General features: G+C 38.1%; 4 protein-coding genes across 9 annotated transcripts; 3 read left to right on the plus strand and 1 right to left on the minus strand.

Moving 5' to 3' along the window:
• Positions 1-6,018: 6,018 nt before the first annotated feature.
• Positions 6,019-22,545, minus strand: LOC110367804. Of its 3 annotated transcripts, none has more exons than XM_036135029.1 (9): positions 22,257-22,545; positions 21,950-21,966; positions 21,721-21,808; positions 13,480-13,644; positions 11,908-12,036; positions 9,740-9,767; positions 9,481-9,495; positions 8,574-8,798; positions 6,019-6,519 (listed from the first exon to the last, which is right to left on the minus strand). In XM_036135029.1, exons 3-9 carry the CDS (start codon positions 21,772-21,774, stop codon positions 6,293-6,295), a joined length of 843 nt encoding a protein of 280 aa, XP_035990922.1. In that variant the 5' UTR covers positions 21,775-21,808; positions 21,950-21,966; positions 22,257-22,545; the 3' UTR covers positions 6,019-6,292. The 3 variants fall into 3 exon arrangements, with proteins under 3 accessions (XP_035990922.1, XP_035990923.1, XP_035990924.1); XM_036135030.1 differs by lacking the exon at positions 21,950-21,966 and having other exon boundaries at positions 22,257-22,333; positions 22,478-22,543; XM_036135031.1 differs by lacking the exon at positions 8,574-8,798.
• A 3,914-nt stretch (positions 22,546-26,459) lies between these two features.
• On the plus strand, positions 26,460-47,035 carry LOC105923565. Of its 3 annotated transcripts, none has more exons than XM_036135011.1 (13): positions 26,460-26,655; positions 31,258-31,371; positions 33,561-33,655; positions 34,058-34,219; positions 37,172-37,282; positions 41,325-41,435; positions 41,576-41,603; positions 41,712-41,741; positions 41,823-41,915; positions 42,744-42,803; positions 43,113-43,160; positions 43,239-43,436; positions 46,077-47,035. In XM_036135011.1, the coding sequence occupies exons 1-13, from the start codon at positions 26,640-26,642 to the stop codon at positions 46,298-46,300; spliced, it is 1,290 nt and encodes a 429-aa protein (XP_035990904.1). In that variant the 5' UTR covers positions 26,460-26,639; the 3' UTR covers positions 46,301-47,035. The 3 variants fall into 3 exon arrangements, with proteins under 3 accessions (XP_035990904.1, XP_035990902.1, XP_035990903.1); XM_036135009.1 differs by having other exon boundaries at positions 26,461-26,679; XM_036135010.1 differs by having other exon boundaries at positions 26,461-26,679; positions 41,325-41,423.
• Positions 47,036-53,994: 6,959 nt separating this feature from the next.
• LOC118562580 (interferon-induced protein 44-like) lies at positions 53,995-62,310 on the plus strand. 2 transcript variants are annotated; one of them, XM_036135013.1, is made up of 9 exons: positions 53,995-54,037; positions 54,232-54,252; positions 54,475-54,495; positions 54,569-54,602; positions 60,557-60,758; positions 61,027-61,185; positions 61,315-61,483; positions 61,570-61,670; positions 61,741-62,310. In XM_036135013.1, the coding sequence occupies exons 1-9, from the start codon at positions 53,998-54,000 to the stop codon at positions 61,900-61,902; spliced, it is 909 nt and encodes a 302-aa protein (XP_035990906.1). In that variant the 5' UTR covers positions 53,995-53,997; the 3' UTR covers positions 61,903-62,310. The 2 variants fall into 2 exon arrangements, with proteins under 2 accessions (XP_035990906.1, XP_035990907.1); XM_036135014.1 differs by lacking the exons at positions 53,995-54,037; positions 54,232-54,252; positions 54,475-54,495 and adding an exon at positions 58,240-58,241 and having other exon boundaries at positions 54,581-54,602.
• Positions 62,311-64,946: 2,636 nt separating this feature from the next.
• LOC110367814 (interferon-induced protein 44-like) lies at positions 64,947-69,681 on the plus strand. Its single transcript, XM_036135024.1, has 6 exons — positions 64,947-64,966; positions 67,265-67,499; positions 68,544-68,702; positions 68,816-68,984; positions 69,095-69,195; positions 69,275-69,681. Exons 1-6 carry the CDS (start codon positions 64,947-64,949, stop codon positions 69,434-69,436), a joined length of 846 nt encoding a protein of 281 aa, XP_035990917.1. The 3' UTR covers positions 69,437-69,681.
• Positions 69,682-71,531: the final 1,850 nt, after the last annotated feature.

Here is a 71,531-nt window from a genome sequence, read left to right on the forward strand (position 1 = left end):
CCTAATCCTGGCTTTAACGTTGCACCTCCACAGATTAAAAAATGGTCAGATAGGACAGGGTTGTGAGGAAATACTGCTTATTCTTCACAATCAATGTAAGCACACTGTCCAACGTATGAAGGCAAGAGTGCGTTGGTTTCTGCACGTTTTGAGCAATACCAATTGAATCTAGGATAGTTTTGAATATCCGTTCGGAGTTACAGAGGCCGGAAAACTTCTCCAGGCCAACCAAAGCTGCTCCTATCCTCGGACTCACCAGCTCGTCGGTCAGAGATTCTGTTTGTTGATGCCAAATGTGGATGGAATTCTAAACAATAACTGAATTCCCAGAGTTGCTGAATAAGGAGATGGCGGTGATGAAGTTCCAGCACTTTTATTGAAAAACAGAGCAGAGATCACATAGATGGAAAGTAATCGCACCCCTCGGTCCCGCTGCAGTCTGCGTCTGCCCTGTCTTCAATATCTTCATTCTAGCTTCCCTTCTAAATACTCCTCGGCAGGCCCGCAGTTATACAAAACAGAGCCAATCTATCCTAGACAATCAGTATTCTGCATAGTAATACACAAGCATTGACCTTGCAATCAGCAAATGGTGGATTTCATGCACAGACATCATATCTTCTGAAACCCTGTGTCCGAGAGGCAGCCGGTCATAGTGACTTCAGAATAATTCTCCATTAACAGTTGACTGGTTATATCCCCTGGGCGATGAGAGATTTCTCCCAGGTGCTGGGTGGTGCGTTCTTCAGGCCCTGCCAGGGTCCATTGTTGTACAGGACTCTTCCTTTGTTTCAGCAGGAAGAAAAAGTAGCTTTGTCCTGTAGTGCTCCAGGAAGTAGCGGTCTGCGGGAAGTGTGGTCAGAAGTGAGGGTCTGGTCAGGAGTGCTCTGACCTTTTGTCTGCGGGGGTGTGGTTTACATCAGGCGCCCTGCTGAGAGAGAGGCCATCCCAGCTTAAACTCTCCTTTGTGGCTGTGGGTTCAGAATTCCATCTGACATCAATTATATCATCATGGTTTTAATATGGCACAACACAAGACAATTCCTCATTTTTAAGTTGTTACAGAGTAACGCAAACACTAGCGCAAGAAGGAAATCTTCAACAGTGTACATTTTTTATTTAGTGTCTTTGTTTTTAAATCCAAAGGGTTCTGCTGCACCTTATAGTTATTTTTTGGAGCTAAACAATGCTGCTGCTTATGGTGCAATCAATATATTTTCTGCTGCTCTGCAATTTTTCATATTTTTGCAGAGTTTCTGAATTTTTACATGTGAAATCCAAAATTATTTACAATCTGGCAGATTAATGTTTAAAATTACTTTCATATGTTAAAAGATAATAAAACAAAATGGCAAATATGTCTGATCGAAGGAACCAGAAAAAAACAAGGCACTGTCTTACGATGGCTTGAAGGTGCAAACCAACATCAAGAATCTTTCTATAAGCACTAAACAAATTTAGATTTCAGAAAACAATTGAACATCACACAAAACACCTTTACAAGTAAACAAACGCAAATGTCAGAAAACAAATTCTAATGTAAAAAAAATACAACAAGTCTAACACATTTATGTCTCACAAAACAAATTCACAAAAGACAAAAACAACTGGAAACGGATGGACTGGGCTAATTCTGAGGCTTACTCGATGCTATTGAATGCTATTAATTTTTTCAGACAATCCAGTGAAATTATAAATCTGTGTGTGTGTGTGTGTGTGTGTGTGTATTTTTAATTCATAATCTTTGTATAATTACCTTAAATGCATATTTTTGTGATTATGACTGAAAAGGGGTATGAAGCAGTGAAACATTTCAATTCAATTGTAAAATACTCCCAATTGGAGTAATTGGACTGCTTAAACTAAATTTTGAAAACAAGGCTCAGAATTTCAAAACACTACACACACAACTGGGACAACTACACACATAATATGCAGAACACCTCAGATCCTGTGCAAATTTAATCACTCATGAAAACTATAGACACATTCATATATAAAAAAAAGCAATCCTGTGTTTGTACACCTGATGTGTGTGTTTAATCAACTGGATCGTGAGCTCGGTGAATTGTCAGTCAGCGCTTTGGAATTATACGCAAGACACATTTTGACATACTTCAATATCTAATGTAGACAAGTGTGTTTTGTGTTTCACAAATTGCTATGTGTATTGTTCTGTAATACACATAGCACAGTGAGGCTGACGTTGTGTTTAGAGTGGTAAGAATCTGGTCCAACATTTTGCTCCTTGAATGTAAGGTGTTGCTGATTATGTAATTCTTTTGTCTTTTGCGTTCATGCAATTGAAAAAAAAAAGTACATAGCAAAGGCGTGAGCTCTGATCTCAGTCCCTATCGAGTGATTTGAACCATGTTACATAGATTAGTCCGTCCTAATGATCACAAGTAATGAAGTAATTTTTTGCAGTGATCTTGAGGCTTTATTTACAGAAATGTGCAATTTGATATTTTTAAAAACCACATGCTTGATGCAGTAGAGCTTGCTAGCTCTACTCCTGCATGTTGTCAGTAAACCATGTTTCTGTGTAGATTACTGCACAGAAACATGGATAGTCTCTCCCACTTCATACATGGAGCTGTTGCAGAGCTGTAGAGCTCTTTCACTGACAGACTGCTGCACCATAGCTGCTAAAAAGAGCACTTCCACAGGTCCTTCATTACAGCTACTGTTAGACTTATAATCTCTGCTGCTCCCAACAGACTCAGTGTTTACAAACATGCTGATTGTTCAATGGATTTTCTTGATCTGATCAAGAATCATTTACGCTGTATCTCAGATACTAATGTCCAATTACCCATGCTTTAGCTTCACTAAGATATTTGCTCGTACAATCATATTGCATAGTTTTCTCACATCATCCAATAAACTGACTGTTTTTTATCTATTTAACTTGAATATCGCATTTCTTTTTTTACATAATTTATGTTTTTCACTTAAATATGCCATATTATAATTTAACAACTGCACAAATTTCCCATTTCCAATAAGTTAATTCTCTTTTGCTTTAGAACATAACTTTAAATTTGCTTTTTCATTCAATTACTTAATCCAGTGTGTAATGCTGGTGTATCCTGTGTATGTATGCCCAAATTTCCCTATTGAGGGACAATATATTGTATTCCATTACATTCCATATTAACACAGCACCAAATTAAGACATGAAAACAAAAGCTAAATGCTCAATTTCTAATATTTAATGGACACTTTTTCCTAATTGTTTTGTTTGTATTTCAGTGATCTTCCTTGATGATGCCACTGTGTGCATTATTCAACTAGTCCAAAATGTTGCACATTAAACGAGATGTGACACTAAACCGGTCCCATTGTAACAGTCTCTCTGAGCAGAGGGAATTTTGCTAGAGCTGAACCTTTATGAAGCATTTAAGGACATCCCATATACTGGATGGTCTAAATATATCTATTTTAAAACAGTAAAGGGATTTAAACATTTCCTGTCCATAAATGTCTGCACAACCTTATTTTAAAAATTCCCGTTTACCATCTGTAAGAGGTTTTATTACTTTACAATCAGTCCATTCAATGAACCAGGCACTGGCTACACCTCCTTATCATTTAATTAAAACATTAAAAGATATCATGACTCCAGTCATTTCTATAAACCCAATTACAGTCTACATCATCAGGAAGTTGGGTGTACAGCGAGGCAACAAAAGTACTGCCGCTGATGGTAAATCTGAAATATTTTTCGCACATATTGAAAGGCAGGACCAATTCTAATATTATACAATAATCGCAACTGGCATCAAAATTTCTGTTTGTTACATTTCCAAATATTTGAATATTCTCAGGATGGACTTAAGTTATATAGCATCCAAAGGGGCTATAGACAGTTTCACAGTAACCAAACGGGTCTGTGGCTTCAGGCTGTCAAGCAGGTGCAAATGGGTACTGTCAGAAATGCTTCTTCATTGCTCCGTTTCTATCAGTTATGGTTATGTGACCACTGTTGCCGACTCCTCCACAAGGAAAGTCGCTGCTGGTCCTCCAAAAAGTCGCTGCAAGTTGCTAGACAACGTCATCCCATAATTTGCATATTTGTTCATTTACATGTGATTCAGGCTGTGGGAAAACAAAAACTGATTAAAAAACTGATTAAAAAACTCTAAATATGTTTGGAACTACAAATTAACTTTGTCAAACTTAGAAACCGCTTCTTCCCAAGAGCTGTGATGGCAATCACACCCTATTGGGAGACTGCAGTCCAACACTTTAAAATCACCCCACTGTTACTAGTCCACCATATATTACAACCACCTTAATGTAATTGCCTACTGCACACTGTCATCTCTGAATATCTAAATGCACATTTCTGTAAATGAAGCCTCAAAACATAATTGTTAATTGAGCACATTATTACCTCATTATCTATTATCTGCGACTCATGAAGGACAACTAGTTAATACAACTTTTGAATAATCCTTTTATTTTTTTATCTTTCTTGAACGCTATTATTATTAATAATAATAATAATACAAACAACACTGTAATCTTTGTTCATTGCCTGTTTATCTGTTTGTCTTCATTATGTGTACTCTGAACCAGAGTGGCCAAAGAGAAATTTTGCCGCACGGTGACAATAAAGACTCTTTAAATCTATCATGTCTCCACCTGGTAAGGTTGCACCAATCTGCATCTGTTTGATGTGAAAAAATAAATCATACTACAAGTGTCCTTAGAGAGTTAAACAACGAGTGTTGACATTAGTTGAAGCTCTTTTCCAAAGCTCGCCACAATAGGCTAGGGTTTCCAAGTGCTAGGCCACTTGGTAATGTAATAGTGCTGTTCAGTAAATATACATGGACCAAGTCATATATTAAGGTTAGTTTTCTAGAGAACATTTCACAATTTTTCATGGACAGATCACTAGCCCAGCTTGAAAAGCCTTTGCTAGCGTCCATACTGTCATGAACATGCTGTGTATTTCTTTACAAACACTAAACAGGTCTATAGTGGGTACTTTTTATTTGTTTTTCTTCACTGAAACACACAGAAATCACACCACACTAACTTTTAAGTGGAACTATATAGGGGAGACTGGGGATGATTGCAACACTTTTTTCTTTCATTGAGCCTAAACCAACATTTATTTATATAATAAACGTACATCCTTTTACTGTGGCCAATACCATTTGAATATGATTATATGGGACATATGTTTTACAATATTCATTATAAACAAAAAAGTCAACTGTTGCAATCAACTGTTATGAATAGAGCTGGAGAACCTGATATCCGCCAGACAGAGTTTAGTTCTAAAGATTTATTGAAATATTGACTAGTGGATAAAGCTGCAGGCAGACAATAATGGTCAGAAGACCAGAGGATGCAGGCGGGGTGACCGGCTGAACCAGACTTGAACAGGTGAAGCAGGCAGGGGCAGACCAGATGACAGAGCACACAAGAACCAGAAGAAACCCAGTGGAAGTGCACAGGAGGCAAGACAAGACATTCAGGCATAGAGTGGATGAAACAGGCCGGTATATGTAGGCAGGTGAACAGGTGAGCAGGGTTGACTGTAATTAGTAGCAGCAGGTGGAGCTGGTCAAGAGCAGAGTGGTGGCTGGAGGGAGACTGAGGTGATTGGATGATAACTCCATCCATCCATCCATTTTCCAACACGCTTATCACTGTTGGGGTCGCAAGGGTTGCTGGTGCCTATCTCCAGCTGTCAATGTCGATGATAACTGTTGGATGAAAAGTGGACAGAGCTGATAGGAAAGGTGGGAAGCATGGTTGTCAAATATAAGAACTTTGAAATTCAAGGAGTTCCTTGTATGAAGCTGGAAATGCTTAAAGAAAACCAGAAAATCAGCTTCTTGGATGAAATGGGATTAAAAGTTCACCCATGGGAAAACAAACAGTGGTGTGATGGTGTTCCCAAATATATCGATGGGACGGTTCTGTCATGGCTGTCAGCTAGGACAACACAGATTTTAGCACATGCTAACAATGTAACTTAGAAATAAACAAGAATTATTCAGTCTACCTAAGAATTTATTTATTTATTTTAATACATTAATGCTGTCAGGACAGTATGACAAAAATACCCCACATGAAAAAAAAGCGTTCATACCCCAAAAACTGATTTTTTTCCAATAAATTTAGAAAATTATTTTAAATTTATCTTCTGTCCTGTTGGTGGGGACATACAGTCTGAAAGTCATCAATCTAGCAAGTTACTGATTGGAGGAAAACAACTTGTTGCAACTGTCCCCAGTCTCCCACACTGAGCCATGGTTTCTGTGTAGGGTTAACCAAAAAGTTTGGAACACTTTTTTAACTCATTTGTAATAATGCTAAAAGCCTCGTCATTTTGTCTACATGCCAACAATCCTGGCTTAGTCTCATGGAAGAAAAGGTGAACATCAAGCATAACATTTTCATACACTTCAGACCAGCTGATTCCTGCAGTTGAATAGTCATCATCTCTGGTGTGGTGCATCAGAACCAAAATGACTGGTTTACCCGACATAGACACTGAAAAAGAAGAAAGGTGGGATTAGATCACATTTCAGGAATATAACTTTTTTACTTGCTTATTAAGATCCTCAATAACAGACAGAACTAATCTGTGAAATACTCTGATTGCAAAAATTGGGTCTGATTCCAGAAACAATGGATCTTTCTTTTTTTGTTGTTGTAACAAATAAAAGAAAAAGTCTGCCTTGCGGTGGACTGTAGCCTTGCAGCACACAACCTCATCCACTGAACAAAGCCCCAAGCCTCTTTAAAAATCCTACCCTGACACTCTGACCTTTTTCCCCATTAAAGTAAAGCCAGAGGAAAATGAATTTCCCCATATGGAAACACACAGTGGACATTTGAGCTCTAGTGGAAAAGGGCCTATTTTCAAGTACAAGAACTGAAGAACAATTGTTTTGTTTTTTAAAATTGTTTGGATTTCCCTTGGGAGAAGGCCCCAAAAGACCTTCAAAGGGAGGTGCCCAGGAGGCATCATCATCAGATTCCTGACCTACCACATCTTGGTTCTTTTTAATTTGGAGAAGCAACATTTAGACTGAGGAGGGTGACTGACCTCTTCACCCTGTGTCTAAGGCTAAGTCCAGCTGGAAGATGCTCATTTTGGCCGCTTGTATCTGGAACCTTATTCCAGTAATATCAGTAATATCCATCCATATCCTTCATTAGTGAGCAGTGGTGGGTAAGTTACTGATTCCCAAAAAGTAACCAAGTTACCAATTCAGCTACTTCAGAGTTATCAGAGTAACTAGTTAATAGGCAAATAAACTATGCAGTTACTTTTTACTATCTAAGATGTCAGTGAATTTGGATGACTTTGCTGGTATTGGAACTTTAAATACTATTATCAATTATGAAATGCATGATAATTAATTAAATCTACTTGAAGTAGATTATAGTACAATGAAGACGTTGTACACTAATCTATAAAAAATTTTTGTGTGGTGGAACAAGTGAACCAAGAGTCAAGACACCTATCAACTACAATATATTGAAATGATTGTTATTGTTATTATGGTCATTGTTTAGAATAAAAGAACAACAAAACAAATTAGATGTTTTAAAACTTCATAATTATTAACATTAACAGGGTACAACTGGTTGTAAAATTGGTACAGCGATAAAAAATAATGGTTTTCAAGCAATATAATAACAGACGATACACTTTGTATTAGAATTAAATGAGGGCCACACCATTCAGCTAGTTAGAATGTAATTCAAGTGTTTTTGTGATTATGACAATAAATAATTTCTACCACTGAAGAAATAAGGAGCAAAGCCAAGACATTTATGCACTCTAGTTGTAAATATAATTTAAAATAAACAACAAAAGAGTATAAGCATTAGCTTATTTTTGACCATACATCAAAAACCCAAACAACACTCCATGCTAACTATTAACTCTCCGTTTACTTATTTATCTATCCATGTGGCACATTTCAGCTTCCTGAATAACATATCTGCACAGAAAAGTTTGAGTGTAAAGATGAAACCGCCTGAAGCAGGAGGATACATAATAAACCTTGTAACATCTAAGCCTCGTCTGCAAGTGGCAGACATGTTACTGAAGTAAAGGAAAGTGGCCGCTGCCAAAGATTTAAACAACTGTGTAGAATATAGTTTTCAAATATCGCAATTTTTGCTGTTGTTTTTGGCTAGGTTAAGGAGGGTGCGTAAATGTTAAGGGAGAGGCGAGGTTTACGTTGGCTCTCAGGCACAGACATGACAGTGTTGGATAATCTGAAACCAAGTCACGCCACTTTGGATGAAACCAAAGTCACTAGTGTAGTTATTTTCTAATGACGTTACTCCCAACACTGTGGGTTTCGGAACATAGAAAATCAAGAGGTTTATGTTTCTAAGTGTCCCTAAGAAGGTCTCTTCTTTTAACAGTTAAGACAAAAACATGTTTTTATTTGTCAGGACTGCACTAAAGTGACAAACTGTGAGCCCATTATCTTATTCAAACAAATTTCCTTTCATACAACAGTTAAATTTCCAAATAGACTTTTAGTTGTGATTCTTGTACTGACAGAAATGATTTCCATTACCTGTTGTATTTGCCATGCATGATTCCACGTCTGATCCAACCCGGGATGTGATTGGACAGAAGAGAACGATGACATAACAGTCTTCCAGTGATGTTTCCTCCACACGAGTAAATGGCAAATTTCTCTCTACTAATTGCTCCTTTACTTCATTATCGGCACCAAACGTCTGACCAGTGCACATATAGAAAACCTTCACTCTCTTTGGTATTGGCATAAAGGTTATCCCTGAAAAAGACAAACAGTTGCCATTTATGACTGTGGGTAAAATAAATTAGCAGGGTTGCAAGTTTGAATCCAAGTTCCTCCACCACATTAAAAGCGAATTTAAGCAAGATACTGGGCTTCAAGTCATCCACTGTCTCACTATCTGTGTATAAATCTGAAAGGTTTAAAGAGGATGGGTGGATCAAATTTGTGAAAGTGAATTTATGTTGATGATATGACTGGAGAAACATATTTACCATTTAAATTTTACAGTTATGTCATTGAATCTAAGAAGAACTTCAGTTTGCAATTATGGTACAAAAACAAATGATTAATTTATGCAAAACATTGACAATCGTGTAGAATATTGGGTGAAAGTTGGACTGCTGGAACTACTTCTTGTACTGTTACATGACAAACGCAATTTATAAGTTTCCCCCCTCTGATTAAAATACATATACTAATTACCTCTTCCAAAAAGTTTGCAGTGTACCTTGACTATGATTTTAACTAGGCATATTTCTTAGCAAGGGGAGCTGTAAAAACCCATGGATGTCTACAGGCTCTGATGAATAATCCTGTATAATGTTTCAATGTTTTTCCAGGAGTTAAAAACCATCCCACAACAACGTGTGGGCACAATGTTAAATAGTAGAGTGGTGATAGAACTGTTTACTGATCAGTTCTGTTTTAAGATACATACCTGGCCATCCCTTCCCTACAGAGAGAACAGAGAAATAATTAAAAGTGTAATAAAAAAGGAGAATGTTTTGATTTTAAAACTAGGTGTGTAATTGTACATAGAATCATACCATAATCATTTCAACACAATAACAATAATAATAATAATAATAATAATAATAATAATAATAATAATAATAATAATAATAATAATAATAAAGACATGTAGATCAGACTGACTGGTGATCTCAAAATAATTAGCAGTAAACAACTTTACATACAGCTTGATTGGCTTCCCTGATTTTCATCCTGCACACAAAAATAAAACACACAATTACAAATAAAAAGTGAAATAATTTACACAAAGCTGACAGCTTTACTATAGCAAAGATAATTAAACTCTTCGAGCCGGTGACAGGCTCATTAAAATTGTTTAAACCTTCAGAGTCATTTTTAAATTCAATCGTACAAATTTAAGATCAAGAACAAAAATCTGAGCATTAACATTAAGTAGAAGTCAGATAAGTTATGAATTAACAGAAGTTCATTGTTTTGCCTCTGCCTGTTGTTTTCACAGCTGCAATGTTCACATGACTATTTTAAATCTTGTTGCTGGTTACTGTTTATAAACACTGTCTGGTCATTTAACATCACTACCATATTTTTTTGACAATATGGCCCATTTAAAATTCTTAAATGTTCTAACAAACTGATGGCGCACCTTAATGCCATTGTGCTTACTGACCAATCTTATTTGGTACAATGTGCTCAAAATTCTGTTAAAATGCGTAAGTAGGACTTTGGTAAGCAACAATTCCACTCTGCTCAATGGATATTCTGAGCATTACGGTACACTGTGCCACTACCCAATCAGATCCCTGAGCTGTCTACAAGCCTGCCTGACTGTAGTGTCTAAACTAGAAGTGCATTCATGTAAAGGCCCCCATATTCTCAGGGGTAGTTCACTCCGCGGAGGTCCATGCATACAGGTGCATGCAGAGATACATTTTTACAACTTCACAGAGGTGAGAAGTCTTTACATCGAATGGTTTCATAAGTGACAATGAGCATGATACACTGAGCTGCTCCATGCAGTCGGTCTCAAAGATATGCAGCATCACAGTCCCTCTCTGTTCTAACTGAGCCTGCTGGTAAAGAAACACCTAGCTAATCTTGCATTTTGCCATCCGTTTCACTCCCTTATCCAACTGACAGAAAGTTTGGGAATTGTAGGAAAATTTGCCACAAGAAATGCAGGCAACAGTACGCTGGACTATGAAGGTAAAACGTCAGTGGAGAGTCATTGTGGAGTCCACAAGCTCACAGTATGGGCACAGTACGCCTTTAGGCAGCCCGCACCCGGAGTACACGCTACCAACAATAAACCTAGTAAGTTAATTCAATATAAAGGTTATGTTTGTTTTGGCTTTATGTTAGAAATGGGGCGGTGTAGTCCAGCTACTCTGTCCTCCTGACAGAGACAGATAGCGAGCTGTGGACATGGAGAGGTGGAGTGATGTTTCACATTTGAGAAGAATATTTAGTGTTCCATATATGTGGACAAAGACACACACAGACACATTAATACATGGTGTGCCTTATAATCCGGTATGCCTTGTGGTCCGAAAAATAGGGTAGTTAGTGTTAATCCATCCTGTCAGAAATCAGCGTTTGGACTTCCTGTTTTCAAACCACCTAATAGAGGTAAAAACTAACTTGATGAATAACTACTGTGTACTGCAATCATTTTAAATATGTACAGAATAGATGCAAGTGTTACATAAGGCAGAAAATGTTGCCAATGCTTGCAAAAGGATTAATAATTATTTAATAATTAATTAATAATAAAAATAAATAATTATTTTTTATATTTGATGGCATTACAACCTCAAACATATGTGGCTTTGATAGGGATTTTATGTGACAGACCAACATCGCACCACATTAAACATTCAGCAATTATGAAGTGGAAGGAAAATATACATGGTGTTCATTCTTTCATTATAAACAAGGAGGTTTCTAATTTATTTGCATTTAGTGCCCTTGTTTATACTAAGCTTCAGTTTTTTTTAGGTTTTTGGTATGAATACATTTGAATACAGTCAATAGAATGTTGCTTTTGCACTATAATATATTCCAGAAAATAGGAATACACCAGAAGGAAGCTAAACATTTTGTATAATAGAACGTTCTAATTCAATTAAAAACCAGAATGGTTTTTGTTGCTGTATTTTTAATGAATCTATTTGGAACAGGATCAAACACCAGCTCAAGTCTAGACCTGGATATTCTCTGGTGGAAAATCTCTCACTGACATGTTGAAAAACACAGACAAGACCTCCTCATACTTCTTGTCTGGATATAAAACACCCTGTGTTCATTTAGACAACAACGTCATATACGGGCCTGTACATAACATTATGACTAAAGAAGGTTATCCTTCACTCACCTTCTGAGTTGTGATGGACAGGTTAACTTTATATTCTTGGGGTGAGTAAGTACTTTCAAAGTCAATACACAGCCAAAAAAACTTTTCACAATGTGGACACTCGACTGTGTCCTTGTGTTTCACAGCATCCTGTCAAAGCAAAAGAGATTTGTGTTAAAAAACAAAAGATGTTGAACAAATTTCCTTCTATAAAAACAACAACCACAATAATAGTAAAATAATAATAATAACACATTGACATTATTAATATTTAAAGACACCCTTAATGATATTAAAGGTTACCGTGTTAGAAAGTGTAAACTGCATGTTAGGGATCGTGATACATTACAGAGCACTTCGCTCTCAGGCTGCAGGTCAGCTGGTGGTTCCTAGAGTCTCTAAAAGTAGAATGGGAGGCAGATCCTTTAGCTATCAGGCTCCTCTCCTGTGGAACCAACTCCCAGTTTTGGTCCGTGAGGCAGACACCCTGTCTACTTTTAAGACTAATCTTAAAACTTTTCTTTTTGACAAAAATTATAACTAGTGGCTCATGTTACTCTGAGCTACCTTTATAGTTTTACTGCTACAGGCTTAGGCTACTGGAGTATATCAGGATCTAATTTTCTCACTCTATTGAGTTCTACTGTTCTTCAATTATGCATTATGTGTTGTCATTTCTGCTTTAACTTTCTGTTCTCTCTCTTTTTTCTTCATAGTAGGTACACCTGGTCTGGCGTTCTGTTAACTGTGACATCATCCAGAGAAGACGGCTCACCCGCTACTACCATCTAATGTAGAACAGATTACTGGATCAATGTGTGTTTCTGTGCTTTTTTTGTCTCTCTTGTTGTGTCTCTGTTCTGTCTTCTGTAACCCCAGTCGGTCGAGGCAGATGACCGTTCATACTGAGCCCGGTTCTGCCGGAGGTTTTTCCTTCCCGTTAATGGGTGGTTTTTCTTCCCACTGTCGCTTCATGCTTGCTCAGTATGAGGGATTGCAGCAAAGCCATGTACAATGCAGATGACTCTCCCTGTGGCTCTACGGTTCCCCAGGAGTGAATGCTGCTTGTCGGGACTTTGATGCAATCAACTGGTTTCCTTATATAGGACATTTTTGACCAATCTGTATAATCTGACCCAATCTGTATAATATGATTGAACTTGACTTTGTAAAGTGCCTTGAGATGACATGTTTCATGATTTGGCGCTATATAAACAAAATTGAATTGAATTGAATTGAATTATATATAGACAGACAGACAACCATTTTGTAGTTGCTTGACTGTTAGTATTTGGAATTTGTGTCATTTTGAATATCTGGAAGTTTCTTGATTTGTTATTCATTAGATTGCAGCTACTGGGAAAAAAAAAAAAAAAAAAAAAAAAAAAAAAAAAAAAAAAAAAAAAAAAAGATTGCAGCTACTGGGCCAGGGGCGTAAGGACAGGTTGAGTGTTTAAAAAAAGAGATTTAATACTAATGTAAGCCTACATATGCATTGTTCTACATTAACACAGTTCTGTGACCAGCACAGATAGAAAGATTTGGTAACATGTTCAGAAATAAAATACATCTCTCCAAACCCTTTGACCTCACCTGTTCTGAACGAGTAAAGCTCAAGCTGCTGAAGGCTGTATTTTTTTTCCATGGTTTAAACAGATCCAGTTGGAAATGACAACGGACATTCATCGCCGCATTAAATACGATAGAAGAAAGAATGCCTTTTTGACATCGTGGACACATTACTGAGCCCCAGTGAGCCTACAAAACAGAAAGTTTGTATTAAAATCTAAAGATGATGAACAACTTTCATTCAAATTGAAAACTTAAGCTGACAATTTCCAGGAAGCTGAGGAGATAAAGTGTTAAGAACAAACAGTTTTAACAGTTTTAAAAACTAATTTATCCTCTTACACATTTCTCCTCTTTTGCTTTTTTGACAGCCACAAATGTTAAGATCAAACACCATTTACTGTTAATCAGAAATTACCTTTGTAATTGGATGATGCACTTGGTCCAGCATTGCCGTATTTAACGCTATCTCACTAATATACTTGAATTGATATTGAATGGACTGTCTAAGATAATTTGAGATGAAATGTGGTTAAAACTGGCGCTATATAAATAAAGTGAGTTATTTGATTAAAAGGGATAAAAAATGTGATAACAAATGTTGAAAAGCTGTTTTCAAATGACTGATTGTGTAATATTCTGAGATCTGTTCTGGTTTATGTTAGTTTTAGTTTTCCTTCTCTCTCCTGTATTTTATTATCTGGCTGTTTTGAGTTCTGTCTTGTCTGGATTCTTGTTTAGATTCTTGTTTACTGTTTTAGTTTATTCTGTTATGTCTTCAGAAGCTTCTTAGTTTGGGTTTGATTTTTTTTTATCTGTTCTTGTTTTGAGCCTCAGCACTGATGTCTGGTCTAATTACTTACTCTGCACACCTGCCTAACTCCACTCCTGCTGCAATCACCTCTCACCGATTTCACCTGCTTCTACCTCCATATAAACTGCTGAGACCAGACATCAGTGCCAGGTTGTCCTGTCCAGGGGTCCGTTCTTCGTACGTCGCTAACTCAGTTAGCAGGATTTCATTGTTGACGATTTGGCATGATCTTGGATCGTTTGGTTCTTCGAAAGACATCCTGCACTTGTTGTCATAGCAACATGTGCGCCAGCTTAAACCTGCTCCAGAGCAGGCTTATTTCATGTAAACAATATTAGATCATGGCTATATAAGCGGAGGAGATAGGGAAGTCTGCCGTAGCCATGTCCATTTTTACTACAGCAACCTGTTGCGGAAAGGGGCAAGAATAATTTGCAGAGTTTTTCGAATTAATCGCGTATTGCGCAATAGACAGGATCCTTTAGCGCAGCGCGACAATGTAAATGTAGAGAGATTTTCTTAGTGGCTGTTATAAACAGACAGACACATAATTTAACAGTGGCTTTTAAAGAGGAAAAAGTGATGTTGGAGCCATAAATCTAAAATATTTAAGTTATTTGTATGATAGTTTGCTTTTTATTTTTATCATATTCAGTAAGAAGATTTGTTCAGGCCATTTTATTGTGAAGTTTAGTTTACTTTGAAAGGCTTGTTTCCTGTCGAGCCGTATATTGTATTAGAAAAAACTATGGATGGATTATCTAGACACGGAGCAATACAGTTTTACCGTGTAAACTGTGGATGACTTGGAAAAGGAAGATTTTCATTTTTTATGGATAAAGATTTTTTAAGGTTAAAATTCCCAGTTTGCACATGTCCTTTACTTCCAGTCTCTAAGGAATGACACTGAAATTTGGATCTCTTGACATAACAAGTGCCTTTTTAAAATAAAGTATAATAATTAAAGGCTACCATTTTGTAGAATATTCTTGTATTTCACTTTTACTTGTCCCCATGTTCTAGTGGGTCCCGTGGAGGCTCTGACATAAAAGAACAAAGTAAATATGAAATTATTAAAATGAAAAAATTCATACTGTAGAAAGTGATAGAAACATCTACCATGGACAGTATTTACGCATTAATTTGTCTGCTGCTTTTTGCCAGCCCTCTCTCCTGGCTTTAACAGATTTTGAGGTGTTTTAATTAATGACTCAAATTCGGCATAACCTTCCAAGCTCGTGTTCTGCTTGGGAGAAAAACTGTGGGCGTTCTTTGGCCATGCTGAACAGCCAATAGCAGCGCTGCTGATCATTGTTTCTACTATCGATACATTTCCCCTTTTAAACAAACGCATGAACGCGCAGTTGTCTCAGATAACTCAATCCAGCCATACTAATCATAAACAACAGGTGTGTTCAAAGAACCCACTTAGCCGGATCAGGATTAGCCGGATGAAATCATCTTGGATGTCTCATTTGATCTTGGATGTTTTAAGCAACGTACGAAGAACGGACCCCTGGTCTCCTCTTGCAAATTCTGTATGTTGGTTTGCTTTTTGGATTTTTGACCCCTGTTTCTCCAGAAACCTGAGCCATTCAGTCCTGTCTGTTCCTGCCTTGTCTGTCCTGCTCGTCTGTTTATTTTTTGTGCCATCTTTTTGTTCGACAGCCTGTTTGGATTTTTCCCCTGTTTTTTAAATTTTGTGATTAAAAAGCTTCTTTTTAAAGAAACCTCTGCTGGTCTGGCTGAATTCTGGGTCCTTTCCCTCTGAACATTACAGATTGATTTTATAATGCACACTAAGCTTAAGTCATTCTGCATATTTAGATAAGCCCAAGAAAAACACTTTGCTATATTCATTTGGATCCAGTTAAATTGGAATACAAATTGTATTAAACTGTATCCAAAGTGCTAGTGGATAGTGAATGCTCTAATTAAAGAGGTTTTGATAGCTGTCAGTCACACAGTACCCACATGGGGTAAAGGTCATGGCAAGCTTTTACCTTGGATATGTCTAAGTAATAACAAACTTGTGAGCTTTAAAGTTTCTCCCAGCAAAATATTAATAAATAAATAAAGCAAAACAACATGGTTGCCACTCCCCGTACTTTAAATGTAAATCTCAAAGTTTAAAGAAAACATCAGCTTTTAAATTCATTTTGATGACATTTCTAACAAAAAGTGGATTATATATCATCACCTTAACTTTGTACTTCATGCTGTTAATGTCATTAAAATGTATCGAATACTATCTTAAAATGTTACATTTCCCTTTGTGAATGTTGGGAATGAATGTCCCAATTCAAGAATCCTTCAAAGACGCCTTCTAATGTGGCCCATGAATTTGTCCTTCTTTTCCTTGATTTAAAGGATGCATCTGGTGCATCCTTCATTGCTAATCCTATCCCATAATTCATTGGGTGTTGAACAGAGCTTTTTAATCATTAACAGCAATGGTGGAGGTGGATGAAAAGCTGTAAAGAGATTTAAATTTATTACCAATTCTGTGACATATAAGGAACTTTTAAAAGGATTTTAGGCAAGAAGTTATCTAAGTTAAACCAAACTGTTGACATATTGCTTGAGTTTAAAAACTCTAACGCAGCCGTCTTAGGTTGTCGGCTTCCAGCTCACTGGGCGGCTTTGGCTCAACATGGCGAGAGACTCGCCTCTCTCCCGGCCAATAGACCCTTTTCACATGACGTCACTCAACTTCCGTTTTGAAGCGGAGCAGGGTATCTTTACTTCCGGCTACATGCTTTTACATAGAAAATTCGGGAGGTGAAGAGGTGTTTCACTGATAATCAGCGCGATTTCATTAGGTAAGACTGAGACCACAATGTGTCGCATTGACTATCTTTATTTTCCTTAGTATTGGTAGCGATCATTGCTGTTATATAGATGCTTTGATCGGGACAGTAACATGTAGATCAAAGCTAACATGCAGCAGCTTGTTAGCTTACCTTACCAAACTTTTACCCATCAGTAATCAGCGTGATTTCATTAGGTAAGACTGAGAGCACAATATTAAATGTGTCTTATTGACTATCTTTATTTTCCTTAGTATTTGTAGCGATCATTGCTGTTATAAAGATGCTTTGATCGGGACAGTAACATGAAGATCAAAGCTAACATGCAGCAGCTTGTTAGCTTACTTTACCTGTCATTAATCGGATGTAGATGTTAGAAAATGATTACTGTAGCTTGGCTATTATAGAAATAAATCTAGTTCACCGAGTGAAAAAAGAGACATTTATTGCTACATTGTTCCCCTTACTTGATTATGTTGACGTGTTATATATAATTGCAGTCACTGAATTAAAAAGAACTTATTCCATTTGAATCTTTTTGTTCATTCCTAAAAAAAAATGACCGTGGGTCTATTGGACAGTACTTCTGTTTCTGAATTTTGTGTATTATAATGAATTTTCTTCATAATATTATTTGCAGTTATATTAATGCACTTTTTTTTAGTTTTTGTGCAAAATACTGTATATTTTAAGTAGAAGCCTGAAATTGTATTATTATACTGTATTAGTAATGACATGTGCTGCTGACCTCTTAGTCAGATCAACCTTTAAAAAAAGAGATCTTAATCTCAATGGGAGTTTATCTGGTTAAATAAAGGTTTTAAAAAGTATTATAATTACTCTATTTTTTCTCCCCTTGTGTCCATCTCTCAGCAGCATCATATCCACCAAGCATGGCACAATCAGAGAAACCGCTACTGCAGTGTCCCACAGTGTTCGAACAACAAAAAAAACTTTACATATCTCAGTTTTCACGACTTCCCGGCTGATGCTGAGACTCGCGCCCGTTGGGTGACGGCAATAAGAAGAGACGAGGGGCCAAATTTTAAAATCCTTCGCAGCAGCACTTACGCCTGCAGTCAGCACTTCTCTTCCGAGGACACCTATGTTTCTGCAAGTGGTCTTTAATAAATTAAACTCCATCTTTCTTTCTTAAAGATAATTGAGTTATAAGTTTATTTAGCTATTCCCAAGATAATTTCAGTGGCTCACCACGTAAATTTTTATTAGAGCTGTCAAAATCAATTTGTTAATGAAAGGAAAATAATCTGAGAAATTAATTAATTTCTGCACATACAAATGGTTTTTAAAAATACTCACCTGTACACTGTGATCGCACACTGTCTCTTTCTCCTGCATAGTTTACATTTCAATTGTTTACTGTTAAATCACTGCTGCACTTTATCCTGTAATTTACTGTAATTCTCAAGCTGTATGCAAACGGAATTTCGTTCTGTACGCACTCTGTGCATACATAATGACAAATAAAGTTGTCTAAGTCTAATTTGTCTATGGATGAACCCAGAACCACACACGAGGGACTTAAAATGAAAGTCTTTATTGAAGGTTTGATGGGATGGAGGGTGATGTAACCAGCGAGGTAGAACTGCACGGGAACAGGGTGATGGTGTTGGCAGGAGCTGACGGACCGGAGAGAGACTTCTTGGAACCAGGAACAGGCATCAGGGTCCACAGCTCGGCAGAGAACTGACAGTTCAGGGGAGAACCCACCAGAACTCAGCAGCAGGCTCTTCTGTAAGGCAGAGGGGAAGCGGAGCAAGTCAGCACAATAAACAGGAAAGGTAAAAGGTAAAATGGACAGAGCTGCTATGAAGTATCTATGTAATAAATAACTAAAATATATGAAGTGTGATGTCTGAAGTTTTTTAAAATCCATGTTTTTTTGGTCAGTTCCTGAAAAATAACAGTATAGGACACAAGGGGTTTGCCCCGACAGCAGCATAATCCATAAATACTATAATTAACTGATTATTAGTGTGCATTCAACATTATTGACAGTGTCTTTCTCAGTCTATGATGTCCTAAACTATCACAGTTTTAACAGGAATGGGCAGAATTATTTTATTAATTGAGGCTCCAAATCTACTGACGAGACTGAGAAACACACTGAACCCACAGAGGAATTTTGAGGGATACTGCAAAGTCTGCAACTGCAGTAAAATACTACACAAAAAAAAAAGGGAGGGAATGAGGCTCCTCATTTTTATTCATAGAGCTGTGACCAAGTGGCCAACAGCATTGACACTGTTCCAAAACAAAGTATGAAAAGGCTCAACATTATACATCAACTATATCCCTGGTGTGACTCATTGGCTAAAAGCTGTGAAACAGATAAGCTGATATAGCAATAAAGCTAGCGTAGCAATATAATGGAGAAATAGAAAACTAATAAATGACAAAAGTCCTGTTGGTAGCATTGCTATCATTATCCTAGCATCTATGCTAACAACAGAGCTAAGAAGACAAAGCTCTTACCTGCATAATCGAAAAGGTATTGTTCCACAAAGAACTTGTCATCTTTGTCAAGTTTGGAGGCTGGTGTGGCCGAAAGCTTTTGTGCCAGTCTGTGCACGTCTCCCAAACAAAATTTGGGTAGATTGGTGAGGGACTGTGTGAAATCCCTATGTAAAAACACTGCTCGCGGAGAAAGCGGAAGTAAAGATACCCTGCTTCACCGCAGAACGGAAGTTGCATGACGTCACTGTGAAAAGGGTCTATTGTCCTCAGACTCCCGCTGGTTTTCAGCTGACCGTGGGAATCTAGGCTCAGAGACAGAGCGCCTTTCCTCCGCCACATTCCTTTTAAATTCCCGCCAGCTTTCCGTAATGAAAAATCATTAAGATATCTAATGTCAGTGTTTGGTTAGTTCATTATTCTCTACGGATGATGGGAGCTTTGCTCTTAAGGTTATAGGGTTTATGAAATTGCACAAATGGTACTTGTCATCAGTGAATTTTGTATAGTGATTTATTTCAACATCAAGTTAAACTTCTGGCTGATCAATGAATTTGAATTAAATAAAAGCTAATAAAGCAACATTTTAAATGAAATATTTGTTCTGCGCAAAACGTGGCAAAACGTTATGTTGAGTTTTTAACATACAGTACAAGGAATGGCATGTTCTTTTTCTTTATTTTTTTCTCGGAAAAAACCTCATAGTCATTTGACTGGGTTGCAATCCAATGTAAATGAATAGTCTACATAAATATAGGACTGATATGTGTTGGACCCAAATGTAAAAATACTACTTTTCCCCTGTGGACCAAAGTGGCAGTCACATGTTTTTCAGTTAGACTAGGTTGCAAAAAACAATGTCATCTGGTAGTCTAAAACAATCATTTAAGTAAATACATGCAAATACAATACAATATTTTGCATCTTACAATTTGAAGAACATTGCCAGTCATTTGCTTGGATATCAATCAATCAATCAATCAATCAATCAATCAATCAATCAATCAATCTATCTATCTATCTGTCAATCAATCTCTCAATCAAACCATGCTTTTCATTAGAAGAACATAGCATTGTTGTTACAAACAGCTGCAAGATTGCTGATAAAGACCAGAAAAGGAACACACATTACACTAATTTGAAGATCTCACAATTGGCTGCATGTGCATATTAGAGGTAGCTTTTTGATTTTAGAAGTATTAATGGTTTTGGTGTAAACTATTTTACTAATTTGCTATCATGTTACACACCCAGCAGACCCTCTGCTTTTTAGCTTCACCTAGCTCAAGGCTTATACATTTTTGCTGGATACTAGCAGGGGGAAACTAAAACTCAGTGTGAGACTTCTATTATTCAATATTGTCTCACCCATGGAAAAGCCATCCTACAGATTTTGCCACCGTAGCCCAGGAGATAACAGTTTGTTTTATAACCAGCAGGTTGCTCATTTGAACCCACATCTGTCCATCTCTGCTGTGTCCGCCTTTCTTACTGCCAGTGGTCAGAGAGCCACTGGCGGAGAGCCCAGTGGTGCTTCTGCCTAGAGCAGCTATGGGTAAATGTGTAGCTTATCACTGTCAGCATGTTGAATATGTGCAAAGCACTTTGGAGTCCACCAACTTGATAAAGGTTATATACAGGTACAGGATATTTTCTATTAGAGCAGTTGAGTGTGTTTTAAAAAGCAAATTATTAGAATTATCCTTTAGACTGGCTTTTTGTAAACATTTTAACTGCCTCACTTTATTTGATTGCTTAATAAACTAGATTTATTCTCTATCACATATCAATATGATCTAAATGTCTTGATTATTATTATATTAGTCATATTTTAGCATTTTATATTTCAAGATAAATGCAATGGGATCATATGTTTTATTTTTAAATACCTGTCTTGTTAAAGTTTTTCAGAATGCTTCTGTTTTCTTACTGATAACATTATTCTCTCTTCTAGAATGACAGTTAATTTATTTTATTTAGATGTTATGGTTGTATGCTTGCTTGTTTCTTGTCTGAACTTCTGAAACAGCCTTTTGTTACATTTGTTTACATTAAAAGTAATCCGATATAATATCTGATTAATTGATTCTCATGTTTATAGGTAAAGCAAAAATATGACTTCCTGATATTACTCAGCTCACATTAATAGAAATGTAGGGAACTTACCTGGGAAGCTGGGCTATGTCCCATGTTTGGCTCAGCCATTTTTTTTAAACTCATGACTCTTCAGTTAGTTCAGTTAACCTGGAGATACCTATGAAGATTTTAGATTGACAAAACAGACTTTATGTGGCAGACATTGTATTTTTTTAGACTATTAGCTAACACTTTTTATGAATAGCAATATAGACAGAAGATCCTGCTATGGATAAAATATTTGATTCTCACTACAGATCTTTAATCAGAACAGACCTGAAACAAGAAATATTTTGATCAGACTACTGTAGTGCCACCAGCAGGAGGTGTGTGAAAATTGTCAATTTCTATTACTTAAGAAAGAAACTTAATCAATTCATGGTTTTCTTAGTAGAATAAACTTAAAATCAACATGTTACTATAACATTGACAAAGACACAACATCAAAAATATCAACAGCAGTCATTCCTTAAAATAAAAACCTTCAGATTTATATTTTGTTCTTCAGAAAGTAAAAAACAAAATAAAAACAAGTAGCTGAGAAGCATGATCATATAAAAGGTTACCTTAATGTTTCACGCTGCCAAAGATCTGGTGTTCTGCTGTCCCCTTCCTCTCAGTCCTCGCATAGACAAGCTCCACCCTGCACATGTGATTTACAGCAAACTCTTTTTTCACTATTTACTCTGTTTCCACCATGACCTGATATTCTAACAGTTTGCTGTTCTCCTGCTGAGTTTCTCAGTCTTTAGAGAAACTGCACCCTGGTCCTGGTCCTGTGACTTACAATAAGCACTGCAGCTTCTCTGTGGGGTAATAATCGTTCTTCCTGTCTGACAAGCTAATGTTCTACTGCACTGCTTCTGTCCTGCTAGTTTCTCAGTCTAAAATAAACTCCACCCAGCCCTGATCATGTGACTTACAATAAACTCTCCAGCTTCCCTGCAGCAGCAGTTACTTTCACTTTCAACTTCAACAGACCCACTTTCACTGTTAGGAGTGGGGGTTATAGGACTTTTCCATGTTTCCATAAACTGATATTCTACTGCTCTCCTGGTCTCCTGCTGATTTTCTCACTCATATCAGAGGCTTATTTCCACCTTGTCCTAAAAATAGACCATTTTACAGTAAAAGTCAAGAGATTTAGAGCCCTGGGCTTTAGTTTACTTGGGTAAACCGAAGACTGGGGATTTTAAGTTGTGTTAAATTGTGTTTCCATTGCTATGAGTAATTTATTTAAATCAGCCTAATGACATATGGGTAAGTTGTGAAGAAAACTGCAGTACACCTCCAGTCATGGTGGCAATAGAAAACCACAGGCCCAACAGACAGAGGCAGACTGACGTTGCTCCACTTGCCTCGGAAAATTAAAATAGGAGCAGAGAACTGGGTAAACGAGAGTAAAAAACGTTCCAGTAAATACAATCAGGGAAGTCAAGATTCCAAAATAAAATCAAAAGGTTAGGATTCCAATATGGCCAGCAAAGGCTGTTGTTTTGTTTGTACCTCATAAAATTGTATTATTATTGTTTATTTAATCATTATTTTATCAGGTAGGTTGGTTGAGAACCAATTCTTATTTTCAACGACGGCCAGGTCAAAATAAAAATTTCCTTTAATGCTCTACCTTCCACATAAAAACACTTTTAATTTGTTTGTTCAGAGTTGCTGCTGCTAAAAGTAACATTAACATTTTAGATGCACTCTATACTGTGCCTTGTAAAACAATCGGGTTTTACCACAGTTTACTGTTGTTGATGCCATGAGCTGCCATATTTGACCCGACAATCAGCTTAAAAAATGCATCTGACTTTCTGAGGGGAAATGGAGTATTAGGGCCAGGCTAGAGAAGATTTTTTTAAAAATACTAATAATACTAAATACTAATAATACTAAAAGCTGTAATATTACGAGAATAAAGTCGTAAAATATTATGTGAATAAGGTCTTAATATTATCAGAATGAAGTTGCATTTTATGACAGCTCTTACGCAAAGAAAGAACCAAACGAATCCAGAAGAAATTGCTTCTTTCGTGGAAGAGGAGCTGTCTTGTAGTGGTTGACTACAAGGCTATCGGTGGTTACATCAGTGTACCATTCAGAGGGTTTGTTGTTTCTCAGAACACAATGAAGATGATCATCAAAATTTTAGATCAAGAAGGAGTGGAAAATCAGCGAGCACGACATGTCAGACGTTGGCAGTGCATCAGCAGGACCAATGCACTGTGGTTTCTGCATTCATATGATAAACTTAAGGCGTCTGGCATAGCAATTAAAGACTGCATTGACGGATTTAGTCATCACGTCATGTGGATGGAAGCGTATTATACTAACAGTGACCCAAAAGTAATCACGGACTACATCATTAACACAGTGACACGTATCAGAGGCTGTCCACAGCAGGTACAAACCGACCCAGGTACTGAAAACGGGCATGTCAGAGAAATGCAGCTGTTCTTACGGATGTATATGCAGGAGAAAGAAGCTTTCTTCACGGATGTCGCAGCAAATCAACAGAGTCATGGTGGGGAGTTTTACATAAGCAGAGTGTGCAATTTTGGATGAACATTTATAAAATCCTGAGAGATGATGGCTATTTCACAGGCAACTTATTGGACAAAACCTGATGCAGTTCTGCTTTCTCAACCTTATCCATGTAATTTCTAAATGACTGTGTACATGACACTATCACAATGGTGTGCATGCAGTTTACTTAGACTTAGTAGTGGATACAGAACGAAATTCTGTTGCATACAGCTTACAAGAGTTTAGTGAGATTCCAGGTGGAATAAGGCAACATTACAATACAAAGTGCAGCAGTGATCAAAATGTAAACAATGCCAGAGAAACACAGTGTGAATCACAGTTCAAACCGTTTTTATGTGCAAAAATAATGATGCAAAAATGCATTTACGTTGAGTTGTAAATAATTAAATTAAATCCAATATCCACTCCTAGCAGCAATATCTCAAAATATTGTATGTTTATAATTGTCCAAATACCCACTGTACTGGCTTTTCCATTCCATATCAATCTGTAGATTGCTAAAATAAATTATTCCTGTTAGAATTTAAAGAGGTATTGTTACTGGTATCCATTTTAACTGATTATTTGTAGTCATAGGATCAACTGGACAAGGCTGTAAGAACATTGAATACACACCTAATAAGACCAAGGCCCACCCATGGGACACCTGGAGGACGCCCTATTCTCATGCTCAGCTTGCCACAGCTGTATGTCGCACAGGACAAACTGTTCTGGTGGAGGATGAAGCTGTTTGCAAGGTGGAGTGCTCCCCAAAAGGGAGGTACCCCTGTGCTGAAACTATTTTTGAGTTTTGCATCCTCCTTATGGACAAAAATGGCTGGGGTGCTCCTTCGGATGTATATGCTGCCGCAGAACTGTATTCATTACTGAGAAATGGGACCCTTGGAAATCTTTAAATTGATGTACCATAAAAAAAAGTAACTTTTTTTTGGAAGAAAAAGGTTTCACACCCTTCAATTTGTAAAAGTAGTATAACTCGGCTGAATATTAATCGATTCATCAATCGTTTGAAAATATCACTTTAAGTACAAATTTTTATTATGAGAAAAAAGTATAAAATCTTAACGTTCCCATGATAAAAAAAAATACCCTTATAAGTTGTGAAGTTGTGAAACTATTTTCAGTTTAAAATTTTTGAGTTTGAAATATTATTTTTCATTTACTTTCACTTTTTTGTAATTTAGAACATTCTGTTCTGTACTCTAAAACCATAAGAACCCGCTTTCATGCAGTGAATTAGAACCTTTGGGCGGATCCTTTACAGATTAATCAGCACTGTCCATAAGCCTTCAAATATCTCTTTAAAGGTGAGGGAGAACTGATAGAGCCCCAGCCACTCCAAGCTGCTATGCACACATAGACATTTTATAGGTAGACGCACTATGGACTGTTGCTGCCTACTTGAGCTGACAATCAACTGGTGTGGCTGGCATATTAAATATGTAAATAAATATGTGCCTTTATGCTGAAATACTTTGTTTTATGGTCTTAAATAAGAGACATGTTGTATTACAAATGATTAAATGTATAAATTAATACATGTTATACATTAATAAAGAAAGTTGGATTGTTCTTCTAACTTTATTTCACCCTCACAGTACATCCCACATCCAACCTGCATGGGCCTGCATGGGTGTGTTGGCAGGGCTGAGCCTTCTATACACACCAGCAACAATTTCTTCATATTTCTGTGTGCTGTGCATGCACACATGCATACATCCGGTTTTTTTAGAGGCCTAAAAAAATGTTCTTTCAAATATCCAGGTCATTCCAGTGTTTTACACTACCCTGCTTGCAAATAGGACTGCAGCTTAAGACCCTTGAAAAATAACTGTTTTGCACAACTTCCTGCATGTGTTTGTACTCTTTAAATCCAGGTACTTAATTTTGTATCGGGATTGAGCCTTAATTTGTTAAATTCAGCTATAACAGATTAATAAGCATAACATTTTGGTCAATTTGTTGGGTTTCTGCATTGTTCTCGCCATGTAAAAACTATCTTTAGAACCAATCTCAGCCCAAATGGTCCTCTTCACCGCATAGTATATTGCCAATAGTTATAGCCGCTTAATGCAACCATAAACAGCAGAAAATACGGGCAGAGTTACTCCCTCAGTGTTTACTCCCGTCGCCTTCTATGTAAGCCTAGCGTAGGAGAGAGACCCATCCAAGATGGCGGCAACCGAGGACGCGCTTCAGCACGCAATGAGGCGTCTACGTGTGTAACGTCTATGCTATCCACCATGCAAGACTGAAAGTGAAAGTAAAGTGAAATTTGTTGCTGGTGCTTAGCGGACACAGCAGATTTTATTGTAAATCACATGATCAGGAAGTGCTGGGAGGTATTTAAACGATATGAAGGCTGAACCATAGCCTCAGTGACGCTGCAGAGCACCAGGAGCATGGATCGGTCTGAAGATCAAAACACAGAAAGCGCTGCAGGTTATATTGTCCTTTTTTTATTTGCCAGCTTTCTATGTGTGTTCTATGTGTTATTTTATTTATTTATTTTTCTTGTTAATCGTGTGTGTTTGTGTGTGTGTGAGAGAGTCCACCTAAAAGTGGAGAAAATGTGTAGATATGATAAACTTCATCATAAACAAGAAGTTCATAAACATCATCATAAAGGGAAATTAATAGCGACCCAACGGGGTGAAAAGCGGCTCTCGTGACGTAATTTTATTGAAGATAAATAATAGGAAATAATCGTGCAGGGAAAATAGGTTGCATTGATCTGTGTCAATGTGCTGCAAAGTCCGCGGATCTGCGCCGTGTTCCAGGGACCAATTCCACATTCTACTCCCTGGAGTCTGCGCTGGGCAGCGCTGCTGGCAAAATCAGTTTTCTCCTCCTTTTTTCTCTATTTTATGTTGGTTGTTTTGCCAAATACAACCGCTTCATGCAATCCCAGGAAATGCACAGGTGAGTGCACATATCAGATAAAGTAGTAAAATGACTGGCGTGTAAAAATAAATAAGCAAATAAAAAAAAAATTATGGGGATGTAAATAAGGTGCGTTCAAAGATTTAATGCTCTGTGACAATTAGTTAATTTTGCTAAGTTTCATCATCATGGCAGACATTTCTTAATCCAGTCAAATCGGTTAATTTATCTACTTTGATTGCATGTGTGTTTTTTTTCTCTTATTATAAACCAATCAAAACTCTTGAAAGACAGCGTCACACCTATCAAAGGGTTCAACCACACCTCCTCACTAGGATAAACATTTCTGTTCTCTCCTTACTGACTCTCAGCAACATTTGATTAGGTTTTAAACTAAGACTCGGGTAGGACGCTTTAGGCTAAAAGCTCTCTGAGAGGATTCTTAGAATTTTGTAAATACAGGCACAGATTTTCTTCAGCCAGATTAAAATTGCATGTAATAAAACAACGTATAATTGGGAAGACAACGAATAAAGGTCACTATGAATTTACTTTTTTAAGTTATTGATGCTCTACCTAAGTCAGTACTTCCTAGCTATACAGTAAATGAATCGGACGGGAGGAAAAAAAGCCTGATTGATGAACATAGTAAACAGGAAAAGGTCATTAGTTTCTTTCTAACTGAGAAATATTGACAAAATGGGTTTCAGGAATTACAAGCTCTTAGTTGGAGGAGTGAGTTTTGGCTATTAGAAAGAGTTGCTTTACCACAAACCTTTTTCTTAACACAAAGTGTTAAAGAATCTGAAACCTAAGATATATCAAATATGCTTTATGGATTGGATAAATAGTATCAGAACCAACAGAACCTGTAAAATGTAACAGTATTAGCCTGTAATCGCCAATATAGGTACAATCTAAAAAAGCATATTTTTTGCACATAGAGTGAAATATTTCAAGACTTTTTTTTTTTGCAGTTGATATGACGTTGGCTTAAAAATAATGAGCCAAAATGTTGTGTCAGAGTATTATGAAAATTTTAAATATTGGAAGCTAGTTGTGTCACAACATAAACAGCGAATAAACTTAAAACACCAGAGACGGATTTCACCAAAGCCGAAATCCAGGGTTAGTGCCTGGTTAAAGCCAGGCTTGACATAGTGTGATCAATGCATACTTAGCTTTACCCATTTCACAAAGTCCAATCCAGGCTCAGAAAACACCACTATGTCAAGCCACGTAGTAAACCAGCTAAATGTGCATCCCGGCTGTCACCATGAGGTCAATTACAGATTCACTGATGCTCCTGGATGAGTTGCGTGTGCCAATTTTCATACCAAAGGAGCAACATCATTCATGAAGTCTTATGAGAAACCGAAGCACAGCAAACTTATGAAAGGAAAAGCTGCAACTATTACAAAAGGAAAAAAAACAACATTTGTTTGGAGCTACTTTTATTGCAAAAAAAAGGTTAAACCCTTTCCTCTGATCGATCCGATTTAGACTTTAGAGGGCGCTGTTTTCCTGACCTTTCCATAACTCCTGAAGCAGTAGTACTGAATAGAGTGATGATATATTTCAGCAGACAACCTTTGCAAAAAAATTATTCACATCATATCAGATTTTAAAAGTGGCATTAATAATTTGTATTTATAACAGAAAGCGTGACTCTAAAACAAATTGAAAGAAGATGATGTAAGAAATCTGATATGCACTAAAATTACCTGTTCATGATTAAAAATGTATCAAAAATGAGATTGCATATTTTGTGGACTTGAGGGGAAATATGTTTTTTCTTGAGGCGTCAGCAAAACAGTGCCCCACTTACATATTCAGAGATGACAGTGTGCAGTAGGCAGTAATATTAAGGCGATTGTAACATATGAGGGCTAGTAACAGTGAGATGATTTTAAAGCAGTAGACTGCAGTCTCCCATCAGGGGGCAATTGCCCTCACAGCTCTTGGGAAGAAGCTTTTTCTAAGTTTATTTGTTTTGGCTTTGAGGTTGCTGAAGCATTTACCTGATGGGAGAGGGGCAACCAGCGCATTGCTTGGGTGGGTGGGATCAGTGGAGATGCATCTGGCCCTTCTTTGGACTCGTTCTGCATAGATTGAATCTAGATCCTGCAGAAGGCATCCCACAATCCCCTGCGCTGTTCTCACCACCCGTGCTAAGTCCTTTCTCTCCTGAACTGTGCAACTCTCATACCATACAGTTATGCTGAGACATATCACAGGCTCTGTGGTTGCGCTAAAGAAGTTCTTTAGTAGTTTAGTGGAAAGTACAGACCTTTTCAGCTTCCTGAGGAAGAAGAGCCATTGATGGGTCTTCTTCCTCAGGTTGGAGGTGTTTATAGTTCAGGAAAGCTTGGAGGAGATGTGGATGCCCAGGAACCTAATGCTGTCCACACGCTCCACCACCTCCCCATGTAGGTAGAAAGGAGTATGTTCAGTCCTCCTGGATCTCCTGAAATCTATTATTACCTCTTTGGTCATAGTGGTGTTCAGGATCAGGTTGTTCCTGGAGCACCACTTTGTGAGATTGCTGACATATCCCTGCAGCGGGACTCATCATTGTTGGAGATTAAAACCCATTACATTAAAGATTAAAACCCATTGTCGTCAGCAAACTTGACCATTGTGTTTGTGGGGTGGACAGCAGAACATTCCTGGGTGAAAAGGGCGAAGAGAGCTGGGCTGAGGACACAACCCTGTGGCATTCCTGTGTTGAGGATCAGTGGAGCAGATGTGCGTTTACCTATCCTCATCACCTGGGGCCTGCTGGTGAGGAAGTCAGTGATCCAAAAGCAGAGAGGAGTGGAGCTTCAGAGCCAACATGTCTGGTAGCAAGGTGTTAAATGATGAGCTGAACTCCATAAAGAGCTTTCTAACATAGATGATGGGCTGCTGCAGGTGAGTCAGAGCTGAGTGCAGTGCTAACGAGACAGAGTCCTCCGTGGAGCGATGCTCCCTGTAGGTAAATTGCAGGCTGTCCTGGCCAGCGTCCTTGATGTGCTTTAGGAGGATCCTCTCGAAGCACTTAAGGATGACAGGGGTCAGAGCAATGGGACGATAATCATTGAGGCAGTTGATGATTGGTTTCTTGGGGAAAGGCACAATAACGAAGGATCTCAGACAGGCAGGAACCATGGAGAGCTGCGGGGAGAGGGTGAAGATGTCATGAAAGACCCCTGCTAGCTGGTCAGCACACAATTTAATCATCAGGGCTAACATCATGTCTGTCCCTGGGCCTTGTTGGTGTTGACCCTTTTCAGGGAAGAGGTAATTTGGTGCAACTGCAGCCCTGAGGCTGATGGTGCTCCTTTGGCTTGGGAGGATGTTCAGGCTCCCTGCTGCTTGGAGTGTCGAAGCAAGCGAAAAAGCTGTTTAGGGTGTCAGGGACAGTTTGCTTCTAGCCCTGCTGTAGGCCAGTCTGTCTCCAGATCTGAACAATGTATCCCGGACCTTCAGCAGGGACTGCATCAAGCTGTCCACCCATGGTTTCTGGTTAGGAAACACTGATTGTCTTTGTGGGTAGGACAGCATAAGTGCAGAAGTGGATTTAAGAAACCACAGATGATAATGATGATGGGGGGAGTGCTAGCCTAGTGTTTAGAGCAGCGCGCTTGCACTCAGAGAAGTACCCGGTTCGATCCCCAGTGCCTGCACTCTGGGTCCCTGAGCAATACCCTTAACCCCCGAATGCTCCCCGGGCGCCCCACTGCTCCCCTAGGGGATGGGTTAAAAGCAGAGAAACCACATTTTGTTGCTTTGTACTTGTGACAGTGCAATGACAATAAAGTTGAATTCTATTCTATTCTATGTGTAGCTTTGTAAGTCAGCGTCCTCTTTAAATACATCCCAGTCAGTGATTCCAAAACAGTCCTGTAGGGTTGAGCAGGCCTCTTCTGTCCTGAACCTGAATGTTCAGGACAGAAGAGCAACCAGCTGATCAGATCCATAGTTTGCAATTCAGATGATTTGGAGAAAAAGGTTCTGAGGGATTTACACAGCAGCATACAAACAGAGAGCACAAGCAGAAAAAATGTGTTACCAAAGGTAGGGGTGTTTTTAGCCAACACGCACAACACCCTTGAGTTAACACCTGCTCTGTTTCTCTGTCCTTTACTGTCCTAGAGATAGCTACAGAGGGTACTGAGGAGCCAATGGAGGAAGATCTAGGAGACCAGGCTGGACGGTCCCTTTCAGGCTTACCTCCCGGGGGCAACCGAGGTGCAAGGGAATTTCCTGGTGAGTCTCGGATCAGACCAGGTGTTTTCACTTGAACTATTTGTTATTACTTCCATCTTCCTGGTTTAAAACATTTACTGTCTGAAAATAAAATGTCTTTAACATTTGATCACTATGTTTGACACAATTCATAGTCAGTGCAATGAGTTAGACCTCAGCATCTCTCTGATTTGATAATATAATAAAGACTTTAGCTTTGCGGTAGGTTCAAAAGCTCTAGTAGGAGGAAAATCAGGAGGATAAACTCAGAAAGAACCAGAGGAAGAATCGTGAGGATGAAGAGGATGAAGATACACAGGAGGAAGAGAAACATATATTGTGTTTGTGTGGTCCATTAGATAAGCAGTCCCTTAACACTGTGTGAACAAGATAACAGACATGCAGCATGACCAATAATCAACATTTTGATTAATAAAATGAATCAATGTGAAGAGTAATAGCAGATAAACCTAAACTGAATTTATTATGAATGTTCCACGTTAGCACTTAAATGCAAATATATTTCAACAAGCATTCTGTAGTGGTTTCTGCTGGCGAACCCGAAATTTAGCCGGTCGCAGAGTTACGTAAAAAAAGAGTTTATTTAAAAAGCAAAAACAGACAAAGAGATGCAGGTGTTACCAGTCTTGAGACGAAGCAGGTGGAGCATGGAGACAAACTGAAAAAGTAAACACGGTCACAGGTCAGGAGATGTAAATCTGGCAGCAAGTGGGTCAGTGAGGCAGGAATATAAAGGCAGGTGAACAGGTGAGCAGAGTTGGAACTAATTAGTGACAACAGGTGGAAACGGTCTGGGCATGGAGATTAAATGAGCTGTCTGCTGAGGAGAGTGTAAAATAATTAGTCCAGAACAAAGCAAAAAACTAAATCGTGTCAATTTAAGTAAATATATTTAGTCAATATTTTTGTATAATGAGATCAAATTTTTCCTACCTTCCTACAATAATTTATTTATTGTTATTTTATAAATTTTGACGATAACAGGCTGGAGAATAACATGAAAGGGTGGTTTGTAGCACACCAGGTTTAGTAAATGTGTTAATTTAAGTTAACAAAATCTAACAAAATATTTTTTTTCAGAACAGGAAACTGTTAATAACCAGAAAGATGGATGTCATCAGTTCACACTTAGGTTAAATCAGAGGTAATACTTTGTCATTTACTACCTGTTCAAAAGGGAAGTGTTTTACGTAGAAAGTTAATCTAAGTTCCATATCCTGGATGTTCTCAGTCATCAAGGATATGGAAAATGCAAAAACAAACAACTGGACTTCATTTCTTGTAATTGAAGATGTTTTGCTTGTTTGACTTAAATGGCTTCTTTTACTCCTCTTCTTGGTCCAAAATATGAACATTTTGGTCCTCAAAAGAGTGTCCCTTGTGAACTTAGATTTAAAGAGTGGCTCTTCCTAAACAGCTTAAAACTCAGAACCTCCCTCACAAGTTCAGAACCGAGAAAGCCCCTCAGACAAAAAGTGAAGAATCTTCAATTATAAAAACTCCAGTCTAGTTTGTTTTTACACCTTTTTTGGATGTGAAAACAAGATAACTTACAGATAGTGTCAGATCAATTTTATAATCAATAACAATACAAGATAGGAGTAATAGAAGATTGTACAAAAAACGTAATTTGTTATTACGCATTAGACTAAAAACGTCTGACACTCATGCAGGAAATCTAAGGATTAAAGATTATGAGAGCAAGAATGTTAAAATAATAAATTATATAGTCCTTCTACTACCTTGTTGCAGATACTGACATAGCAGGGAAAAAGGTGGAACATAAAATAAGATGCATTGATGTATGTGGAAATGTTTGATCATTTTTACTAAAGCTTTTAAATTCATTTTAAATGACTGATTTTAAAGAGGACAACAACAGTACAGGCAGATTACATTGGATTTGCACCCACTAACGTTTTATTAGTTTTCCGTATTTTATTAAGTCTGTCAGAACCTTTGGAGAACACTGACCGATCTTAAGAAAAAAATAGATTTTATTTGGTTTGTTGGTGCTCACCTGAGATCACACTGCATATTTAACAGGATTGTGGTAAACCTTTACAGTGTGTGGATGGCAGATCACCGTCAGTAAGCGAGAGTCCCAAGGTTGTGTTTTAAGCCTCTCGGAAATGTGACACATATAGTCTGTTCTGTCCATCTGAATACCCAAACACCTCTTTCCATAGATGAACCCAGCGGTATGGCCACAGCAGATCAGCCAGAAGTTAAAAAACAGCGTCAGGAAAACACTGACCAACCAGATTATTGCCCAAAATCAGAGGTAAGACACCATGATTCATAGTTTTATTGTTATTTAAGGGGTGACATCATACACCTACTGCTTCCCGAGAAACCAATGGTGACCTGAATTTGGAAAAGTTTATCTTTCTAAAATGAGATGAGATAAGAAATCATGACATTATAATAAAATAAATGAACAACAAAAGTTGAATAAAAGGATTGTAGGGTTCTCTATCCCAAAACATTTATGACTTTTACAATGCGTTCAATCTTTTTAAATGTATGGACTTCTAATTATAATTTATCTTGGTGTTGAGTTTAATTTCCACACACGTCGTTATCTCTTGAAAATTCATGAACTTCGGCAGCTTCTTTCCTCGTGTTTAAGAAAACCTGTTCATCACTATTATATCTTAACACAAACTCTCTGCTGTTTTTTCAGGCTGAAGACAATAGAAAGTACTTAATGGAGTGTTCAAAGTGCAATATTAAATTTGCTCCATCTGTCAAATTTGACCAACGTGAAGTCAACATTAGTTTGCACAAAGAGAAAGGAGATGACCAAAACCCCTTCTTCACAACAACGTTACCCTGCACAAAACAGGTGAGGTCAAATATCAGTGTTTATAAATCTTTAGACAGTCCTATGAAAAAGTGTTTCAAATTTTGCTTGTTTACATTTAATTGTTCCAGATCATCAGACTTTTTTTTATTTCAGAGAGAGATTATATAAGTAAAACAAAATAAGGTATTTAAATAAGGATTTAGTTTGATAAAGTAAGAGAGGTATTCAAACCAATTAATTGGCCATGAAGTAATAACTAGTTGTGCAGCACCTGACTGCAACCACTGCCATCACCAATTCCCATCAGGAAATAAATATACAACACTGTTATCTGCATACATCTGACAAGTAACATGAGGTGGATAAACTTCAGGAATGTCAATAATATACACAACAAATAGCAAAAGACCCAACATTTCAAACGCATTTCAGAAAATCCCACTGAAGTTTCCTATCATATCTAAGTGACAGGTTTTCTGTCTCTTAGGGCCCGGTCTTCAAAGATTCCAACTAACGACGCTAAAGGAAGATCAAATCCTTCACATAATCACTCCAGACATGCAGCAAGCACTAAAATTTGTTTTTAATGAATGGAGAATTTCTGCTGTTAATCGTCTTAGAGACACTATTAATTATGTTTTAGAATAAAGAAAACAGGTTTATGTGTCAGCAAAAGCTCTGCAAAACCTAAGATTTTTATTTTTATTTTATGTCACACTTTAATAAGAAAATATTAAAGCTGACCAATCATTATGCTACTGGTTCGTGTATCTGGCAGTGACCATGTCAATGGTGACAGATGAGCAGAGATTCTCAAGCCTATTGACTGAACCCTGCCTCTAGTTGTTGGAGATAATAATGATGATAACTATTTAAAAGAAAATAATAAGATAAAAAGGGGTCATTGTCAGCCCTGACCAGCGTCCACCTCTCCTCTTCCCTCATCTCAGAGAGACTCTAGTGGCTGTATCCAGCAGGGTAAAACTGTCTTTACAGCCCAAAGACTGTTCCTAGGAGAGGATTAATATTCAGCTTTGTTTATTACAGGCATGCCACAATGTTTAGGTTCAGATTTGGTATTTTTCGCCTTGGTTTAAGTGGATGAAGATTAATGCAGCATCTGTCACCCCGCCCTGACCCCCGTGGACGCTGCATCTCTTTGAGGATGCCTCCTTTTCCTTACCAAAATTATTCTGCTGTTGTTATTTTAACAGTCCAAGTATGTTCACATGCAGAAAGACTCTCTTTCCTTCTTTTGTCATTTTACCAATACCTCCTTTCTGGCCGCAAGCACCGCAGGGGTTTTTGCGTGATGGTTTGCGCCTGACTCTCAGAGTTACTAAATATAGAGGCAAAAAATGCACCAACTCTATTTGAGCTTTGGAAAATTGCTTTGCGGGTGTTACTAATTGACATTTGCATATTATGCTATTGTACATATCTGTAAAAACTCTATTAATAGTAACATCTACCTGTATATTATATCCAGTACACATCCAGCTGTAAATTTAGTTTACAATACAAGTTATCTATATATTATGTTCATAGGACAAATCTATCAGTAAAATTCTGTTTATAATAGTATCCATCTCTATATTTATTCAGTAAAACCCATGTCATGTACTTATGGAACCACTGCTTATCCTGCACTTGCTGCTATTGCACTTCTGGTTAGACCTAAACTGCATTTCGTTGCCTTGTACCTGTGTAATGACAATAAAGTTGAATTTAATCTAATATCACCTCCCCTAACTTTGCACAGTTTGATCATTAGCATGTGATCTACATATTCATGAAGACACTTATGCAAAAAAGGTTTGTATTCAGTGTTCTGCTCATTTTATAGACGCAAATTGCTTTGCTCCTGGTTTAAAGGTCAGCTTTGTACCTGTTTTAATACGTACAAACCTCCTAAAAAATTAAGCCCTTAGACATGATTTTATCTATTTCACTACATTGGTTAAAATATTACATTTTCTTGATTTTTCAGTAAGAATCTCATGGGACAGAGGATCAATGGGTTTCCTCATATGTACACATAACAAAAATATAAACGCAACACTTTTGGTTTGTTCCCATTTTTTATAAGATGAACTCAAAGATCTAAAACTTTTTCCACATACACAATATCACAATTTCCCTCAAATATTGTTATTGTGCGTAAATTGTGAATTTATTGTGCATAAAATGTGAATTTAGTCTGCCCCAGTACTAAGTTAATATATTTTTATCCTTTATGGTCATTTCATTAAAGCCACTCAGTTTTATCTTATTGCTATTACCTTTTTTGGAACAATTACATCTTTGCAGATGATGTTTACATACTGGTGATGATTTTATTTATTTTAATTGTTTAAATCCTATGAAAACTTTTGTCCTTAATAGGAAATTGTATATGCAAAATAAACTATATATGAACCTTGAAAATTAAACAGATTATTTGTTTGCACATACATCATTTCATCACATCTCAGCTACTGATTTCATTGCGTCCTTTGACCAAAAACTTCTATGGTTTCACAAATGTTCTTTGACGAAGTGTAGAGTTTCAGCAAAGTTTGTTTGTGTTAGCCACATCTTATTTGAAAAATAAGCATTTTCCTACAAATGTATTTTCCATAATTATTTTCAGCTAGTAAATTTTCATATTTTATTATCAGTTTTACACTTTAAAGCATTCTTTATGATCATGGTCTCTCATTTGTAACCTTAGCTTTTTCTTTAACAATAGCAGTGGTTTTTATTCAGATAAGATAGTCTTTATTCATCTCACAGTGGAGAAATTCACGTGATTCAGGTACATGTTTACCTTTACTTTTAAAACTTAGTTGTCCATAACTGGATCATAAAAAAATTTATAGTTGAAATTATGCTGACAATAATAATTTCATTAGTATTTGAAAGAATAATTAATTCACCATAACAAAGTATATATAGCTCAAACTTGTTTTTGTTTTTTTTAAAGCTTAACTTTCTCTGTTGTCTCCTCAGACTGAAAATCTTGAAGCGACTTATAACAGCTGTCAACACAAATTGCATTACAAGTTTACCACTCAGGATAATAACAAGGGTGGATTTGACATTAAGTTGTCCATCGAAAAGGTAAGTTAAGATGACTAGATTTTGTAAGAGATGTAGAAACAGGGGTAGACCACGAAAAAACAGCTTTGCTTTTGTATTGGTTGTACCATGGGCGTAGCTTTGTATAGGGACCATAGGGACATGTCCCTACCAATAATTCGATGTGAATAACATGTTTATAGTTTACAATACAGCGTTGTTACAGCAGTCGCTTATTTTCCTCTCGCAGCTCCGCTGCTTGGCGGCCGTGGCTGCTGCTGCAGCTCCGTCTGCCAGCCTGTGTGTCCAGTCGGTCTTTCCTGTCGCTTTAACTCAGCAGCGCATGTAACTGTGCTGTGTGCTGTTTAACTCCACTCTCATTGGTTGTTTTGCCTTAAGTCCCGCCTTCTCTCTCCCTGGTTGGCTGTTTTCTAGTGCGTGCATGTGCGTGCATGCTTGCAGCGCAAAATTTAAATTTAATTCACGCTAGAATACTGCGGTTAGCCTCGTGAGACCATCCTGATCTCGCGAGCTTTCAAGGTTTCACTCCCAGATCAGTCTGGCTACTTTCCGTTAAAGAAAATTTGGAGCCGTTCACCAAACGAACGTCCAATCAGCGTTGGCTTTGAGGCGGGTTGAGGTGTGACGCAACCGGAAGCGTGACAGTTCAGTCTAAAGAACATGGCGGCTTCAGCCGATGAAACTAGCGTTAGCGTGGCTATCGAGCAAGTTTTATCGGAATTACAGAGTATTTCTTTGCTGAGCTAACGAGCCTTTACCTGCAGCAGCAAGAGTAGCTTGGCTTGTGGTTGTGTTTTCGTCGTCCCTCTGGTACGAGCGACGACGAATCTGATTGGTTCATTTGGCCCTTCTATCACCAACATAGGCCAATCAGCTAACCAGTATTTTCGCCCCTTCCCAAAATTACTTCAACGGAAGGTTTCCAGATGGATATGTGGAGCAAATCCATCTGGCGGAGTCAGGTAATACTGCGGTTACTACAACGAACATTACACTACGAAACTAGTCCCAATTAAAAAAAATTATATTATCTACGCTATAACAGGCGATAGAAGAAGCAGGAGAGAGTAGTTTTCATTTGTGGAACTTAAGAAATGTAAGTAACCAACGTTAGCATCTTAAAATAATATTTAATTCTGAAGTATAATACATTTTATCAACAAAAAACTTTTTTTATTTTATAAAACTAAATATTCTGTGTCAGGCAGGAGTTCTGAAGACTGCTGGAAAAATCGACAAGCAAAGAGTTTAAGCTTTCAAAAAATCCCTTTAAGGCAGTTCAGATATAAATAGCAGGTGTTATTCGTTTTATAGAGTATAACAATACGAGATGGTGCCTAAACATTGCTATTTTTTGTTTAGAAAGCATAATTAGGGTTCCACATAATAGTGCTATTTAATTGACTATTTCTACTTTTGGAAATAGGATAAAGTACAAACAGAGGAACACATTGGTTTGATTTTACATAGATTTCCACACAGTCCATAAGTAAATTAGTACAAACATTAGTGTCCGGTAAAAATGCTTGAATCTGGCTGTTTATTTTGGATATTATTACATTACGGATAAGATAGTGTTATATTTTCTTTTAGTAATTGTTAAAAGCGATTTTATATTTGAATAAACTTAGGCTCATGCTTAGTGTTGTGATTGTAGATGATGCCACCAAAAAAGAAAAGAGACATAAGGAGCTATTTTAACACTCAGACAGTAAGTATCATAGGATGATATAAAAGGTTGTGTTACATTTAATCCTTTAATACTGAAAACACACTTGTATAATAGTAACATTATATGATTATAGGAAACACAGATATCCAGTAATAATGATGCAGGGCAGCTTGGAGGTGAAGCAGCTGGCCCTTCAGTGCTTCAGGTGATGTCTAATTGATTTTAATTACAAATTAAGGAGCAGCTTTTTATTTATATACAATATATATAGTGCTTATAAAATTTGTATTAATGTAGCAAAAAATACTGCTTTTCTCTTTAAACGAAATGTCCCCTGATGCTCATGTCAAGTATAAAAAAATAGGGGCATGCATATTGCGTAGGACCAATGACATCAAACCAATGAAACTTGAGACCAGTAGTGTCCCTACCAAAGTTGAAATCAAACCTACGCCCATGGGTTGTACTATTAATTAAACAACATCAAGCCAAATGTAAACGTGCTAAAGGTAGTGGAAAATAGTCACAAACAACACCTTGATACCATCACTGAAGAATGTACAGAATTATTTAATACAAAATGTATTGTATGTCATTGTGTATGTATTTGTACACAATGGCTTTCAAGCAGTGTGTGATTTGCAAAAAAAACAGAGGGGGGGGGATCATTTCAAAAGTTAGCTAGCAGGTGCTCTTTCAGGTAGCTAGCTAGGTCCAGTAGGTTAGACTATTGTTTTTAAACTTGCGGCATCTACTGTCGGGACTCGGGAGTGGGTTTACTTTAACCGCTTTGAGCAGAAAAGGTAATAATACTCTTTAAAAACAAACAAAAAAATTAATTTACAAATGTGTAGGACACAAGACATGTATTAATATAAATCCATAATATTTAGGGGTTAAAAATAATCAATTTGACTGAAAGCTTTTCTAGTCAGCCCATATATTCCTGGGCCGTGGACGTCATGCCACCTTAGTAACCTCATTTACTTATTGTGCAAAGTCCTCTTTAAACCAATCTGGTAGTTCCATTGACAATTCCTGTATCTCTCCCACCTTCCAGCTTCAGAGCCTTTGCACCATCAAGGACAGCCCTCTCCATAATCTTCTTCACTTTCCACATCCATAACATCATCTGGTTAACTTTCATATTTGCAGCATCAAGTTCTTCCTTCACACTTTTGCCAAACTGGTCCACAGTCCACTCACCTTTCCACTTTACAATTTCAAAACCCTCCATAAACTGCAGCTAATTCAAAAGACAGCATCTTGCATCATTACATCATCTTCTTCACACCTGTACATTAACTCCAGTGTCACATTCAATATAAATCAATCCTATGATCATACAAGGCCAACAACAGCCATGGACAAAGAGGGACACAAAACCAACACTATCATGAAATCATACATTTTAACTTGACACAGATCGCACATTACAATAATCAGTCTCCGCTTTGCCCGTTATTGCTCACCAATTAATTATCACAACTCATGAGTTTATAAAAAGGCATTAACTTTTAGCCCAGTGACCTGTCCAGGATGGACTCTGTGTCCCCACCTCTCGCTCATTGACTGCTGGAGAGTCAACAGCTCCTCCACGACCTTGTGTTACGTCAAGCCGCGTTTTCCAATTAGATACGGCATGACGTAACACCTGTACGGAAAAGCAGGTATAGAAAATCCATGGATGGGAGGTTCCATTTTTAAAATGTTTAATAAAATTGCTTAAAGTTTATCAGAAAAAAACGTAACTTGCTTTTAAATAACATTAAAAATGTTATTAAACTTCTGCTAAGTTAAATATTGTTTAAGGTAATCTTGGCTGGTTTAGCTTGTCGGTCTGGCAGGTGTTTTGGGTTGGAGTAAAATGAGTCCATAGTTCCACAGGAGTCTATTTAACATGTTTTTGGTGCGACTCGCTTCACATGACGCTCCACTCCGTGGAAAAAAAACAAATAACTACAAAAACTCTGACAATGGCCTTTTCTCTGGTCTCACACAGTTAGAACCCGTTCTCCAGTCCATGTTGTAGCTGCAGTTTGTATTATTTTTGATGTAGTTTCTTAATAATCTGTATGCATCAAAATCCTTGTCATTTTATTTAACCAGTGTCCTGGTTCAGCTCCTCATGAGGTGGAGCTGCTGCATACTGACTGACAGCCGCTCTGACTGCAGCTCTGCCTTCTTTGTTACAGAAAAGCGCGTTATGCTAAATTAGCCGAGCTAGAGCGTTACTCTTTCAGTTTTAAATAAAACATAACAGTGAATCATGAGGAGATCCCTGGTCGCTTACACACTATGAGAGCCATGAATATATAGTGTTCCTCCCAGGAGCTACATGTCCCAGTAATTACAGCTGCCAAAGGTGTAACCACTCAGACTTGTTTACAGGTGAATCACGGGGACCAGGGAGTGATGTCACATTACTCCAAACAGCAGCGTATCAGCCAGGAACAGATGGGGACCGTTACACCAGACCTGAGAGCTTTGGCAAGTAGAATGGTGGATCTGGTTGGCTTTACTATTTCTGGCCCAAATAGTTTAACAAAGGGTTTGGCGGCAGTGAAATTTTAGATATAGCTTATATATTCAATATAGCACCAATCCTACATGTTGTTTCTGAATGTTTCTTTTGTGTGAAGGAGATCCAGAAGGAAGGCGGATCTAAGGGTTCGTCATTTTCCTTTGATCAGTTTTAAAATTCAAATTTTAGGTAAACAAAAAGCTGAACCACTGATTATCTAAGGCTGAAGTTTAAACTGCCTGTTCTTTCTGCAGATGCTCAACCTGCACAACATGAACATTCAGGTAAGTTAACTCAATCTTATTTAGAAACTGTTTCAAAGATAAGTTAATTGACAACCTCTGTGTCCAAATCTCTGTGCTTAGGTGATGTTGGGAAGCCAGCGGTAAAAGAGAAGAAGGAATGTAAAATGATGGAGGTTAAACAAAAGGCTGACAATTCTTTGGCAAACTCAACAGGTGGGTTTCACCTCAAGGAATCAGAATCAACTTTATTAAAACCTTTTAATGTATAACATAAAGCAAGGTATGTATTAGAGGGTTTTTTTAATTTACAAGAATTTAGATCATTAAAGAATGGGATAGATTTATTCTCAACATGATCCATGAAGCAGCAGAGTGCAACAAGTCATAAGAACAGGTATAAGAAAGGTTGTAAGTTTGTAAAGTTGGTGATGTTGTGGATGGACTGAAGGTGAGCAGGAGCCAGGAGTTCTCCTAATGATGACCAAATTTATCAAAAATAACTAAAGGAACAAATTAAACCCATAGAAGTCATAAGAGCTGTACTAATAGTTTAAATAGCATAAAGGAGGAGATCAAAATGTAGGATCCAACAACAAAGGGGAAGGACAGGGGTTTTAAATACAGAAGAAAGCAGAGATACAAGCAGGAGGAAAGGTGAAAGTAATCAACTAGACAAGAGACAGATGAAAGACATAATGAACTGACAGTGTGCACACAGAGGGGTATTCAGGAACAGAGGAGGAACTAACCACTATAGGTGCAAGACCTTGAAACTTAACTAAATCCATAAAATATCTCAAGGAATTAAAGAAAGCCTGATCCAACCTCTCTCTCTCTCTCTCTCTCTCTCTCTCTGTATATATATATATATATATATATATATATATATATATATATATATATATATATATATATATATATATATATCCCAGTAATGATAACATAATATGTTAACCTTAGATATATCACATAATTTAGGTTCAGTTTCAGCCATTCTTCAGCATAAGCTCCTAAGGTTAAACATTTTTCTTTTCTTTCCAGGATCAGTAACTAACACTAATGAATGGGGGAAACAGATTTTGTCTGGGATTGCAGAAACGGGTCTGTTTTATTATTATTATTATTATTTATATATAAACATCTTTGGTAGAAAAATGCACCTAAATTTAGTAAAGTTTACTTCATTTCCATAAAATTGCTATATCGTTAAATTACTGTTGCTGATTCATTTAAAATATTTATTAATAATTAAAACATATTTAGAAATACATTTTGAAATAAATGCCTTTCATAATTTTGTACCCTTATGGGTTTTTAATTATAAACTGCATTAAAGTGCTGCCAAGTTGAAGTGCTGGTTTAATATGTTTCAACATTGTTTTTGTTTTTTTCACTATCATTTCTTATTAGGAATGAGCTTGTTTAGTCGTTTTAAATCTGACCAGCCAAATCAAAAACGTGAGTCAAGCTTCTATTTCTTTATGTTTTGAAATGTGTAAAAGTCAGCAGACATTGATGGTCTTTTCCAAACCACAGTGAAGGTGAAGGTCCACTTCATATCCAAACAAGATACATTTGGTGCTGCTGATGCCATAAAGAAACATCTGAAGAGCAACATGGGGTCATCGCTACAGGAAGAAAAAAGAAGGGATGAATGCAACATGATTGTTGTCTTCTGTCCAGTCACCCCCAGGGTTGAATCAGATGTAAACTCAATGATGGAAACTACAGCAGGTAATGAAAACATTTATAACGTTACCTTCATTTTACAGGTTTGAAAAATCTGGTTCCACCTGGATACTTTGATTCATCACATTTCACAACATCTTTATGGAACATAAGTATTTCTCAGATTATTCAGACTTTGCCAGTTAGTCAACGTTTCAGATTTCCTGTTGTTCTAGATGTGTCTTAATGTTTTCTTGGTTTTTCTCTGTAATTCTCTCAAAGGGTTAATTGTGCCCATGTCAGCATCAGCTGCACGTAAACACCAGTGCTTGTAGCATTTAAAAGATGGTGGGTTTAATTAAACCAGGTATGCTGGATTTTCTAGCTCTTCCAAGTACCTGTGCAAAGAGAGCATATGGTAAATTTCTTATGATTCGTGCAATTTAATTTATTAATAGGTAGCATACTTCAGCTGTTGTTTTTGCTGCAACCAGACATGTCCCTTTTATGGACAGACACAACCCAAAATTACTGATATGTTGAAATTGCAACAGTGCTGAGAAATTAGAGTCTAAGCATCTAAACAAATTAATTTGTATTTGTAATGTATTTGTGAGCAAAGAATGTATTAATGTCATCATAGTGAGGAACTTGTCATGAATTTGATGGGAGATGAATCCAGAATTCAACCAACACAATAGAAATGCTCTTTACGGTGATTTATTAAGGGATGGTGAGGAGAGGGAACCAAACGGGCAAACAGACTGGATCCGAAAAAGGGGTAAGGCAGACATCCAGGCGATACTTGATAGGCAAACAGAAACTGGGCAGAAAAATACAAAACATGTTACAAAAACGGAATCAAGACGCTGGGAGCTCTTACCAGGAAACAGGGGATGCACGCATGGTATGATTGACGACGACCCGACAACTAACTAAGGAGGGAGTGAGACTTAAATAGACGGACAAACAGGTGAGCGGAATTGAAACTAATTAACCAAAGGCGGGAGCAATACAGAACTGACAGGGCACTAGATCATAAACAAAACACAGAACTAAAATCAGAACTAATACAGGGACCAGATAACTGACGAAGTAAAAAGGCTAAACTGGAATTCAAAACAGAAATAAACCCAGAGGCAGCAATAAGCTACTTAACCAAAACAATAAACATAGACCGGATAACCTACAACTGTACAAAAGCTGAAGAATCCAAAACCAGACAGAACAGAAACAAAACCTGAGGTGGAAGACAGGAATAGCTGATCAAATAAATAAACATGAACCAAAACAAAAACCCAAATCATCACAGAACTAACAAAGATGAAATGATGACAAGATGGCATGAAGTTTGTTATCAATTTTTCTCAGAAGGTGAGATGTGAGGTGGCACTGCTAAAATTTGTTTAAAATAAACCATACAGTTTCGTTGAGGTTCAACATAGTAGTAAAATTGGGACATGCATGACTTGTTGGTTTAATGAGAAAATACACAAGTGTGATGATCAGAGAAAGAGATCAGCTAAGGAGAGGTAGGACACAGTGAGGAGTGAAGAGATTTGCCAGTAATGGAGGGAGCCTAAGGCCTAAAGTGAAGGTGGAGGTAGCTAAAGCCAAACAACCATCACATAGGTAATTGTATGACAGATTGGACGATAAGGTATTGGAAAGGTAGGAGGATGGGAAATAATTATACATGTTGGAGAGGCAGAGGGACAAAAATGGGGAGGATTTTCCACAGTTTAAGGTGATTGAGATAGAAATGTACCAACAAGTGTTACAAGGACAACCCAGCTTCACTGAAAAACAAGTAATATCCACATCGATCCACAGGAGAAAACAAAGTATTGTCACAATTCGGCTTCCTCAATCAGACTCGATTTTCCTCTTTTTAGGAAACACAATATGTAAAAAAAAAAACAATTTTATTTTAGTCAGAGCTGAGTAGACTTAATTAGTGGGAACAGGTGGAGATGACCTAGGGGAGGGTGATGGCTGGAGGGAGACTGAGCTGATTGGATAGTGGGTGATGGGTGAAAGGTGACTGGCTAAATAAGAAAAGTAATGATAGTAAGATGGAAAGATAAACAAAAACCCAAAATCAACACAGGAATATGTCATGATTTTGTCCCTTTTCCCTTGTCTTCACACGTATTCACAAGTTTTTTTCAATAGTTCATATTTTTTTATTATTCCAATTCATGTACATTTCAAAAAGACTTTACTTTTGATTAAAACAAGTAAATAATAATGCTGAATCCAATGTGAGTACTTTAAAGAAATTGTACAAACATGCAAAACCTGTTTTTTTTCTGTTGATTATTGAGAAAGAGAAAAATATATCACTGTTAATACAGTTCTGTAAAATATGAATAAACCCAGAAACCTTTTTTACTTTTACTGATTTTGAATTATTATCTTATGTTTTGAGAGATACCTTTTTAATTTTGTGTAAAAATGGGTGAAAACAATGTTTAAATCTCGCCACCAGGATAATTAATTATCATGGTTTAAACTGTTTGAAACTGTTATAGGTAGACACTTTTACAGAGTATGATTCACTTCTCAGTGCAGACTGATATCAGAGGTCCAGGATTTAATTGTGTTGCTATTCATATTTAGAATGAGAGAAAATTGTATTTTCTTTAAATGGAATATAGCTCCTCTTGACCACTTTGAGATGTTTTTTCTTTCATTCTTTTCCAGTTTCATCTTCTGGTAAACCCGTCATTCTAGTTGTGATGCATCACACCAGACACGCGGACTATTCCACTGGACCATATGACCCTCGTGAAACATGGAAAAATGTTGTGCATTATGTTCATGTTCTGTACCATGAGACTACACTAGGATTACTGAAATGTTCTGAAAATGAAGAGGCAATCAAGGACATTCAACAATTTATACTAAAGAAACAACAGTTTGTTTGAAGTGTGCTTTATCGGTCTTGTTTAAAAATGTTTTAGCTCAGTAGTCCATTTCATCATTGCATTTCTTGACTACATAAAACAGGAAACATACACCTACAGAGCTTCTCACCCTAAGCAGGGAATTTCTATTCCAGCTGTTAAGAATTATGTATTTATAGATATGTTAAGTTCCAATTGGATGTAATTTACAACAAACTGCATGTTTCTGCAGATTCTACAGAAGTTTTAGGGCTTAGAACAATTGGTAAATAAAGAAAACAGAACCACAGGCTAAACAGTTGCACTGCAGATATTGTGGTGCAGGTTTTACTTCACACAGTACCACAGTAGTCAACTTCCTGTTGACTGGATGAACTTCCTGTGATTTAATCCCTGTGATTTTTTGCTTATCAACCTTCTCATGCAGACAGTAGCAGTAATTGTTTTCTTTCCAACAAGCTTTCCCTTTCTGACCTCAGTTTTTTCCAGTAATGTTAAATGTTATTCAATTTTAAAAATAGGAAAGCAGGAAATTGTTGTAGAAACAAAACTTAATAACTGAACTTAAAGGTAGGGAACAGTAAATGTTCTTCTTGTTGAAATTATTTTACAGTACTTGCTTGAATATACATCACAAGCTATGTTTCTTAAACATATTACAAATAAAACTGTCATGTTTAATGTTCTCTGCGTTATTTTCTGCAGCTTTACCATGAGACAAAAACACAGCGGACTGAATAAACCATGTAAATATTCTTTTGTTGTGTATTTTCTATTGTTTTACTTCAATTCTCTTAGTTTTTATAGCTTAACATGCATCTCCCAGTGCAATGTAATGGTCCATTTGTGAGACACATAAATGTTATTGGCATAAATTATCTTGTTACCACCTCCGATTTCACCACTCAGAGCTGTATCTTTCACACTGATATCTACAATCACCACAATGAATGTCTTGACTTGCCTGGACACTATTGGTGACCTAAAGACAACTGTCTCCATGTCCTATAATGCACCAGTCTCTCTTCCTGCTGACTGATTATGTCACCCTGTTCACCTCAGCTGCCTCTATCGGCTGCCCAGAGATTAATTTGGCATTAATGGTCAGTGTAAAGCCACAATGTAAGGCTGCTTAAATAATCATAAATAGTGTCTAACCATTTTTGTTTTATGCATTTGACAAAAGTTCAAATAAATGAACTTAAACTCTTCCCTAAAGAAGGAAATATTCTTTAGGGTTCATAAAATGTGTTGACTTGTAGCCCATGACCTTTTTTTTAGCATTTTCCCATTAAATACTGTGATGTTATTGTTTAAAAACATAATAGGGAATGGAGCAAACCGAAGAGTTAAAAAAATATGATCCTAACAGAATATGATGATATCCAGGCAGCACCGGGAGCTACTAAGTTTAAAAAAAATGATGAATTTGGCACTGTTACAGACTCCAAGTATGTATGTAAGGGCTGAAAAGTGTGCAGTATTTAACATAATATGTCCCAGTAATTTTATGCAAGACCACCTGGTGGCCAAGGGCCCACACCAACCCCTGGCAGCACAAGCCCCCCAGAACCAAGTAGAGAGGACATCCTGAACATGCTGGGCAGGCACCAGCCCCCCGTGGCCCCTCAGAATTTAGAGGGACCAAGGTAAGGAGGACACATTACCATCCCACCTGGTGACATTCAGAAGGGTGGGATGCTCTGCAGGGAACAGCCTGTCCTTTTTGTTGTCCAGGGAGCAGGTGTTACAGGTAAATCGGTCCTTGGGAACCTTTCTATCTGCTAAATGCGACACCACCACTATGGCGCAGAAACCGTGGTTAGAAATTGTATTGTAGTTAACTATTATATAATGTAAAAGAGATTCTGGGTGATCTTAAATGCATCGGGAGAGAAAACAATAAAATATTTTTTTTATCCATTTTGTTGAGCTGGGTGGCCAGGTTTTTTTTATTTTAGGGAGGGTGCAACAGAAAAGATTTGAGAACCACTGTTGTAAACTGATTCACTGTTGCTCCTCTGTCTGCAATAAGATAGAGCATACCTAAATAATATATGGTCTGAATCAATCAGCAAACACTCAAATATACACCTTTTTAAAGCTAAAACTGATTAAAAAATACTTTAAATCTACCTTTGGCAGAGAAAGCCTGAGTGGACTGACTGGCTATCGTCAGTTTCATGCATGAGATTAGAAGCCACATTTCATTTGACGACAATATAACTGATTCTAGAGAGTCTGCTGGACCACCTTAGTGCAACTAGAACCACACTAGGATTGATAAACTTACCGAAGTATTTTAAAGTCTATTCTCTGAGATGCAGGCAGCCAGTGTAAGGACTTTAGAACTGGGGTTATGTTCTCTACTTTCTTAGTCTTAGTGAGGACGCAGGCAGCAGCGTTCTGGATCAGCTGCAGCTGACTGATCCACTTTCTGGGCAGACCTGTGAAAACATCGTTGCAGTGAATTAGTCGACTAAAAATAAACACATGGATTAGTTTTTGAGATCCTGCTGAGACATTAGTCCTTTGATCCGGGAAATGTTTTTCAGGTGATAGAAAGCCGACTTTGTAATTGTACTGAGATACTTTTGGAGGTTCAGGTCAGAATCCATCACTACACCCAGATTTCAAGTCTTATCAGTTGTGCCTTGCTGAAGCCACTGAAGCTGTGCACACATTTTTTAATGCTTGTATTGGTCCAAAAATAATTACTTCAGTTTTGCTTTTATGCAATTGAAGAAAATTTTAGCACATCCATGCATTGATTTCTTCTAAGCATTTATTCAGTACTTTTATTGGTTGATATTCTGGTGACATGGTGATGTAGAACTGTGTGTCGTCTGCATAATGATGGTACCTGATGTTGTTGTTCATAAGGTATGTAAATTAATAAATCATTTGGTGTTGAGTATTTTTATTTGTATAGGGTAAAGCAGGGCACCAAAAAAAACCATTTTGCTTAGGACACCCAAATATCCAGGTCTGTCCCTAATGTTACTGAGTCTGTTGAGTGAGGTATTTTTTTTCTTCTTTTTATTTCTTTGTTTTAGATATTTATAAGTGAGCTATATAATCTGGATCACGTGAAACATTAACAGACCTCCGGAAAGGAAACACAATAAGCACAATGTATGTAGTAGGTGAGCTTTTGAGGACTGTCTGTGGAACATAACATGCATGCATCTCTTCACCTCCAAAATCTAAGCACCAGATCAGTTATCCATTTCAATTTTAAATTTTTTGCCACAAAGAGAATCCCCTTAATATACAAGATCACAGTGGGCAGCTCACAAGCCCTCCAAGCTGCATTAAACAATGCTTAACTCTGTTAGCTGGGCTACTGGAGACATGCCTCAACAGTTTTATTGATTGCTTTGACGCAGCAGTTCAAAACAGTTAACGCAGAGGCCTAAACAGTGGCAAAAATGGTCAAAATTACACATTTTGTTTGCAAAAGGCTCCAACTGTGCCAAAACATTTATATATGAAGCAAAAACAAATTTTGCCCTCAAACAACACAACTTGCACACAAATGTTTGAGCCCTTTCAATCATTCATTACACAAGGGACAAGAAAATACAAAATACCACACTCAATGTGAATCAGTGCAGAATTGCTGGTTCATTGCAGCCAATGACTGTACGCAGCTTACATGTCAGTGTCATTTGTAGTCAAATTTGCCTTCTTGCAAAAAATGGATCCAGAATCAAATTTGCTGTGATCCAAATTTTATTGATTATTCATTCTCTTTTTACAGATTGTGGCTAAAAATGAAATATTCCAACAGAAGATACTAGAGCTGTCTCTTCTCTCTTGACGAATAGACATCATGGCCTCATCTTTATCACACTCAATACTTTTCATTGTGATGCAGCTAGGGAAAAATCTTCCTGCATGCCTGATCCATCCTTGACGTGCCTCTGCGTCTACATCATGGGCAGCAGCAGTCATTGCATTGAGCAAGGATCTGCTCATAGGGGCAGTGATCATATACCTTCAATCTCCATGCACTGAATAATTCCTCTATAGGAATAGATAGAGATATATCTGTATAAACTGTATAGCAACATTACCTGTTCTCCAGTCAAAAAACTTACAATGGATGCGACCGTGTTTCTATTGAGAACAGGTTAGACTCTTTGTCCAGCCTCTCCAAGTGAAAGGCCATGATTTACCACAGTTGCTCGAATTTCATCTGTAACTTTAGCCCTTCCAGCTACACCTCCACCTCGCACACAGACTCCTTTTCCCTGAGCCATCTACCTTTTACTCTGACTCATCTGCCTTAGACCATCCATGCTTACAAAGAACAACACACACGGCACATTTTAAGGCCTGCAGACTGCAAGCCTTATAAAATTTGATTGCAAATTGAAAAGTTGTGTAAAGAAGTGTAAATCGGGTGCTTCAGTGATTTCATACCGATCAAGAAGTTTCTAAGAGCTTGGAACATATGGTTTCTGTTTGACTACCACAGCTAAAGCAAGGTTGCCATTTTCTTCAGGTCAAAGCAATCAATAAAAACCGCAACAGCCAATGCCTGGTCCATTGCTTCTCAAACTCCAGCAATTAGCCCACAACATTCAGATGCATGTTCATGCACGGGTGGCTAGCCCAGGTTTGCAAACAAGAGACTGGAGAACAGCACTGAAAAATGGTGTGTAATGCCATACCATATTCCGATACATTTAGCTCTTTACCTAAAATAATGAAATTTTGCTTATTGTCCCTTCAAAGGCAAATAAGGATATGTTCACTGAGTAAAATTGTTTTAATATTCATTTGGAGATCTATATTTTTTCCTAACAGTAAATTATGCAAATTAAATGTAATGACACAGAATTTACAGTTTTTTTCCAGTCGCTTTGGTGCATTTCTCGCAACAGAATTAAACTTTACACAACACTCAGTGCAACCTCCACAACGCTTAGTTGTTTAGGCGCAACCTAGTGGCAGTTTGATGTTTGTTTTATCCAGTGGCATATACTTTTAGATATGTAGCAATTGAATAAATACAAATATCTGCAAAATTATCACTTTTGACTTGCTTTTGATCACTATTAACTTGCTTTTCTCATGTCGGTCGAAATAAATTATTCTTGTACAGGCTGAATAATCATTGTTCAAACGACTAATAATCTTTATTTAATTTCTTTTGCCATTGCACAGAACATTTTTGAACATGTCAAACATTTTGTTCATCCAATTTCAAAATAATTTTTTTGTGTTTCCATGAAAATGTCACTAAATAACTTTTCTAAGGTGAACCTATTAGTTGCAACCAATGGCAAGCCTCTTCTTCACGGTCACTCACAGTTGAATTCCATGAACGCCCACTTTACAAGTATGTATAAACCAGGAGACAGGACTGGCATGAGACGCATACTGTGTCTACAAAACTGCAATACATGGAAGGTTAGCGTCGTGGAAGAGAGGTGAGGACGCGTGGAGGAAAGGGACAAAACCGGGGAAGAAGAAGAAGAAGAAGACATAGACAGATTCCTGATAAAATCAGGGCAAACCTTGTGGAACTTGTGGTAAATCATGGCCTCACAATGGCTGAGGCGGGTCGAAGGGTGCAGCCAGGTGAACAGAACAGGTGAGCATACTGTAATTTAGGGTTATTCATAACAAACTAATTTTCTCTGCACTATCATAGTCATACAAGCTTGCATTGGGACATGACCTTTTAACCATTCACATGTAGACTTACAATTTACTATAACTCTAGCTCAGATTTGGTGTTGCATTGTGTGCTGTAGTGTTATAGTAAAGAAAAGAGTATTGTAGTACAGTACTGTAAAAATTGAGCATGTTTACTTTTTTGCACCTCAAAAAGGATTGCAAGACGACTAAGAAGAAGTCCCCTTTTAACGCTGCAGCAAAAGGAAAGCATTTGAGCAATGGTGCTTGCAAACAATGCTTTTTTTCACTCTCTTTATGGCGTATCCTGGATTTAGAGGCCAGGGAACCACTGCAAACATTTGTATATCTTGATGAAGCGGGATTCAGTTTGACAAAAGGGATGGAAAAAATCACATTGGACAGAGAGCCAACATTGATGTCCCAGGCCAATGAGGAGGGAAAATTATAATGTGTGCAGCAGTCTCAGAAAAAGGCATCCACACCCATATTTTCCGTCTGGGTCCGTACAACACATATCTAGTAGTTTGGGATAATGTAAGTTCCACCACTCTGTTGTGGTCAGGCAGTGATTTGCAGAACATGACAGGTCTTCTTGATGAGTTTTTCTCTTCCTGGAGTTCGTAGATATATCACCGGCATCCACATCTCCGAATGACCCTGCTAGCAGCCATGGATGCAGCTTGTGATGACATCACAGCAGAGTCCTGCAGAGGGTGGATTCAGCACTCAAGAAGATACTTTCCTCAGTGCATTGACAGTGCTGATATTCTCTGTGATGATGAAAATATTTGGATAGACAGACGGAGCATCTTGGTGTCCACGACTGATTTGCAGCACTGTCGGTTTTACTGTGTTATCAGTTTCAAAACTACTGCAGTGAGGTTTACTGAGCCAATGGGAGTTTATATTTGTTGTAAATGTTCTTTTATTCCACTTGCAAAAATACAGTATGAAATGCATATACAGTGTCTGAATTCTTATTTAATTCTAGTTTTCAAAATGCCATGCATAGTACATAATGCTGTCTTGACTTTACATGAGCACTCCCAGATTGATTTTTCACAATGAAAACATGTTCAAACTATTTCATTTAATTGTTCAAAGATGCTGGTGTCATAATTTGTCATTTTGACGACGCTGACACTTTCATTGATGTAAACACTTGCTTTTGCAGCTAATATGCAGCTTATCTGAATTCCCAGCATGAACTTTCACTTTCAGTCTGCAGTTTAGACAGACCGGCAGGCAGGCAGGCTGACAACATAAATAGACAGACAGACAGACAGTCAGAGCTTTCATAATTGAGGACAAAGTGAAATTTAAAAAGTATGACACACTAATATTCAACCTTTTAGTCTCATAATAAAAAAAATGCTAAAGCCACCAATAGATCTCAGAAATGCAAATACCTTCTGTTAATATATTTGTTGGAGAACACTAGTATACAAACAAAAGACTAGAAGGAAGGATTACAAATGTTATCAGTTAATGTACACAATGTGATTTACCAAAACTGACATGGATTGCAGATGCCATTTCTGCGTATATATTTAGCATGTTTGAAAAGCTGGTGCAAACTATGACACAAAAATAGCTGGTGTCATAGTGGTGAAAAAGCGTCATAGGCACAGTGGCACAGTTTTCTGGGGGCTAGGGGTTCATGAACCCCTGAAAAACCTGATCTAGTCCATATAACCCTCCATTCCTAATAATATTGAATCATTCTGATCATTTTCCTCATGGCTTGATTGCACAACATAAGTAATGCAAAACACAGTATCTTGGATGACTAACGTGTTGAATTTTCTTTATATTCCTTGAAGTCTGCTTTACTTACAGCAAACTGGTAATTTCACAGTCTTACAGAAAAAAATACAAGATGGAAATACATACAGTGCAAACACTTTAATAAGTACAAAAACATTTATCACTGCAGTGCAGAGACCAAAGAAAGTGAAAGTAAAAGTAAGGGACTTATTAGAAATCACGTGGTTCCACAGTGCAGGGGATTTAAGAGGGGAGAGGGCTGCTGTTGATTCATTTTGCAGAAGAGCACCAGAAACAAAATGGCTCAATATCCAAAAGGTGTATTGGAGTTGTTTCCGGGTGAGAGCATTTTACTTTAGATGACTTTCCTAGATATTAGCAGGATTTTTATCTGCTTTTTGTTAGATTCTAACAAGCTTTTTAACCTATAAACCCTATTAACAATATCTGTTTAGTTCTTTATGAGCAGCTCATCCAATCAGCTATCACCATCATCACTGTTTTTTTTTTGTCTATTACCTTTACTCCTTCAGACAACCACAGGAAGCCTTTTGGTAAGTTAGTATCAAACCCAACTCTGCCTAAGGTAGCAAATAATTTATCCTCTGCTTCTGTTGCTAAAACTGATTTAAATGAAAAGTAAAGAATTCAAATGTCTCAGTCTGGGTAATATTGGACACTTTCCTTTTTATATTTGTGAATGATTACATTGAAGAAACCTTTTTGGGACCAGTTAAATTAATGTTCTTTTGTTGTTGTTTTTTTCTTTGAAAAAGCTCCAACAGCTGAGTCTCCAAGTGAGTAATTACATTTTGTTTCAGAAAATGTTTCAGTCATCTTTGCAGAATAATAATTCCTGTTTCTGTTCAGTTCTGGATGAACCGTGGAGGGAACTACAATGGGGGTGAGTTTTCTGAAACAGTCCGTTTCCTCTGTTGAAATGTAAAATTGGGGCTTCAGAGCTCAATGGAAAAAAGAAAGACAGATGAAGTAAGTGAATTAGCTCTCAACATGAAGTTCTGTTGTGTTTGGCTGGGTTCTGGTCAGAGTTTGGTCCAAAAGGGATTGTGGGTTTGTCAGGATTTGTTTAACGATGAACTCAGAACACACACACAGGATAAAAGTTTGAGAGGTTTATTGAAGAGTAGATGATTGATGAGAGGTGAAACCAGAGATGCTGAACTACAGAGGCTCAGGGATGCAGGTGAAGGCAGGAGCTGACAGCCTGGAGAGAGAGTTCAGCTAAGCTGGAAGGCTTGGCACTGAACCGAGTCTTCGCAGAGTGGCTAGTCAGGTTAGCAGAACTTGAGAGACACCAGGGCACATAGCTGAGTTTCTCCAGGGCGGCTAGTCAGGTTAGCAGAACTTGAGAGACACCAGGGCACAGAGCTGAGCTTCTCCAGGGCGGCTAGTCAGGTTAGCAGAACTCTGGAGACACCAGGACACAGAGCAGAACCTCTCCAGGAACAAACAGTGAAGGAACAGTCTTTAGAGTGACTGGCAGGACTAACCTTTACAACAGGAGCAAAACAAAGCTTCCAAGGCAAAACGGGAACTGGCATGGAGAGGTGTAGTATGATGATGGACCAGCACTAAAGTGAGGCAGAGGGAGGTTTAAATAGAAAGACTAACAGGTGAAATGCATCTGACTGAATAATTACTAACAGGTGTGACTGACTGCAAGGAGAGTGGAGTGAAGGCTGAGTGGAAGGGAAGGAGGAAACTAAAATTTAACAAATTAAAACCCAAACAAGGTGGAAAAACTGAGAATAATAGTAAACCAAAGCCGAATCAAAACTAAACCATGACAGGGTTAACAGGAAATGGAGGAAGGACATAGATCAGGTAAGAGATGGCTGGAACAAAATCATAAAGTACAATGAAGCTGAACCTAAAACAAAAAGATATAAACTTCAAATAACTGATTTCTTTTTAAACTAATCATAAGTGGACCATCGTCACTCAGGAGGAATCCAGTTCAAATCATTCAGCTACAAACAGATTACTAGGAGGATTTAAAAGTCTTATAAAATGAATGAGACAATCCAATAAGTTAAACACCAACTATAATAGGGTGGTGGGATCAAAGCTCATGTTTGGCCTAAGATAAGAGCAGGCATACAAGGAAAAGGAAGACCTAAAGTAGTGGGGCCGGGGTGGCTCTTCAGGGTAGCACAAAATAATTCAGTTGGATAGAAGATGGTGTAATTAAAATTCCAATGGAGCTCATTAGGCCCGTTTACACTACACCTAAAATCCGAGGCATGCCGAGACCAGTCCGAGCTTGGATCAGTTATCCAAGACAAGCCAACCCGTTTACACACAAAGCTTGTCTCGGTTCCTTGGTTGCTCCTCGCCTCCTAGTGGTGATCTGCGGTACTACCGCTCTCTGAGATTGAAGACGGAAGCAGCAAAACAAAACAGCGGCGCCCATAACATTCAGGATGTTATGCTTGATATTGTGATATTTTGGTGTTTGCGGAGAGTCAGGGGAAGAAGGCAACCATTGGTGAATTTCAGTGTTGTAGTCAAGTCACTATGCCTCGAGTCCGAGTACAGGTTCGAGTCACCAGTGTTCAAGTCCGAGTCAAGTCCAAGTCATTAAAAAAAAATCTGAGTCGAGTCCGAGTCGAGTCCACTACTCATCCGAGTCAAGTCCGAGTCGAGTCACTATTGATCCAAGTTCGTTGTAGGAACATGCCGTGACGTGTGATGTATGACACGAAGCAGTAACATTCCATTGCACTAATAACTCTTTCGCTGTAGTTACCCTTGGTTTTACTCGGTAAAACTACCGCTTTTTCCAAGTCTAAGACGTCTCCTAATCATGGTTTTTAAACATTGTTGTTATGGAACGTGCAACAGCGACTCGAGGTACGCTGACAGGCCGCATATGAAGGATGTTAAAGCCGCAAGCGGCGTCGATCGGCCCTCGCAGCCAAGCGCGCTCCGGCCTATTGGTCACCGCCACGGCTCTGGCCGGCGGGCGGGGTTCGCGCACCGCCGCGGTGCCCGCCACCGCAGATGCTGTCACACATTTTCCTCGCCCGTCCACCGGGCGATTCCCACAAACGCGTTGGGCAGCGTTCCCCCATTACTCACAACAAATATGGTGCAGATTGGTCGTTGCAGCGAGGAGATACAGCCGTTGGATAATGATAATGCATTTGGCCACCGGACCGGACTAAATTGTTCGGCGGCCGGAAAATTTATACCGATTCCTGGACGGTGACTACAAACAGAAAAAACGGCCAATGACACCATGAACGCCGAGCAGGAGAAAAACAACGACTTACCTTCCTATCAACTTGGCCCGTTCCGAGCCCTCGACACTCAAGCCATCGTTTGAGCTGAACGTTGGTATGTTGTTCCACAGTTCTACCAGTAAAATGGGCGCCTGGACATCCTCTTGTGAAAGTTTAACAGCTAAAAAGTCGGTTATATCGTTGTATCAGTTGCATGTGTAACGGCTGGTTGCTACGTGCGCTCTCACACTGTTTGCCCTTCCTTAGCGGCAAGGGGCGTTGCTCATGAGATGGTGACGTCAGGTGCGCGGTACGACATTTAGATATTAAAATCATACACCAAATAATATTCTAATGACATATTAAAATTATAGCCTAATGATTTAAAAAAAGTTGAGTCTTTCTCTCAATTTCCGAGTCAGAATGATCTGAATGTAGGAGTCCGAGTCCAAGTTCGAGTCATCAGTGCTCAAGTCCAAGTCAAGTCACGAGTCTCTAAATTTAGCTAATGACTCGGACTCGAGTTCGAGTCTCAGACTCGATTACTACAACACTGGTGAATTTACTTGAGAAAGTCGGCTTTTTGGGAAGTCGATGAGACAAACGAACGTCTAATAAGGATTTACAGACGCCGGAAACAATGACAGACGCTGAGGCTCATCACACTGCTAAGCAGAATCATCACTGGAAGCTAAGGAAGCTAGTATTATTATGGATGTCTGAAATTTGTCTGAATGGAGTGTGAATCGGGACGTGCAGCCAGACACGGCGGAAAACCCGCGGACAGTCAGCTGACTGTAAGGGCATGACGCGCTCTGCTCATGCGCTCTTCATCAGAAAACCGGGCCAGAAAAAAAAAACAGGCCGAGATCTGCTCAGGAACTGGTCTGCAGTTAGCGCGGTCCGGTTATGTTTAGCGCAGTTCAGTTCAGTCTGCTGACCGTTTACACACAAGAGTTATCTCAGTTACGAGCTCGGACTGGTCTCGGCTCGGTTAAAAAAGTGTAGTGTAAACGGGCCTATAGTTTCCATATAACATACAATTATAAAGTTTGTTTTGGTGTTAATTGCATAGTGTGTATCTGTAATGATATTGCTGATATGTGTTATTAGGTACAATCTGACATGTTAAAGGCATACTATGCAACATTTTTCAGTTAATTAATGTGTTTCATACCGTTTTGGATGATTAAATGAGTCATTTCAGGTCGAACAAAGGTTTTCTCGGCCGCCCTGGTGGTCTGTGGGGGAAATACCGCACTTGCAATTGCAAGAGCTCACGGCCCGCACACACAGAAGTCTCGCTTTACGGCGAGAACTCCATGTGTTTTTGCCCTGCCATTCACTATATGCACGCGTGAAAGCAACAACAAAGAACCGCGTGTTAACGTCAAATAAACATGCAAGCATATCGAGTTTTATTATTATTATTATTATTATTATTTGTTTGATTCTTTTATGTTGGTGAGACGCTACTGCGGCGGCTTGACGAGGCGGTGGCGGTAGCGTCTCGCCAACATAAAAAAAAAAATAAAATTATAATAAAATAATAATAATAATAAAACTGGCGAGGCGGCGGCGGGCGCAGCTTGGCGCTGCTTGGCGCTGCTTGGCGAGGCGGCGGCCGGCCGCCTCGCCAAGATAGCGCTGCGGGAAGCTTGATGTTCATACTTTCACTGTGTTAGTCATTGTTTGTACTGCCGTTTTTTCCACTTTTCGTTGCGTTCGCCTGTCTGCTAAGATCAAAACAACCGCGCCTGGCTTGATGGAGAAACCAGAACAGCTGAGCATCTTTACGACAGTGCACTTTTACTTTCGCCCTCTGGTGGGAGCCTCGCTGGAAAATCAACCCCGGTTGCATAGTATACCTTTAAAATCAGCTATTTCTTGAGGCATTGTCAACCTGTCCAGAATATTATTAATAAGTTGACCCAGCCCCCTGCCCTGCTGCTTCGTCATCGCTGGAGGAAGTCGCTCCAGGTGTAGGAAAGCTGAAAACCCCACGTTTCAGTTCACTACTTATTTTTTACTTATTGGCATAACTATATGTTATTAAGATCTTTAGTAAACAATGGAAATCTCAGTTGATGTTTTACTCTGAAAAGATGGACCTAAAATAGCTGTAGGTATGGTCATAACAAAAAAATGTGTTCTATAAAAACAAAAAAATGAGAGCCAGATTAAGCATTTTGAGAACTCTCCCTAATTGTAATGTGAGCTGTAATCAGAATAATAAATACAAAAATCTGTTATTGATAAATAAATGTAAAAAAAAAAATAAAAAATCTAAAACAAGGGAGCTGGTGTTGGACCTTCAGAGATGTAGACCCACATCACTGACACAGGTGAACATCCAGGAAACTGATGTTGAGATAATGGACTCTTTTCAGTACCTTGGTGTTCACCTGAACAATAAACTGGACTGCTCCCTTAACACTGATGCTCTTTACAGGAAGGGTCAAAGCAGATTCTAGATGCTGAGGGGCTGAGGTCTTTTGGACTGCAGGGGGCGCTCCTGAAGATCTTCTTTGCCTCTGTGGTGGAATCAGCCATCTTCTACAGTGTGGTTTGTTGGAGCAGCGGTTTATCTGTACGCGAGAGGAACTGCTGGATAAACTCAGCAGGAGAGCCAGCTCTGTCCTGGGATGCTCCCTGGACCAAGTGCAGGTGGTGGGAGACAGAAGGACTGTAAGAAAAATTCCATCCCTGATGGACAATGTCTCCCACCCCATGCATGGAGCTGTTGCAGAGCTGGAGATAACTTTTAGTGACAGACTGCTGCATCCCAGATGCTCTAAGAACCACTTCTCTAGGTTGTTTGTTAGATTTTATAATCTCTGCTGCTCCAATCTCTGCTATAGGCTTCGGCTGCTGGAGGACATCAGGGCCTATTTCTCTCACTCTGCTGAATTCTCCTACTCTTCTCCAATTTAGATTATTTTTGTTATTTCAGCTTTTAACTTTTTGTTCTGTCATTCTTTTTCTTCATAGTAGATACACCTGGTCTGGTGTTCAGTGAGCTGTGGCATCATCCAGGGGAGACAGATCATCTGTCATTACCATATAACATAGAAAGGATTCCTGGATCAATGTGTGTTTCTGTGCTTTTTTGTCTCTATTATTTGGCTCTGCAGTGGGCCGAGGCAAATTACCATTCATACTGAGCCTGGTTCTGGTTCTGCTGGAGCTTTTTCCTCCCTGTTGAAGGGGAGTTTCCCCTCCACTGTTGCTTCAGGCTTGCTCAGTAAAAGGGATTGCTGCTAAGCCATGGACAATGAAGACGACTCTCCCTGTGGCTCTATGCTCTTTTAGGAGGAGTCAATGCTGCTCGTCAAGACTTGATGCAATCAACTGGGTTTCCTTAGAGAGGAAACTTTCTGACCAATCTGTATAATCTGATTGAATTTGACATTATTAAGTACCTTGAGGTGACATGTATCATGAATTGGTGCTATATAAATAAAATTGAATAGAATTGAATTACAGAGATTAAGGTTTGTTTTATTAAATTCTTCTGCTGTTGTTTGGTTTTGGATCCTGTTGGACTGAATGGTTTCTGTTAAGTCTTTGCTTACGCGTAGAACTAACTAACTAATGCACTTTGGATTCTCAGAAAAAAACAGGAGGATCTTCGGTATGTGCAGGAATACAAGCCTGCACAAGATGACATCAAGTACCTTCGAGTCCTCCTGTACGGACCTGTTGGAGCTGGGAAGTCCAGTTTCATCAACTCTGTCAGTAACGTCATTAGAGGACGGATGTCAAATATTGCTTTGGCCAGTGCGATGACCTCTGACATAAGCTTTACCCGAAAGGTAAAAAAAAATAGGATGCATCTGTGTATTTTCCAGAACCAAATCAATGTTGCTATTATGTCAATAAAATACTTGTAGAACAGAACCAGAGCAGGTCAGTCTGGATCATGTTCAAATTTCTGTGTTCATAAAGATATACGCTCTCAACTACTTCCTGTTTCCCATCGATTAGTTAAGGTTTTGCTAGACTTTAATTTAAAAAAATAAAAGAAAGTCACTGCATCAGCTGTAATTTGCTCTGGATAAGCTTTTATTCCCTGTGTTTCAGTATGAAACTCATAAATTCATTAAAGGACGAGGAAGCTCAAAGACGTTTTACCCTGTTGTCTTCAACGACATCATGGGTTTGGAAGAGGGGGACAACAGAGGAGTTCATGAAAATGACATCAATCTGGCTTTACGAGGACACGTGAAGGAAGGTTACAAGGTATGACAGCTGCAAAAACCTATTCTGGAAAATCTGCATTAATTAATTCATTAATTCACTCCCTTATATAACAACCAAATTGGTGTTGGTTTATGTTAAACTTCATGCTGTTTATTTTGTCTTTTCCAGTTCAACCCAGTTTCTCCACTAACTGAAGGTGACCCGGGCTACAACCCGACACCCTCCGCTGATGACAAAGTCCATGTGCTGGTCTGTGTGATGTCTATAAATGCTTCACAGATTAAATCATCAGTTCTGGAGAAGATGAAGAACGTCAGAGAAAAAGCCAGTGAACTGGGTGATTTTAGAGAGAGTAATCTGGAAAGAAACTGTATCTGGATTCACTGTCACTCACTTTAACCTTTCAAAGCTTTCTTCCTGCAGGAATTCCTCAAATGGCCATGATGACGCACATCGATGAAGTTTGTGGTGAAATCGAGAAAGACCTGAGAAACGTGTACAAGAGCAAACACCTGAGGAAAAAGGTGAGTTTTGGTCAAAGATATAAGACTAACATGTTTCAGACTGTAACTATGAGTTGTTTTTAATGTTCAGATGAAAGACTTCAGTGCAGCAGTTGGAATCCCAATGAACTGCATCTTTCCTGTGAAGAACTATAGCGAAGAAATTGACCTGAAAGATGATATCGATACTCTGATCCTGTGCGCTCTGCGGAAAATGATCGACTTTGGAGACGATTTTATTGAAAAATTTTAAACAGAGACTTAGAGGAAACACTGAGGTGAAACAGGTGCACTTACATATACTTTATATCCACAGGACACAGCTACAGCTTCATTAAGTTCTGTTAAATTAGGTCTTTTCAAGTTTGGACTCCAGTTCTGGACTTAAGAGGTAAAAAGAACTCAGCATAAAGCAGAAAAAGACGTTAAAGACTGTTTATTGTAGTCATTTCTAGTCATTTTTCCACATGAAGCACTTGCAATGACACTGTGTTCAAAGGAGCTGTACAAATAAACTCGCTTTGCCTTTTCCTATTAATAGTACATTAAATAAGTAGTTGCTACATTATGTAATGTAATGTTAAGCATATCTGGGATGTTCGGTTAATTGGAATGTTTTTATGTTAGAGGAAGTTTGAATAAACCTCATCAATCAAACTCATGAATCTTGTCTGTTTAATCGTTCTCTGTCTTTTAGTTGAGTTTTTAGCAACACTTACAAAATATTGTGATCTTAACAATGCTGCACAGACAAATTCACGCTAGGGCTCCTTTACACCATATCGGATGCTGGTGGATGACAGAGATCAATCACTACCACCCTGGTACTACTTTCTTTACACTCAGCATAATGGTGTCAATGGTTTGAGTTATCTTTATGCTGCAATGTATGCAATGTGCCTTTTTATGTGAAAGTATGGTTTTGAAGATAGAATGAAGGTTGTCCAAATTTGACGACACAACCTGGAGGTCACCCAGGTGCACCTTACAATAGAGCACAAACAACCGCACAAATCATTGAGTTTAGTAATGTGAAGAAGCCTAGTAACCTGGAAAGCTAGGTTGATAATGTGGAGCACTCTATGTTCTGCATATTACCCATCTGAGACTGGTCCCATTGAATTCTTACAAAACAGATGTGATAGCAGCAGCTACACGTGTCCTCCTGCGCCTTAAACCACAAAACTACATTGTAATTGGCCCAAACTGTTGATAAATATAAAGCTGCTCAAAAATCACTTCACAGTTGTTTCAGGTGGGACAACACAATAAAGCTAGCATCTGTTTTGAGCCTCTAATCCCATAGTTAAACAAGGGGAGCTTATTTAGCACATCACTAATAACATGCCAACCTCAGTTTATAGACAACAGACCAGCTCTGTTAACGCTATTTAATTAACCGTAACTGGAATAGGTGCTAGCATTGACTCTCCATCCTCAATACTCGGGCGAGAAAACCTTGTGAATCTTTTAACCTATTTCATTTTCCACTTGTGGATATTGGCTTTGGATACGTCAGCACATTTGATTGACAGCAGTCGGAACCAATTAAATAATGTGAAACAACATGGGCACAGGTGGCACAACTGTTGTTTAAACTGAGTCAGGGAACATTCGACGCAAAACAAGGCAGCTGGAAAGCAATGATTGACAGTCTGGCAGGAAATGACTTTGGGGGATCAGACCAGCACTAGTGCAGAGATCATGATTGTCCTCCACATTCTCTGGCAACAAAGACAGCGATCAAGCGTTCATTTTCTTACTATTTAAAAGGTGAAATGGGGATTCATATCTATCCCATCTCTGGTAAATCCAAATAGAGGCTTTGGACAATGTCACCTTTTAAAATGAAAGAAAAAACCTCAATATCAAATTCAAACTCATATGATTAAATACCCTACATACGCTATGGACAGCCCTGTACTGCCCAAGATGAAAGTGATATGATCAAGTCACAGCATCCAAGCTGTGCACTCGTATCTAAAGCAAAATAACATTTTTAAATCCTTTATTATAATGAAAATTACAATTGATGGATATAAAATTTATCACAAATATGTGTATATCTTGCTGTTTTTCCAGGATGAGATAAACATAACGAGGCCTCGACTGCAGGTCCATATAGCTTTGAACTCTACACTGCTCCAGAAATTGTTAATTAAGAAAGGTCACACCTGAGATTTGAGGTTAATAAAATTAGCATTTTGAATTTGGCTCATGTGGATTTGATTTGGAGCTGGCTTTGTTCTTTTGATTTATTGTACAGTAAAACTATTGCTCTACAGATATGCATTAATATTTGATTTGATATAATTTGATATGATTGAACTATGTCCTGGAACTACTGCTGCTGCACACTCTCTTCATATATACATGATACAACAATTATTGGTGGACATTGGCTGAGCTGCTGCTGCCAATGACTTCAGGTTTTCTTTCTACATTTGATACACTTGACACCATATTATTTTCTTAACCTTGTTTCTCTCCAAGACAAAACGACTACCGCAGCTTTGGCTGTGACCAACTATTTATGTTCACTTTCATCTTTGTTTCAGATATTTTTAAGTCAGGTATATAATCTGGTTAACAAAGAAAATCTAAAGACCTCCTTAGGTGGAACTACATTACGTAGTTAGTACATGATCACTGAGTGAAGGATAGAGAAAAATACATTATCTGATTAAACAATATCCTCTTTTAAAGCTTCAATATCAACTTGTAATACAATAGTTTTTTCTAACAGTAAATTCAAAAATGTTGACATAAAGATCTACAGGTACCTCTCAATATGTTTATCTTAGCCAAGATGTAGATACATGATATCAATGAAGACAGCTCTGTGTACTCCTTTTTTTCAAATGTAGATGCTTAGTAAACTCTGCAGCTTATCTGAAGCAACACCAGCCCCTTTCTTTCTATCTATCTATCTATCTATCTATCTATCTATCTAGGCTGCCTGCCTAAACTGCAGACTGAAAGCGAAAGTTCATGCTGGGGATTCAGCTAAGCTGCAGAGTTTACTATAAGTCACATGTTCAAGGCAGGAGGGTGGTGAAAACAGCTGCACTGGACAAAGAGGAGAACACCCCACCATCTATAATGACGGCACTGGTCAAATGATCAAGGGAGATTCTTCCTCCAGAGAAACCTGCTGGAGATCCATATGTAAACTTGTCAGAACCATAATCAATTTCTTACAGTTTTTCTCAGTCGCTTTGGTGCATTTTTCACAACGGTATTGAAGTTTGGACCACTGCTAAGGTGTCTCTAAACATTTAGTGTAAACTGCAAAACATGGTCGATAACCTGCAAAAGTGAGTCACTTTCTCAAAATATAAAGTAATTTGCACAAAATCAAGTCAGTAGCTCAAAATGGGTAGTTTATGCTGCAAACGCAGGTCCTTTGATCAAAATGGATAATTTCTTCTTCAAAAGCAAGTGTTTATGTCAATGAAAGTGTCAGCGTCGTCAAAATGACAAATTATGACACCCGCATCTCTGAACAATCAAATCAAATGGTTTGAACATGTTTTCATTGTGATAAATCAATCTGGAAGTGCTTCCCAATGTCATGTAGAGTCAAGACAGCATTATCTACCATGCATGGCATTTTGAAAACTAGAATTAAATAAGAATCCAGACACTGTATATGCACTTTATACTGTATATTTGCAACTGTTCACAGTATTGTGCAACTGGAAAAAAAGAAGATTTACAACAAATATAAACTTCCTTTGGCTCAGTAAACCTCACTGCAGTAATTTTGAAACTGAAAACACTGTAAAACCGAAAGTGCTGCAAAGAGAAACTGAATCCCGCTTCATCAAGATATACAAATGTTTTCAGTGGCTCCCTGGCCTCTAAATCCAGGATACGCCATAAAGAGAGAGAAAAAAAGGATTGTTTGCAAGCACCATTGCTCAAATGCTTTCCTTTTGCTGCAGCGTTAAAAGGGGACTTATTCTTAGTCGTCTTGCAATCCTTTTTGAGGTGCAAAAAAAGTAAACATGCTAAATCTTTACAGTACTCTTATACAATACTCTTTTCTTTACTATTACACTACAGCACACAATGCAACACCAAATCTTAGCTAGAGTTATAATAAATTGTAAGTCTACATGTGAAAGGTTAAAAGGTCATGTCTCAATGCAAGGTTCTTGTATGACTATGATAGTGCAGAAAAAATTTGTTTGTTATGAATAACCCTAAATTACAGTATGCTCACCTGTTCTGTTCACCTGGCTGCACCCTTTGACCCGCCTCAGCCATTGTGAGGCCATGATTTACCACAAGTTCCACAAGGTTTGCCCTGATTTTATCAGGAATCTGTCTATGTCTTCTTCTTCTTCTTCTTCCCCGGTTTTGTCCCTTTCCTCCACGCGTCCTCACCTCTCTTCCACGACGCTGACCTTCCATGTATTGCAGTTTTGTAGACACAGTATGTACCTCATGCTGGTCCTGTATCCTGGTTTAAACATTCTTGTAAAGTGGGCGTTCATGGGATTCAACTGTGAGTGACCCGTGACCGTGAAGAACAGGCTTGCCATTGGTTGTAACTAGCAGATCAAACAAGATTCAGCTTAGAAAAGTTATTTATTGACATTTTCATGGAAACACAAAAAATATATTTTGAAATTGGATGAACAACATGTTTGAAATGTTCAACAACTTTCTGTGCAATGGCAAAAGAAATTAAATAAAGATTATTAGTCGTTTGAACAATGATTAGTCAGCCTGTAAGAATAATTAATTTCGACAGATATGATAAAAACATGTTAATAGTGATCAAAAGCAAGTCAAAAGTGATAATTTTGCAGATATTTGTATTTACTCAATTGCTTTTTATTATTTATATCTATAAAATTAATAATAATATTGTCTGTATTATCATTGAACCATACATTACAACGAAATTTGTTCTTTGCGTTTAACCCATCACCCTCGGGGAGCAGTGGGCTGCCATGTGCGGCGCCAGGGGAACAATCTGGGGTTAAGGGTCTTAGGGTCTTACTCAGGGACCAGAGTCCAAGCATGCTGAGAGACACAAACACCTCAGAGAGGAGAGAGAGATAGAGAGAGGAGAGAGAGAGAGCGAGAGAGAGAGACGAAGAGAGAGAGAGAGAGAGAGAGAAGAGAGAGAGAGAGACAGAGAGAGAGAGAGTATCGGAGAGAGAGAGACAGAGAGAGCGAGAGAGAGACCCCACACCCCCCCCCACAGAAACAGAGACATATAAGATACGGGGGTAAAAGAGAGAGACACACAAATATACAGGTGACAGAGAGATATGAGACACAGATATAGAGAGAGACGAGAGATAGAAGAGGAGATGATATAGAGAGAGATAGATATAGATAGGAGATATATAGAGATGATATATATATATATATATATAGATACACATATATATATACATAGTATGACATATATACACATATATAGATATACATATACCTATATATATATATAGATATATATATATAGATATATATATATAGATAGATATATATATATATATATATATATATATATATATATAATATATTATATATAATATATATATATATAAACCCTTTTAGACTTACTATTTGCTGTTGGGTCCTGTTTGTTTTAGGACAGAACTAAGGGATGTACTTTCTGTTCCCAGTAAAGTACAGGAGGATCGTCAATATGTGCAGGAATACAAGCCCGCAAAAGATGACATCAGGTACCTTCGAGTCCTCCTGTACGGACCTGTTGGTGCTGGGAAGTCCAGTTTAATCAACTCTGTCAGTAACGTATTTCGGGGCCGGGTATCATCTCCTGCTTTGACCAGTGCCACCCTCTCCAACCAAAGCTTCACCACAACGGTAGGGAAACTAAGATGTTTCTGTGCATCTACCAAACCCAGTCAATCCTGCATTGTTCTGGATTTGCTCAGCTGTTGTTTGAACACTGAATCTAGATCAAGTGTCATGAACCAGAGACAGATGGACCCAGTATTCAACCAGACAAGCAGAGGTTAAGTGAAAGATCATTTATTTACTAAAATGCAAAAACAAAAACGGCATAAGGCCAAAAAGGGGAAGAATGTGTCCAATAACCAAAAATAACAAAAAGCAGTCACAGATAAAACTATCTAAAAAAACAGGGGACAGGCTAACTCAAAAATCCAAAGCTAGGTCTGATCAGGAAACAGGCAGGCAGAATAAACTCAAGCAGTGGTCAGTTAAACAGGCAAACAAACGTGGAACAGGGAATGCTGGACAAGACTCACCGATAGGGATTGGAAAAGCAAACAATGATGTGGCCGATTGCAGGGGGCAGAGGCAGGTATAAGTAAGGCAGTGATCAGGTGAATGGAGTGAAACTAATTACTGACATGGGTGGAGCTAATCGGGAACAGGGAAGTGCTTGGGAGTAAACTGAAGCCGATTGGATGGTGACTGGTGAAGGGGAGTGACAGGAAGACAAAAGAATGCTGGCAGGTGAACTGAACTAAGACTGGTGACAGAAAAGGTCTGAGCAGGTCGGATAAACTTAGAACCTAAAACAAAATCAACCCACAATAAAACCCAACGTAATCAAAAACTAAGACAGAACCTAAAATCATGACATCAAGTTCATATTTATGCGTTCATAAAATCCACCTACATACATGGAAATCTGCTCTGACCATCTTCCTGTTTCCTGTCTTTTAGTTTTGGTTTGATATGGTAAATGGTAAATGGACTGAACTTATATAGCGCTTTTCCAGCCATGCTGTACACTACAGCCACATTCACCCAGTCGCTCTCACTAACACGCACACATTCATACACCGAGACGCAGCTCAGTAGGCAAATTGATGCCTTGATAGATCTAGCCAATCAGCAGAAGGAATTTTCTGGATCAACATTTTTCCTGTGTTTCAGTATCAGACTCATAAATTCATCGAAGGACAAGGAAGCTCAAAGACAATTTACCCTGTGGTCTTCATCGACATGATGGGTCTGGAAGAGGGGGACAACAGAGGAGTTCATGAAAATGACATCAAGCTGGCTTTACAAGGACATGTAAAGGAGGGTCACAAGGTGTGACAGCTGCAAAAACCCATTCTGGAAAATCTACACCAATGAATGGATGAATCACTTAATACAAAAACCAGAAATTTACTTCATGCTGTTTCTTTTATGCTCTTTTCCAGTTCAACCCAGTTTCTCCACTAACTCAACGTGACCCAGGCTACAACCCGACCCCCTCTGCTGATGACAAAGTCCATGTGCTGGTCTGTGTGATCTCTGCCAACGCATTACAGATTAAATCATCAATTCTGCAGAAGATGAAGAACGTCAGAGAAACAGCCAGTGAGCTGGGTGAGTTTACACAGAATGATCCAGAAATAAACTTTAACTGCATTCTCTGTCTCTCACTTTAAAACTGAAAACAATACAATAAACATTTATTTGTGTTTCTTTTCCTGCAGGAATTCCTCAAATAGCCATAATGACTAACATTGATGGACTCTGCGGTGAAATTCAAAAAGACCTGAAAAATGTGTACATGAGCAAGCTCGTGGAAAAAAAGGTGAGTTTCAGTCAGTTTGGTCAGATACATGAGACAAAAACATTTCAGAATGTAACTATGACTCGTTTTCAATGTTCAGATGAAAGACTTTAGTGCAGCAGTGGGAATCCCAATGAACTGCATCTTTCCTGTGAAGAACTACAGCCATGAAATCGACCTGAAAGATGATGTCGATACTCTGACCCTGAGCGCCCTGCGGAAAATGATCGACTTTGGAGACGACTTTATTGAGAAGATTTAAACAGACATTAATAGGAACCACTGAGGAGGGAGAGGTTCAGTTACATTTACAGTGTTTCCTTAGGAAACAGAAAGCTACAGTAAATTTGCATTAAGTTAGGTCTTTTGAATGAAATTAAGCAGACAAAAAAGTTGGTTGTGTTGTAAGGTGATTTCATATGTTATTAAAAGAGTACAGAGTAACAGGACAATTTATCATCTTTTAAACGGGCAGAAAAACAGGTAATGAGATTTTGATGTAAGAGGAAGAGGAACATTCAATGAACCGTCACAAGTTTAAATAAACCTCATCAATATCACTTATTCTTATTTTTAGTTTTGCAATTATTGCTTTTTTCATTGAGTTGGAAGACACTTTATTATTATTGTTAATTGCTAATATCTAAACAGCACAACACATTTTTAAACATCTTAAAATGTGTTTTTTTTAGGTCTATTTACAAATAAAAAGCAAAAATCTGTGTGTAAAACTCTGTGTTCTAGTCCTGTAACTTACGTGTGAGTTTCACGTGCGAGCTTGAATTTTGACCAGATGTTTCATACCCTCAGCTGTTTGGTCAATGTCATGTCAATTACAAATTTACAAATCCAGTCAGAGAACAGATTGATTTGGCTGTTTGGGTTGTGCTCTTTCGAGCTGCAAGTCCTTAAAGAAGAGTCTATGTTGAAGAAGGGGACTGTGCTCTGTTTGAGAGTTGAAGGTCATAAAAACACATTTGTGGAACGATTTTGTTTTAATTCTACTAAATTATAAATTTATACCTACCTGAGCCGCAGAAGTGTTTCCGCTGTCCTCCATTTTTGGCAGAATTTCGCATGTGAATTTTTGCTTTGTTTTTGTAAACAGACCTTAACAAAATATTAAAACTTGTTTAAAAAAAAAATCTTTTTTACACATAAATTCTTATCTATAGATACACACAGATTGAACAATCAGAGATTTTGGGTTGCAAGGTGGAAAAATGTTTTCACAAGTACACATCCGAATTTATAAGCACAAAACATATGAATTAAATGTGTGCCCCCTGGATGGTGTCACAGCTAACAGAACAATGCAAAATTGGAGAACTGTAGGAGAACTCAGCTGAGTGAGAGAAATCAGGATTGTCTGCCTCACAGATCTGTCCTGATTACTTCCATCCTGCAACTTTTAGACCCATTTGTCCTCCATCACACTGGAATCAAATAAATGGCTCTTTAACATTCCTCTGCAGAGCTGAATGAGAAATTATTCATTCAGGTTTATTGGCACAGGGAGTATTTAAAGATGCAGGTTATTAACTCTCTAGGGGTTGACTTGGTATTGATGCTATAGTAAAGAGAATTATTCTAGCCTTGTTTATGATTGCATAATTGTATGAATCTGTTTTACACATAAGCTTCCAGCCATAGTGGACCCTTTTAATCATGTCTCTGCCTTCTTTAGATTAAAGTGTTAAAGAATATCTCTGAGTCTGAGTCATCCTTATAGGGTGTTTATTTTAAAGTGTGTGCTTAAGGAAGGTAAATAACCAGACTTTAGTGTGTTTAGCAAAATTCCAACAACATGAGCCTCACTGTCCCTTTTATAGGGTGACAGTTACATAAATGCGTTGTATGTGTTGTAAAAGTGTTGCGCTGTGTACAACAAAAACTAGCTAAACACTAATCACTCTTGTCTTTGTTAGGAGGATGTTCAGTGTTAGTAAAGGTGTGAAACGGCACGTTTCATCACATCTACTGCGGTTGTAGAAGCAACAGTGGTGGCGGGGGGAGGGACAACAGACTTCCCCTGTCTAAGCCTCTTTATGTGGTAATTTCCAAAATAGGTTTGAGTCCACTTTCCCACCAGTAGTGATATCTTCTAATTTCAACCCATACGATTTGTAAATCCGGAAGGCTATCGCGTCTGCTTTTAATTGTACAGCTGCAATTTGTATTTCAAACATTCATTTTGCAATTAGTGCTCCCTTGATCCCATGTTGACATTTGATGGCTTGAATCCATATAACAGTTACACATTCTTCTTCTGTCATCTTTTTGCAGTACTCTCGAAATAATTATGTTCTTTTAAACCAAACCAGACTCATTACCTTTTAGCATGACTTGTAGTCTAG

This window comes from Fundulus heteroclitus, unplaced genomic scaffold (genome assembly GCF_011125445.2).
Source record: "Fundulus heteroclitus isolate FHET01 unplaced genomic scaffold, MU-UCD_Fhet_4.1 scaffold_98, whole genome shotgun sequence".
Classification (NCBI taxonomy): domain Eukaryota; kingdom Metazoa; phylum Chordata; class Actinopteri; order Cyprinodontiformes; family Fundulidae; genus Fundulus; species Fundulus heteroclitus.

What these genes read in the sequence shown, in the direction of transcription:
- LOC110367804 (XM_036135029.1), bottom strand. Translation starts at nt 21,774, where the DNA reads ATGAGTTTAAAAAAAATGGCTGAGCCAAACATGGGACATAGCCCAGCT. An exon ending in TGTCCATCACAACTCAGAAG is followed by an intron (nt 9,768 to 11,907) that starts GTGAGTGAAGGA and finishes TTTTGTGTGCAG; the next exon opens with GATGAAAATCAGGGAAGCCA. An exon ending in ATGCATGGCAAATACAACAG is followed by an intron (nt 6,520 to 8,573) that starts GTAATGGAAATC and finishes CTTCTTTTTCAG; the next exon opens with TGTCTATGTCGGGTAAACCA.
- LOC118562580 (XM_036135013.1), top strand. Translation starts at nt 53,998, where the DNA reads ATGGCTCAATATCCAAAAGGTGTATTGGAGTTGTTTCCGG. An exon ending in TGTATTGGAGTTGTTTCCGG is followed by an intron (nt 54,038 to 54,231) that starts GTGAGAGCATTT and finishes TTACTCCTTCAG; the next exon opens with ACAACCACAGGAAGCCTTTT. An exon ending in ACATAAGCTTTACCCGAAAG is followed by an intron (nt 60,759 to 61,026) that starts GTAAAAAAAAAT and finishes CCTGTGTTTCAG; the next exon opens with TATGAAACTCATAAATTCAT.
- LOC110367814 (XM_036135024.1), top strand. Translation starts at nt 64,947, where the DNA reads ATGGTCGATAACCTGCAAAA. An exon ending in ATGGTCGATAACCTGCAAAA is followed by an intron (nt 64,967 to 67,264) that starts GTGAGTCACTTT and finishes TGTTTGTTTTAG; the next exon opens with GACAGAACTAAGGGATGTAC. An exon ending in AGAAACAGCCAGTGAGCTGG is followed by an intron (nt 68,985 to 69,094) that starts GTGAGTTTACAC and finishes CTTTTCCTGCAG; the next exon opens with GAATTCCTCAAATAGCCATA.
- LOC105923565 (XM_036135009.1), top strand. Translation starts at nt 26,640, where the DNA reads ATGGATCGGTCTGAAGATCAAAACACAGAAAGCGCTGCAG. An exon ending in AAACACAGAAAGCGCTGCAG is followed by an intron (nt 26,680 to 31,257) that starts GTTATATTGTCC and finishes TTACTGTCCTAG; the next exon opens with AGATAGCTACAGAGGGTACT. An exon ending in CGTTACCCTGCACAAAACAG is followed by an intron (nt 34,220 to 37,171) that starts GTGAGGTCAAAT and finishes TTGTCTCCTCAG; the next exon opens with ACTGAAAATCTTGAAGCGAC.